Raw genomic sequence first — 72,089 nt, 5'->3', positions numbered from 1 at the left:
ATAGGTCCATTAGGTCCCTCTGCTAGCTCATATCGGACTAAACCATAGTAACAGTGTGACGAGTGAGTTCGAAGTGTTCGAATTCAAATTAGGGAATATGCGCTACATATATACGATATATTTAACCGCATTTTTGTTTTATTTACGAATTAAACAAAAAGAGAGAATCTGAGATATTTAAATAAGATTTAAATATCTTAATCAATTATGTGTCGAAATTTATTGGGATTGGCATTTGAATTAATATTAAATATTAATTAAATAGTTTAATTAATCATTTAATGTTACTTTAATTTTAAATTCATTATTCAAATTAATTATTGAATTAAAATGAAGAAAGTCAAAATGTTGACTTGGAAAAATTCATGTTAGTGGAATTTTGAGGTGTCAAAATTTGGTTTAACCAAACTTGCATGCTTGCCAAATAAACCCCACAAGTTTAAGTGGAATTTTGAGTGTCAAAATTTGGTTAACTCAAACATGCATGCTTGCCACATAATCCCAAACATTTGAGTGAAATTTTAAGTGTCAAAATTTGGTGATCTCAAATTTTCATGAACATGCAAACATGACTCTTTAAATAGAGTGATCATGGTACATGGGAGGTCTTCTTCTTCTTGGTGAAAAACCTTGAGAAAAACCTCTCACAAACACTCTCTTCACATATACAAAATCTCTCCCAAGTTTAGTCACTCGCCGGATTCCACAATCCCGTTCTAAGGCCGGAGGATAGTGGAGAAGACACTAGTGGTGGTTCTAAACCGGTTCGTAAGGAAAAAGGAGTTTGAACTACAAAAGGTTAGTATCTAAACTCATTAAGTTTTAATACTTATGAACATGCTAGTTATTTACTATAATTGATGTTCTAAAAGTGCCTAAGATCCAAATTGCTTCCACATGTGTTATATTAACACCATCAATATGATCATAAGTCAACTGAGTTCGGTGGAAATTAATTTCGAAGATGAAATTAAAGCGTTGATTTTGATGTCATTCTTACCCGAGTCATTGGATACTATTGTTCCCGCAATCAGCAGTTCCCGAGGATCTGATAAACTGAAGTTTGGTGAAATTCGAGATGTAGTTCTCAGTGAAAGTATTCGCAAACGAGAAATTGGAGATTCATCAGGCAATGCTCTCAATGTTGATCGAAGGGGAAGAAGTAAACTGAAGGGCCCAAACAAAGGGCGATCAAAATCAAAGAACAGAGAAAAATCTCCAAATAGACCAAACGTAACATGTTGGAATTGGGGAGAAAAAGGTCACTTTCGGACAGGTTGTACAAGACCAAAGAGGAAGAAGAATCACAAATCTGGAGATGATGATGATTCTATAAATTCAGTAGAAGACATTGGGGATGCTCTAATCCTCAGCACGGACAATTCGATTGAATCCTAGATTTTGGATTCAGGTGCATCTTTTCATTCGTCTCAAAATAAAGAGTTGTTCCGGAATTTCAAGTCTGGAAATTTCGAGAAGGTGTATCTTGCCGACAACAAAGATTTGGAGATTAAAGGAAAATGAGATGTCTGGATAAAAACTCCGGCAGGAAATCAGTGGACATTAAAGGATGTCAGATATATTCCTGCTCTCAAAAGGAACCTGATCTCTATTGGTCAGTTGGATAGCACAGGTTATGCAACAAAGTTAGGGAAGGGTTCGTGGAAGATTATGAAGGGTGCTCCGGTGGTAGCACGTGGCTCAAAATCTGAAACCCTATACACCACTGCAGGGTGTATGAACATAGCTGCTGTTGCTGAGAGTGCTTCAAATTCAAGTCTACGGCACAATAGACTTGAACTTATGAGCGGGAAAGGAATGAAGAGGCTGGCTGCGAAAGGAGTTTTAGAAGGTCTGAAATCTTTTGATGTGGGTCGTTGTGAGAACTACGTTATGAGCAAGCAGAAACGAGTTAGCTTCACAAGGACCGCCAGAGAATTGAAGAAAGTGCGTTTGGAAATGGAACCAGATGTGGAGCAAGGTTCCAAGACCACGAAACAAGTGGGAGTTGAGCTTGAGTTGTAGGGAAACTCACCTAGTGATGTTGTAGCAGATACTCAAGAAACTTCTAGGACTACTGCTGAGGAACCAGATGTGGAGCAAGGATCCAAGACAACAAAGCAAGTGGGAGTTGAGGTTGAGTTGCGAAGAAAATCACCAAGTGATCTTGTTGCAGATACTCAACAAACTCCTGAGGTTGTTACGAAGGAATCAGCTCTGGTGTTGAGAAGATCATCCTGTACTATCAGAATACCAGATATGCATGTACCTTCATTACACTATCTGTTGCTGATGAAAGGGAACCACAACCCTTTGATGAGGCCCTACAGTTGGAGGTTACAATCAAGTGGGAGCAAGCCATGGATGATGAGACGTCTAGGCTTCAAAAATGCGTTGTACTGAGGCTGAGTACGTGGCAATAGTTGAAGCTGGAAAGAAGATGATATGAATGACTGACTATCTGGAAGAATGGGCAATAAGTAACACGAAGATATTCTTTACAGAGATAGTCAGAGTATCATACAGTTGGCGAAGGAAATCGGTCTATCATTTCAAGAGAAAACACAGAAGACGATACCATTTCACTTGCAGGTTAGTGAAAGATGGTGATGTGTTTGGTGAAGATAGAGGGTGCAAAGAATCCAGCAAACATGTTGACAAAATGTGTTGATGTTGGAATATTGAGGTTGTGCAAAGCCTGAATTGATATGGTGCCATGAAGACCATGAAGATGCTCATGGTCGTTTGAGAATGAAATTCTTGGTTGACTAGATCAATCTCAAGAATTGTTAGGTTATGGAGCCTGATGATTATTTATAGCTTGGTCAACGGTTATATCCGGTAAAGCTATATTTAGTAAAGCTATATCCGGTAAAGCTATATATGGTAAATAACTATATATAGTAGATGGTTAAATCGGGTAAAGCTATATATAGTAAATAACTATATATAGTAGATGGTTAAATCTGGTAAAGCTATATATAGTAAATTGAACTATATATATATCTCGTCCGGTAGAGCTTTGAGATGTACTTTCTATTCTCTGTAATTCTCTCTTACTGTACATACATGAAGTCATCAATAAAAACAAATACTTTTAGCCAGAGTTCTCCTTGCACTTTTCTCTATCCAATTCTTTGTGTTCATCTAGATCGAGCGTGTGCGTTGTTGTGCGATCCTAACATATCCTTGAGTGGTACCTAGCATTCTTCTTGCTTTTGTAGTTGTAGAGCTTGTATGGTATTGTTTTGGTTCTCAATCTTGTAAGTTTCCAATGTTCATAATTCCTTGAGGCAAAATTTGTAACATGCATCCGTAAACATATGAATCCATTGTAAGAACAAGCATGAGTTGTTCTACAAGGTCATAGATTCATAATGAATTCCTTAGAGGGTTCAAGAAGGGTCTTAAGTCTTGAGGTGTTTCCTTTAGGTGTTTCTTTGGTCCTAACTTGCTTTAGGTTCCAAGCTTGCTCTAATCAACTTGAACTCTTGAACATATCTTGTTTTCCTTAGGAATAGGCCTTATAAGAAGTAGCAAGTCACTTGGAGGACGTATAGACCTTGAATTTAAATAAGTAGTCCTAGGGGCATTTTGGTCATTTTACCCCTTATTCTTGGCTTTGCTACTTAACGTGTTCCAATGGCTTTCAAACTTCTCCACATCATCAGACATCACATGATAAGGTCTACCACGGAATTTAATAGCAGTTGGAGGTCCTCTAGGTCATGAACCGTAGGTAGACATCCTTAGGGGCAATATGGTCATTTTGCACCATTTCTTGGTTTACCCACCTATCCTTATCCAATGACCACCAAATTTCATATATAACCTCCACATGCAATAATATGCTCAGCATTCAAATTTCATAAGCAGCGAAGTTCATTTAATTTGTTATTTTAATGTTACTTCAATCCCGCGCAATTCGATCGGTTCAGTTCTTTAACTCATGGTTCTTTGAGTTTTTCTTTTATATATCCTTAATCCACACTTGGTTTAGGATTCATGTGGAAATCCAAGCGATTCCAACAAGTATTTTTTAAGAAAAATCTGAGGTGGCTACTTACCTCATCATTTGTGTTCGGGACTTCCAATTCTTGAGCTTTCGGTTTCTGAATTATTCTAAATTATCTTTACTAGATTCATCTTTGAGTCTAGTTTTAGTAAACATAAAGAAATTCATGAGAGCCCGTCTGAAAGGGGTCCAAATCGATCAAAAAGTGTAGAAAGGTCAACATATGACTACCTTTGACTTTTATTGGTCAAAGTTCGACCTTTGACTTTGGACTTCATCTTCTTCATTGGTTGCTGGAAAGATCACCATTTTTTCTTATCATACTCCACATAATATGTCATTTCTCAAGGAAAATGTATATATTATTACCTTATGACATAATGTAAAGTGTCTTTTATATCATATATTTGTATTATCATTTCCTTGTATAAACCCAACATTATCTATTAATTTCTCACAAAGTTGGGAACTTAAATAAATGAGACTACTACCCTGTGACTGTCTTCTAAGAACACTTGGTTATGAACTTGATTCGATGGACCTCCCTGACTGTCTTCTAACCCATTTTATGGTGGTTCAGGTCCTTCACCTAGTCTAATTTTCATAGTGTTTCATGACCTAGCCCAACGAGGCTTTTATCTGGTCATTATATGTAAGGACCGGTCTGACTCGATACTCCAAAAAGGTGAGTAAACTTTCACGAAATAAAACAAACAGTATTTAAAACATAACATTACTTAAAACAAAACAGTGTTCATACATGAGTAATTAAAACACAACATAATAGTTAAAACACCAAATAAGGAACGAACACAAAATATTTCAAAACAAATGGGTTGAAGACGAAGGGTGAGGCTTGTCTATGACACCTACTTCGGAGTCCGCTCCCAACCTCGACTAGCTCCTTATTACCTAAAAAATAAAAAATAATCATGTCAAGCTTTAAAAATAAAAATTAAAAATTAAAAAAAATCCCACATAAACAACATATCCAAAATATTTATTTATTTAAATATTAAAATCAAACTTTCAAATTTATGGATACATGAATTTTTTGCCTTACCAGTTGTAGCAAATATCATAATTATCGGTTTTATAGTTGAACATACAGACATTTTCCTCACTCATATGCCACGAACATAGAATACTTTCACAACTATCTCTATCTCTCTTATCTATGTAGACATTGAAGTAATGAAACGAGCTAGGCCATTGGAAGGAACAGTAAAACAATGTTGTGCCCCATAAATTTGGACGAAAACTGAAGTCGTAGCTGGCCAAAAGGTGTCAGGTTGTGGACTCCCAAGTCATCATTGCTTGATTTGCAGTGAACAACGAGCTGATTTTTAGATTTTAGAGCATTTGTTATCTTGACCATAATCTTTGGGTTTTGGAGGAATGATCCTTCGATGGTAGTCACTTGGTTAGCAAAGAATAATGAAATTAAGAGAGAAAGTGCAAGTGTCGAAAATAAACTCATGTGGTTGAAATGGGAGAGAAAAAGAGATAGGTATGAACACATTTGTTCATGATTTGTTTCACTCTTTATAGTTGAAAAAGAGTGTCATGGAAGATAACAGTTGATCGGTAATAACCCAAAAATAAATAAATAAACTAACCCATTTGTTTGTATTTCTAATTCTTTATTTTCTAAAATATGGTTTTGCGAGATTGCGAGAAGGAGTTAGTTGAGTATTTTAGGGTGGTAGTTATTGGGAGAGGGAAGGGATTAGTTATTATTAATTAATTCTTTTATTTTTTTATTTTTTTTAGTGTTGTTAAATAGTTTATAATAAAAATAGAACCGTGATTGATAATTGTTATTTTTTAAAACGAAAAATATATGATTGAAACTGATTTTGGATTATTTCTCTCTAAAATTTTTAATTAAAAAAGTAAAACTATAATATGGAAATTAATTTAATGTTATGTGGTTCAGGTCCTTCACCCAGTCTAATTTTCATAGTGTTTCATGACCTAGCCCAACGAGGCTTTTATCTGGTCATCATATGTAAGGACTGGTCTGCCTCGATACTCCAAAAAGGTGAGTAAACTTTCACGAAATAAAACAAACAGTATTTAAAACATAACATTACTTAAAACAAAATAGTGTTCATACATGAGTAATTAAAACACAACATAATATTTTAAACACCAAATAAGGAACGAACACAAAATATTTCAAAACAAATGGGTTGAAGACGACGGGTGAGGCTTGTATATGACACCTGCTTCGGAGTCCGCTCCCAACCTCGACTAGCTCCTTATTACCTGAAAAAAAAATGCAAAATAAGGAAGGAGTACAAGACTCAACAAGTAGTCTACTTGTAGGCACTTTATCGTGTCCTTGATATACTAGGACACCACACTCTTTCTTTTCTTGTTCCTGTTTCTTTTGTAAGTACTTAGGCCCGTCTATTTCAGACTTGGAGTTATGTTAAGAATGAGAAATAGAATTGGGACCGAAAGTGCAATCTTCATTAATATTCACAATGTTTAAATAGGATATAAGCTACCAACAAATACCTAAAATTAAGGGAAAATATTAACTAACTAAATCTTGAGAGTCAAATAAAATATACTACTAATCAAATCATAAAAAAATATTAATTAAGAATGTATAAGATATATTCCAACACTAATTATTATAATATATTCTCCTAATATTATATCTTAATACTTCCCCTCAATTTGGAGAGTGTCTGTCAATCACACCGAACTTATCTTTCAAAAATTCGAACTGACGTCTGCCCAAAGTTTTAGTGAAAATATCTACAAATTGCATTTTAGTCGAAACATAACATGGTTTGATGATTACAGCTTGTAATTTTTCTCGAACTATATGACAATCTATTTCTATGTGTTTCGTACGTTCATGAATAACATGGTTTGATGATACTCGGCTTCTGCTGATGATCTGGACACATTGGTTTGTTTTTTTAGACTTTCAATGAATAATTGAATTTCCAAGGAAAATGCAGAACCAAGAAATTTATCGTCTCGAAGTTCGACAACCTCCCCAGTCTGAATCGCAATATGCTTGTAATCTTAAGTCATTTTCAGATGGTAGTACAAATTCTTGACTAGGAGTACCTTTGATGTATCTCAGAACTCGAAGAGCTGCCTCCCAATGTGGTTTTCTTGGTTCATGCATAAATTGACTAAGCATACGAACTAAATACACTATGTCAGGCCTAGCAACGGATAAATATGTTAATCTTTCAATCAACCGTCTGTATTTACTTGGATCATTCAACTTCTCCCCTTCTGTTAAAGAAAGTTTCAGATTTTGCTCCATAGGAAATCTTTCTGGACGTGCTCCTGTAAGACCTGTGTCTTGAAAAATGTCTAGAGCATACTTCCTTTGGGAGATAAAAATTTCTTTTCTAGACCTAGAAAATTCAATGCCAAGAAAATATTTCAAATTTACTAAATCTTTGATAAGGAATTTCTCGAGTAAACTAGTCTTGAGATGTTGAATTTCTTTGAGACCGAGTATGATTACGTTCCAAGGCTGCAATTTTATCATTCATAGTCTGCTGCCATATTGGGTCGCCAATTGCCTCATCATAGGTTTTAGGTTCTGTCTGGGCTGTAATAAGAGCTAGAAAACCACTATGAGTAAGAGAAAAACGAGAGAATGAAAAGTAATCATGAAAGGGATACCTGGTGCCAGTGTTGGGACTTGAGCTAGAGGTTAAATGATTGGCTCCAAAAGACATCTCATTATCATTATAACAAGTTGGAGGCTTTTTTGTACGAGTAGAACGTCAGAGTGGAACTAATGTATTAGGTGGGACAAGATTAGAATTAGTGGGTGAATCTAGAGAAGGAATAGAAGGCGGAGGAGACGACGAGGTAGTAGGTGAAGGAATAGAAGGTGGGGGAGGACTAGAATGGATGTTTGAGTAGGATGAATCATGAAGTGGTACAATGGGAGTTGAAGGAGCTAACGTCAAAGTTTGTGAAGCTGATGAAAAAGGAAAATCATCGTCACAAAATTGAACATCAAGACTGATAAATTTTTTTTTTTAGATTGCATGTCACACAACTTGTAACCTTTGTGACCACAAGGATATCCTACAAAAACACAAGGAATTGCCCAAGGTTCAAATTTTTGCTTAGGGTGTGTACTACAGTTGCATAACACTTACAACCAAAAACTTTAAGATGGTGAAATGTAGGTGGTCGTTTGTATTGTGCTTCAAAGGGTGTCTTGTTAGATAACAATGGTGATGGTGTTCTATTTATAAGATAAACAGCAGTTAAAATGGTGTTCTATGTAGAGTGCATTTAACTTTAACACGGCCTGATATTTCTTCTGCAGTTGGGGTTATGAGTCGGTACATGCAAAGTCCAAAGAAGCCTCATTTGGAAGCAGCTCGACGGATCTTGAGATATGTCAAAGGTACAATCGACTATGGTCTTTTGTACAAAAGAAAAAAAGGATGCAAGCTAGTTGGATAATGTGATGCTGACTATGCATGATACCACGATACTTGGAGGTCAACCACTGGGTATGTGTTCAAGTTTGGTTCGGGAACAATTTCTTGGTGTAGGAAGAGACTTCCAACAGTATGATTGTCAACTGCAGAAGCAAAGTATAGAGCAGCGGCTGGAGCAGTTCAAGAAAGTACATGGCTGAAACTCTTAATGGAAGATTTGCACCAAAAAATTGAGTATCCAATATCACTTCATTGCGACAACCAATCTGCGATTCGCCTAGCAGAAAATTGCTAGATCAAAGCATGTGGAGGTGCAGTACCATTTCATTAGAGAGAAGATCCTAAAGGAAGAAATTGAGATGTAGCAGATCAAGACAGATGACCAAGTGGCAGACTTGTTTACAAAAGAGCCGAATACGAGCAAACACAAGATTTTTCTCTATCAGCTTAACATGGTACGACAATTGAGGACTAGTGCTGAGGGGGAGTGTTAAAGTATCATCACTGGCCCAATAGAGTTAAGCCCAATAATTGTACGTGCTCATTGTATATTTATTTTAGTAGAGATTTTAGGAAAGATATTAGATATTTTAGGAAAGAGATCTCCATATTTTAGGAAAAAGATTTACATTTGATAGGTCTAGATTGCTAGGGTATACTACAAATACCCCTCGACCCTACCTAGTTTTTCATCCGAAGAAATCCCAAGCATTATAAAGTATTAGTATTCTACAAAGTGACTTGTATTGTCTTCTCGATTGGTCTTAATAAAGAGTGTGAGTGTTTTCCACAGAGAGTTGTGTTCAACATGCAGTACGCTTCCAATTCACCCAGAGTGCTTTGACCTTGGTGAAATATGCTGAGAGTGTCATGGTTCCCTTTGACATCATTGCCTTCGACTTTTGTATCTTTAAAATTGCTGGAGCATTCTTTTGTGAGAATTGATCGTGAAGATCAACCCACACATGATGAGCTGTCTTGGCGTGAATAATTCCATCGGCGATATCTACTTCAAATGAATGAGTTAACCAAGATATTATCATATTTTTGCACTGATTCTAGAGTTCAAATTCGGTTGAATTTGCATCTTGAGACGGTTCTTCAATAGTGCCATCAATGAAGCCAATTTTCTTTTTGGCAATAAGAGCATGCATAACTGATTTAGTTCCATTTAATTTGATTGGAACAAGTGAATATCCTGGCTGATCAGAGTGATGATTATAATAAGGATGTGCTATGTCAACATCCGAAATTTTGAAGCTGGATTTGAACTGATTCCGCCATAAAGAAAATTATGATATTTAAGAACACCAAGATCGGTGCTTTGATACAATGTTAAGAATGAGAAACTGAATTGGGATCGAAAGTGCAATCATCATTAATATTCACAACGTTTAAATAGGAAACAAGCTACGTCAGGAAATAAAAAAAATAAAAAATAAAAATAAAATAAAAAAAAAAAGAGGGAGGGGGGAACTAAGTCAACTAAGGGGCAAAAATGCCTTTTTATCCCTCCAGCCCTAATAGGGGTCAAAGCTGAACCCCGTCAGATCCCGTGCAAAAGAAAGAAGAAGGTAGAGAGAAATTGGAGAGGAGTCAGCCGTGAAGGTTAATGGACCACCGTAGGAGAGGAGTCACCCGTGAAGGTTAGCGAGGCCGATGCTTCGTCAAGGCCCAAGAACATTTCGCGAGGTAAGATTTCTGAACGACATTTCGCAAATCTGAGTTTTCACTACGTGAATCGATCCTAAAATGCTGAAATATTTACTTAGGAACAACTCACGCATGGTTTGTGAAGAAGTTTGGCCGAGACCTCAACCCGAAGGTGGAGATCTGAGAATCGTCCAAGAACGGTGAGCGAACTTTCGACGTTCTTAACTTGTTCGATAGTCAAGCAAAAATTACAAATAAAATACTAGGACCTAGCCCATAACATGATCTAGCACTTCGCCGAAGAAATCGTATCGATCATGTCAACGGATCGAAAGATATGAAAATCGAAAGGGGATTGTGTTACGGATTTCAGAAGACAGAGAAGAAAAAAGGAAAAAAAAAAAAGGTCGGCCGGCGAGCGGCAGAGGGCGGCGACAAGCGCCAGACACACGTCGACCGTCGGCTGGAGCAATGCAGCTCCAGCGAGGCGACGACACGTGTCGCCTGCAAAGTCGAGCTGAACCGGACCGGCCAACCCGCGACTGCGCAGTGGCTGGCGCACGTGCGGCCTGCGACTAGCGCATTTCCGCGTGCATGACCTCGCACTGCCGGCACGTGTGCACGCGTGGACCGGCCGTTTCGGCTCGATTGCTCTCTGTTTGCCCGATATTTGTCCCGGTTCCAGTTCTAATACTATTTTTACGTGAATAGGGAACTAATTTATAGAAATCAGTATTTTTGGACACCTCACGGGCAAAGAAACGCTACCAAAAAAGGGCACGCGTCAACCAGGTAAGTCACCACCCGGTATTTAGGAAGAAATACTTGTAGGATTCGCTTGGATTGCATGCATGCTAGTAGTTTTGCTTCAGATTAGCTCTCCATGTAAATTATTGGTTAGATTAACTGTTATGATTGTATTGGGTGAATTACATGAGTGTTGCTGTATGCTTTAAGCTTCCGCTGTATGTATGCATGCATTTAATTTATGTTGGAATTGTGTATTCCGTGTTCCGGGTGCTTGATGGACGAATTCGCCCTATTGAGCGCTAACTTCATGGTCTGGGTGCTTGATAGAGGTCATCGCCCCGTTGAGCCGGTATGCCTAGTTTGCATGAACTATATAGTATGGTATTAGAAGACGTTGCATGCACACTCTATTAATTGCTAGAGCCCATTTCTATGATAAGCTTAGGGAATTACTGTTAGGAGCGATATGTCACTCCAGCCAGACTTAATTTTCCCCTAGGAACTTAGCAGTTTACCACGGCAAGAAGATACCTTGGAGTATTCATAGATTGCTAGCGTGAGAACGGTATCTATAGCTTCGTGGGAGGACCAAGGGTCCCTGATCAGTCCTTACTGCTCTTGGCCATTTCGCATGGGAAATGTGTCCCCACGTCGTACAGCCCATTAGCTGCATGGGAACGGGTTGGGTCGCGCCACCCATAAGGGGACTATATGGGCGTAGGGGTATTCGGCACACCCCTAGGCTAGGTACCATGTACTCCCAGATAGCCATGTAGAGGTAGCACATCATAGAGTGATACCGACCATATTAGCTTGGCGTAAGAAACCTCTAGGCATTTAATGAAAGGACGGCGAACCGGTGAAACCCAAGGGGCAAGCCCAAGGGACTAAGATTAGAACCAGATGTCCTAGAACCGAATTAGGAAACCGTGGGAATCTGTTAAATTAAGATGCGAAGAGAGCCTACAAGTAGGTGGCTTATTGAGTATAATTTTTATACTCATCCTTGCTATGTTTTATTTTTTTTTTCAGGAGCGCGAGGCGTCGGTCAAGGGCGGGCGTGATGGAGACGGGGATTGTCACAGGGGAACGGGTTGTCCCAGGACGTCAGTCCAGTCTTTATTTTGTATTTGCATTCTTTTGAAATTTATTTTCAAACTGTCATGTGTTCGGTTTGTTTGTCGTTGGAAAACGTTTTTGGAATTTAAAGATTTTCTCAATTTCATATTTAAAGCATTTTGTGCATTTTGGTCGTGTCGTTAGTCACAATCCGTAGTAAAATACTGGGTCGTGACAAATTTGGTATCAGAGCAGCCAGATTATAGGTCCTTTGGACATTTAGGATAGAGAGTCGTGTCCTCTGTGACTTCGCTCGTCAAACACATGCAGTCACGACCAGACTTTCTCACGCGACGGAAACATAGAGACAGAGATTAAGCTAGTATTTATAGAGTATACCCTGACCGACTATGACATTATAATCGCACATTACCTAGGAAATGTGCTAAGAATGAATTGTAACCATAGAGATGAGAACCATATGTCAAGAAGGGTCTTGAGTCTTGAGGTGTTTCCTTTAGGTGTTTCTTTGGTCCTAACTTGCTTTAGGTTCCAAGCTTGCTCTAATCAACTTGAACTCTTGAACATACCTTGTTGTCCTTAGGAATAGGCATTATAAGAAGTAGCAAGTCATTTGGAGGACGTATAGACCTTGAATTTAAATAAGTAGTCCTAGGGGCATTTTGGTCATTTTACCCCTTATTCTTGGCATTGCTACTTAACGTGTTCCAATGGCTTTCAAACTTCTCCACATCATCAGACATCACATCACATCAACAGACATCACATCCACGTGTTGTTTATTCAGTAAAGATTGTTATTGAATAAAGTGAACTTTACGATCATTAATCTAAATCCAATAAACTAAGAACACTCTGGCTATAGTATGATTACTTGAACTATATGTAGAGACATAAGAGTGGATCAAGTTCAAGTATATAGTCAAAATGAACTATAGTATAAGGATAAGGCTGAGTACCTTATTCTGGGGACACTATGGATGCGGCCCACTTTTGTATATGATATAAACAATGTGATCACTAAATTATACATGTGAAGACATGTGAGTGGGGGCGTCCTATGCAATGAGTATTGCATAAGATCAGACCATGAATAAAACCACTCTCACTTTATAATGTCGTTTACTGTTGAGACTGATTTTCTTTTCATTCGATAACCTAGCTAACTCGGTTTTAATCCTGAGCTAACCATGAACTCCTGTTTATTCGGAATTATCCTTAGATTTGCATGGGTGAGAGTGGCTCTAGTTCACCGACTCAATAGGCCTCCCATTTCAGGGGTAAGACTGGGTGAATGGCTGGGGACGTGGGGTGCAAGACGGAATTCACTCCTACCCACTTTTAGGGATAGAAGAGAGGTAGTTCCCTAAAAAACTGACTCCAAGTCTTGAACAAGGGGCCCCACCCTCTCATTAGGCTGAGAGGGATTTGGTTTACTGGTTGGATCACAAACCAATTGTTCATTAGAAGATCAGTGAGACATAAGGAACAAGAAGTAACTTTAGGGGTAAAACGGTAAATTGACCCAGCTCTAGTTACGAACAACCTGTGAAGGATCGACTTACTAATTATGGTTATATCAAATGGACAGAAATATATCTATAGTGAGGGGAGTGCAACTACTAGGCTATAGTGGAGTGTCCTAGTAGTTAACAAATGTTGGTTAACCAGGTTAATGAGTTTAACCAGTTAATCTTGGATCGTTGGAGCCCATGATCAATAGGTCCATTAGGTCCCTCTGCTAGCTCATATCGGACTAAACCATAGAACAGTGTGACGAGTGAGTTCGAAGTGTTCGAATTCAAATTAGATAATATGCGCTACATATATACGATATATTTAACCGCATTTTTGTTTTATTTACGAATTAAACAAAAAGAGAGAATCTGAGATATTTAAATAAGATTTAAATATCTTAATCAATTATGTGTCGGAATTGATTGGAATTGGCATTTGAAGTGATATTAAATATTAATTAAATAGTTTAATAAATCATTTAATGTTACTTTAATTTGAAATTCATTATTCAAATTAATTATTGAATTAAAATGAAGAATGTCAAAATGTTGACTTCATTTAATGGAAAAATCCATGTTAGTGGAATTTTGAGGTGTCAAAATTTGGTTAACTCAAACATGCATGCTTGCCACATAATCCCAAACATTTGAGTGGAATTTTAAGTGTCAAAATTGGGTGATCTCAAATTTGCATGAACATGCAAACATGACTCTTTAAATAGAGTGATCATGGTACATGGAAGGTCTTCTTCTTCTTTGTGAAAAACCTTTAGAAAAACCTCTCACAAACACTCTATTCACATATACAAAATCCCTCCCAAGTTTAGTCACTCACTGGATTCCACAATCCCGTTCTAAGGCCGGAGGATAGGGGAGAAGACACTAGTGGTGGTTCGAAACCGGTTCGTGAGGAAAAAGAAGTTTGAACTACAAAAGGTTAGTATCTAAACTCATTAAATTTTAATACTTATGAACATGCTAGTTATTTACTATAATTGATGTTCTAAAAGTTCCTAAGATCCAAATTGCTTCCGCATGTGTTATATTAACACCATCAATATGATCATAAGTCAACTGAGTTCGGTGGAAATTAATTTCGAAGATGAAATTAAAGCGTTGATTTTGATGTCATCCTTACCCGAGTCATGGGATACTATTGTTGCCGCAATCAGCAGTTCCCGAGGATCTGATAAATTGAAGTTTGGTGAAATTTGAGATGTAGTTCTCAGCGAAAGTATTTGCAAACGAGAAACTAGAGATTCATCAGGCAATGCTCTCAGTGTTGATCGAAGGGGAAGAAGTAAACCAAAGGGCCCAAACAAAGGGCGATCAAAATCAAAGAACAGAGAAAAATCTCCAAATAGACCAAACATAACGTGTTGAAATTGTGGAAAAAGGTCACTTTCGGACAAGTTGTACAAGACCAAAGAGGAAGCAGAATCACAAATCTGGAGATGATGATGATTCTATAAATTCAGCAGAAGACATTGGGGATGCTTTAATCATCAGCGCGGACAGTTCCATTGAATCCTAGATTTTGGATTCAGGTGCATCTTTTCATTCGTCTCCAAATAAAGAGTTGTTCCGGAATTTCAATTCTGGAAATTTCGAGAAGGCGTATCTTGCCGACAACAAAGATTTGGAGATTAAAGAAAAAGGAGATGTCTGCATAAAAACTTCGGCAGGAAATCAGTGGACATTAAAGGATGTCAGATATATTCATATTCTCAAAAGAAACCTGATCTCTATTGGTTAGTTGGATAGCACAGGTTATGCAACAAAGTTAGGGAAGGGTTCGTGGAAGATTATGAAGGGTACTACGGTGGTAGCACGTGGCTCAAAATCTGAAACCCTATACACCACTGCAGGGTGTATGAACATAGCTGCTGTTGCTGAGAGTGGTTCAAATTCAAGTCTACGACACAATAGACTTGAACTTATGAGCGTGAAAGGAATGAAGAGGCTGGCTGCAAAAGGAGTTTTAGAAGGTCTGAAATCTGTTGATGTGGGTCGTTGTGAGAACTACGTTATGAGCAAGCAGAAACGAGTTAGCTTCACAAGGACCGCCAGAGAATTGAAGAAAGTGCGGTTGGAAATGGAACCAAATGTGGAGCAAGGTTCCAAGACCACGAAACAAGTGAAAGTTGAGCTTGAGTTGTAGGGAAACTCACCTAGTGATGTTGTAGCAGATACTCAAGAAACTCCTGAGACTACTGCTGAGGAACCAGATGTGGAGCAAGGTTCCAAGACAACAAAGCAAGTGGGAGTTGAGGTTGAGTTGCGGAGAAAATCACCCAGTGATCTTGTAGCAGATACTCAACAAACTCCTGAGGTTGTTACGGAGGAATCAGCGGTGGGGCAAGTGACACCTGAACTGGTGTTGAGAAGATGATCCTGTACTATCAGAGTACTAGATATGCATGTATCTTCATTACACTATCTGTTGCTGATGAAAGGAAACCACAACCCTTTGATGAGACCCTACAGTTGGAGGATACAACCAAGTGGGAGCAAGCCATGGATGATGAGACGTCTAGGCTTCAAAAATGCGTTGTACTGAGGTTGAGTACGTGGCAATAGTTGAAGCTGCAAAGAAGATGATATGAATGACTGACTATCTGGAAGAATTGGCAAGAAGTAGCACGCAGATATTCTTTACAAAGATAGTCAGAGTGTCATACAGTTGGCGAAGGAAACCGGTCTATCATTTCAAGAGAAAACATAGAAGACGATACCATTTCACTTGCAGGTTAGTGAAAGATGGTGATGTGTTCGGAGAAGATAGAGGGTGCAAAGAATCCAGCAAACATGTTGGCAAAATGTGTTGATGTTGGAATATTGAAGTTGTGCAAAGCCTCAATTGATATGGTGCCATGAAGACCATGAAGATGCTCATGGTCGTTTGAGAATGAAATTCTTGGTTGACTAGATCAGTCTCCAAGTGGGAGAATTGTTAGGTTATGGAGCTTGATGCTTATTTATAGCTTGGTCAACGGTTATATCCGGTAAAGCTATATCCGATAAAGCTATATATGGTAAATAGCTATATATAGTTGATGGTTAAATCGGGTAAAGCTATATATAGTAAATAGCTATATATAGTAGATGGTTAAATCTGGTAAAGCTATATATAATAAACTGAACTATATATATATATATCCCGTCTGGTAGAGCTTTGAAATGTATTTTCTATTCTCTGTAATTCTCTCTTAATGTACATAGGTGAAGTCATCAATAAAAACAAATTCTTTTAGCCAGAGTTCTTCTTGCACTTTTCTCTATCCCATTCTTTGTGTTCATCTAGATCGAGCGTGTGCGTTGTTGTGCAATCCTAACATATCCTTGAGTGGTACCTAGCATTCTTCTTGCTTTGGTAGTTGTAGAGCTTGTATGGTATTGTTCTTGGTTCTCAATCTTGTAAGTTTCCAATGTTCATAATTCCTTGAGGCATAAGTTGTAACATGCATCCGTAAACATATGAATCCATCGTAAGAACAAGCATGAGTTGTTCTACAAGGTTATAGATTCATAATGAATTCCTAAGAGGGTTCAAGAAGGGTCTTGAGTCTTGAGGTGTTTCCTTTAGGTGTTTCTTTGGTCCTAACTTGCTTTAGGTTTCAAGCTTGCTCTAATCAACTTGAACTCTTGAACATATCTTGTTGTTCTTAGGAATAGGGCTTATAGGAAGTAGCAAGTTATTTGGAGGACGTATAGACCTTGAATTTAAATAAGTAGTCCTAGGGGCATTTTGGTCATTTTACCCCTTATTCTTGGCTTTGCTACTTAACGTGTTCCAATGGCTTTCAAACTTCTCCACATCATCAGACATCACATGATAAGGTGTACCACGGAATTTAATAGCATTTGGAGGTCCTCTAGGTCATGAATCGTAGTAGACATCCTTAGGGGCAATATGGTCATTTTTCACCATTTCTTGGTTTACCCACCTATCCTTATCCAATGACCACCAAATTTCATATATAACCTCCACATGCAATAATATGCTCAGCATTAAATTTCATAAGAAGCAAAGTTCATCTAGTTTGTTATTTTAATATTACTTCAATCCCGAGGAATTTGATCGGTTCAGTGCTTTAACTCATGATTATTTGAGTTTTTCTTTTATATATCCTTAATCCACACTTGGTTTAGGAATCATGTGAAAATCCAAGCGATTCCAACAAGTATTTTTTATGAAAAGTCCGAGGTGGCTACTTACCTCATCATCTGTGTTCGAGACTCTCAATTCTTGAGCTTTCGGTTTCTAAATTATTCCAAATTATCTTTACTAGATTCATCTTTGAGTCTAGTTTCAGTAAACATAAAGAAATTCATGAGAGCCGGTCTGAAAGGGGTCCAAATCGATCGAAATGTGTAGAAAGGTCAACATATGGCTACCTTTGACTTTGGACTTCATCTTCTTCATTGGTTGTCTTTTTTCGGGACAGCCGATTCTAGAGCTTTTCATTGCCCAATTCCTTCACAAAACTCATTGGAGATCCCATATGGAATGTGTAGGAGTTGGTAGGATGGAAAATGATTAACCACAACCCTCGAATTTAGAAGAATTTTATACCTTGTCGTGGTCTGTAGCAAGTCATTTTCCTTTCCCATCTTTGTCCAACCGCCTTAAATTCTTAAAATTACTTCTAACCCGGTAGAAATGACTTGCTTAAGACTCTTGTCCTTGCTTGCTTGATTCTCTTAATTTCAAGTCCTTGAATCCTTTGGATCTTACATGGTGCGCTTGTTCTTATTGGAGCTAATTTCCTTTATTTTTTTGGGGTGTTACATCATATCTCATCACTTGGCTCCCCAAATCGTATTTTTATCAATCACAGTTTTTTACATGATCCAAGATGAATTGGTTAACTCTTTACTATTATCTATGTCGTACATCTATGTATCATGAATACATGATTCTAAGATGAATTGGTCCTCTCTTTCTTATAACATTTTCCATACCACACCAAACATAATTATTTCATTCATAAGCATCGTAAACAAAACCTTAAACCAAACCACCACGAAGAGATCCAGATCAGCTACATAGGGTTCATTTGAAATAGTTCTTACTTTCTTTCATTCCAGATCAGCTACATAGGGTTCATTTGAAATAGTTCTTACTTTCTTTCATTAAATGACAGAACAATTTGATAACTATTTGAAAACCCCGTTTATTGTTCTTTCTAATCCAAAATGGATTAGAAATTTTGGAAACTCCTCGTTCTTAATTTGTTTAAAAAAATAATGAACCTTTAAATTGTTATTTTACCATCTACGATCGAGTTGCGAAATGCCTTCTTAGAGTAAGTTCGTATTTCCCTCCTCTAATATGTCATTTCTCAAGGAAAATGTATATATTATTACCTTATGACATAATGTAAAGTGCCTTTTATATCATATATTTGTATTATCATTTCCTTGTATAAACCCAACATTTTCTATTAATTTCTCTCAAAGTTGGGAACTTAAATAAATGGGACTACTATCCCGTGACTGTCTTCTAATAATAATTGGTTGTGAACTTGATTCGATGGACCTCCTTGTACATTGTGTTAGCATTTTCGAATACTGTCACAGTCGTACATTTTCAACCATACAACGTCACGATTTTGACACACTCAATAAAAATCTTTTTTTTTGCCGGACTTTATCCCTTCAATAGACTTTAGACAAGGTTCGTCACTAACCGAACATGACTTATATAGAAACTAAACTTTGTTCAATCATACATGTAGCAACTCTAACGGTACTCTAGGCCAAGTCTAAGGCTCTACCTTACCTTTACCCTACGTCAAAATCCTTCTAATGCAATCTCCCATCTGATATAATTGTTTTGATTATTAATCATGACCAAAATAAGTTAACAAATTTTCATATTAAAATTTATGTCGATAGGTAATTAACATCGTTTATATTTCACTCGTACTAATCATGTCACGCTTTGAAAAAAAAAATCCCACATAAACAATATATCAAAAATATTTATTTATTTCAATATTAAAATCAAACTTTCAAATTTATGGATAGATGGATTTTTTGCCTGACCAATTGTAGCAAATATCATAATTATCAGTTTTATAGTTGAACATACAGACATTTTCCTCACTCATATGCCACGAACATAGAATACTTTCACAATTATGTCTATCTCTCTTATCTATGTAGACATTGAAGTAATGAAACGAGCTAGGCCATTGGAAGGAACAGTAAAACAATGTCGTGCCCCATAAATTTGGACGAAAACTGAAGTCGTAGCTGGCCCAAGGTGTCAGCTTGTGGACTTCCTTTAAGCTAATTGTTTCTATCCTTGTGTTTTCCTTATTTTTATAGTAACTAATTGTTTTTATAGTATTCTCACTCATTGTTGATGAAAAATTTATTTTTTTAATGACCATACATGGATTTGTGTTTGTTTGTGAACTTTTAATATCTTTTATCTGAGATTATTTCGAACAATTATAAATTGTACATGAATAAAAAAAAAATATATTTTTTTTAACAACCCAACCCGGTTGGGTTGTGAAAATTAATGGGTTGGATTGGGTCCAACCAACCCAAACTTTTGTTTTGGTCCAAAAAATTTACGCAACCCAGCGTAACTTGACGTACCATGAATGAAGAACCAAGGTCCTCAAACTTAGAATCCAAGAACCCCTAGACGTTCCACAATACAACATAATCATGACTCAGACTACATCACTCGGAACGTAATAAGCCTTGGATGTTGGTTTTTCAGACTACATTGCTTTGAATATAAAAAGCCATGGATGCATGTTTAGATTACGTCGTTTGAAATGTATGAAGCCTTGAGCATAGGTTATGAGACTATGTCGCTTGAAATGTATGAAATTTTCGGTATAGATTTTCAAACTACATCGCTCATGAAGCCTTGGGCACATGTTCCATACTACACTTCTTGAAACATAATAACCCTAGGGTGTAGGTTTCTGACTATATAACAAGAAACACATGGAGCTTTGGATGCAGGTTCAAACTACATCGTTTGTAACGCATGAAACCTTAGACGTAGGTTCAAACTATGTCGTATGGAACACATGAAGTCTTAGACACAAGTTGTTAGATTCATGTCTTGTACCGTAAATCCTAGGGGGTGTTTGAGGGAACAAAACGAGAATGAGAAGAAGAACAAGAACAAGAACAAAAACAAGAACCAAGGATAAGAATCAAGAACAAGGCCAAAGACGAACTCGCAAAAACCGGGTTGTACCATCTTGACAATTTTCCCTTTCCCTTGGTCTTGCCTACTAGTGGTATGTTGTACATGTCATATTTTCTGATATTAGGATGTTTGATGTGTGATATGTTATCTAACGATTTATGTTATGATATGAGTTATACTATGATATAATTATGTTATGTTGTGAAACTGCGTTAAGATATCAATGTTGAATGATGCATGAACCTCCACATGTCACGCAACGTAGATTTGTCCAATATACTTATGCATGTCTCATAGGAACGTTATGTCAAGTAAAGAATGAGAGTATGATTTGCACCCTAAGTATATTTCATGATTTGAGAAACTACGAGACTTCGTGCATTTTGTATGTCACATGCGTCGAGACATTTTCCTGTTATGATTAGTACGGGCACATAGACTATGATATTATGCACGTTATGATCTTATGCGGGCTCCTTTCTCTATGACTTTCAACAATGTATGCAGGCACTAGCCCATAATAAGACCGAAAGAGCACGTAGACGAGCGCATCTGGTAGATCCATGTGAATGTACGCATGGTCGTAGAATCTGAAATTGGTTTGGGTTTGACTTTGACGTATGATTCTGCTAATAGACGGCTGAAGTGGAGACTAGAGATCACATCAAATTTCAAATCTTTGAATTTTGGGACCCACTTTCTCGATTTTGTCGCCATTCACTCAAGCTATTTCATCAACCTCCGTCTCTTAAGATCAGTTCAAATTATACTCATTTTAATCAATTGTGTAGCGCCATTGCTGCACCCATCACACATCCTCCCATTCTCAATTCAAATATCAATTATTTTGGCATTAAATATATATTTTTTTGAAATATATTGAACCCACCTTTCATTTATATTATTTTTATTTAATTTTATAATCATTATTTTAATAATTTATTCATTTTTTAGAATAATTCTTTTTTAAAAAACTATTTACAAGGTAATTTTTTTTAAATATATATTCAAATTTAGTTGTAAATTATATCAAAATAAATAAATAAATGTTCTAGCTACTAGCAATTTACTTTTGAATAAATAATCCGAATCAATCCAATCCAAAAAAATTACGGATAGATGGGGATGGGTTGGGTTGGGTTGGACTTATTATTTTGGGTTTAAAAAATGTATCACCGTGACAATGACTAGTTTAAGTGGGAGAGAGTGTCACAACCCAACAATGTTTGTGCACCCAAGTATGTCATCGAGGGCGATGACTAGTTTAATATGGGGAGAATGTCACAACCTAACTATGAAAAGAGTAGGTTGTGACCCTAACGTTGCGACAAGAGAAGCGGTGACCCTCAAGTTGGAGAGTGTCTGTCAATCACACCGAACTTGTCTTTCAAAAAATCGAACTGACGTCTTCCCAAACTTTTAGTGAAAATATCTGCCAATTGCATTTTAGTCGAAACATAACATGGTTTGATGATTCTAGCTTGTAAATTTTTCTCGAACTATATGACAATCTATTTCTATGTGTTTCGTACGTTTATGAAAAACTGGATTGGCTGCTATCTGTAATGCTGCTTGATTATCACAATACAATAATGCTGGTTCGGACAGTGGAACTTTCAAGTCTTGAAGAATGTATCTTAACCCAGCTAACTCTAAACAAGTATTTGCCGCCGCTCGACACTCGACTTCTGCTGATGATCTGGACACATTGGTTTGCTTTTTAGACTTCCAAGGAAAAATTGAACTTCCAAGGAAAATGCAGAACCTAGAAATTAATCGTCTGGAAGTTCGACAACCGCCCCAGTCTGAATCGCAATATGCTTGTAATCTTAAGTTGTTTTCAGATGGTAGTACAAGTCCTTGACCAGGAATACCTTTGATGTATCTCAAAACTCGAAGAGTTGCCTCCCAATGTGGTTTTCTTGGTTCATGCATAAATTGACTAAGCACACGAACTGAATACACTATGTCAGGCCTAGTAACGGATAAATATATTAATCTGCCAATCAACCGTCTGTATTTACTTGGATCATTCAACTTCTCCCCTTCTGTTAAAGAAAGTTTCAGATTATGCTCTATAGGAAATCTTTCTGGATGTGCTCCTGTAAGACCTGCGTCTTGAAAAATGTCTAGAGCATACTTCCTTCGAGAGATAAAAATTTCTTTTCTAGACCTAGAAAATTCAATGCCTATAATATATTACAAATTCCCTAAATCTTTGATAAGGAATTTCTCGAGTAAACAAGTCTTGAGATGTTGAATTTCTTTGAAAAATGTCTAGAGCATACTTGCTTGATCCTCTTAATTTCAAGTCCTTGAATCCTTTCATCTTACATGGGGCGCTTGTTATTTTTGGAGCTAATTTCCTTTATTTTTTGGGGGTGTTACATCATATCTCATCACTTGGCTCCCCAAGTCGTATTTATCAATCACAGTTTTATACATGATCCCAAGATGAATTGGTTAACTCTTTACTACTCTCTATGTCGTACATCTACGTATCATGAATACATGATCCTAAGATGAATTGGTCCTCTCTTTCTTATAACATGTTCCATACTACACCAAATATAATTATTTCATTCATAAGCATCGTAAAAACCAAACCACCACGAAGAGATCCAGATCAGCTACATAGGGTTCATTTGAAATAGTTCTTACTTTCTTTCATTAAATGACAGAACAATTTGACAACTATTTGACAAACCCCGTTTATTGTTCTCTTATAATCCAAAATGGTTTAGAAATTTTGGAAACTCCTCGTTCTCAATTTGTTTAAAAAAATAATGACCCTTTAAATTGTTATTTTACCGTCTACGATCGAGTTGCGAAATGCCTTCTTAGGGTCAGTCCGTATTTCCCTCCTCTAATATGTCATTTCTCAAGGAAAATGTATATATTATTACCTTATGACATGATGTAAAGTGCCTTTGGTATCATATATTTGTTTTATCATTTCCTTATATAAACCCAACATTTTCTATTAATTTCTCTCAAAGTTGGAACTTAAACAAATGGGACTACTACCCCGTGGCTGTATTCTAATAACAATTGGTTGTGAACTTGATTCGATGGACCTCCCTGTACATTGTGTTAGCATTTTCAAATATCGTCACAGTCGTACATTTTCAACCATACAACGTCACGATTTTGTCACACTCATGAAAAATCTTTTTTTTTTTTTTTTTTTTTTTTGCCCGACTTTATGGCTTCATTAGACTTTAGACAAGGGTTGTCACTAACCGAACATGACTTATATAGAAACTAAACTTTGTTCAATCATACATGTAACAACTCTAGCGGACTTGCCTCTACTCTAGGCCAAGCCTAAGGCTCTACCTCACCTTTACCCTACCTCAAAATCCTTCTAATGCAATGTCCCATCTGACATAGTTGTTTTGATTATCAATCGTGACCAAAATAAGTTAACAAATTTTCATATTATAATTTATGTCGATAGGTAATTAACATCGTTTATATTTCACTCCTACTAATCATGTCAAGCTTTAAAAATAAAAATAAAAAATAAAAAATAAAAATCCCACATAAACAACATATCCAAAGTATTTATTTATTTAAATATTAAAATCAAACTTTCAAATTTATGGATACATGAATTTTTTGCCTGACCAGTTGTAGCAAATATCATAATTATCGGTTTTATAGTTGAACATACAGACATTTTCCTCACTCATATGCCACGAACATAGAATACTTTCACAATTATCTCTATCTCTCTTATCTATGTAGACATTGAAGTAATGAAACGAGCTAGGCCATTGGAAGGAACAGTAAAACAATGTTGTGCCCCATAAATTTGGACGAAAACTGAAGTCGTAGCTGGCCAAAGGTGTCAGGTTGTGGACTCCCAAGTCATCATTGCTTGATTTGCAGTGAACAGCGAGCTGATTTTTAGATTTTAGAGCATTTGTTATCTTGACCATAATCTTTGGGTTTTGGAGGAATGATCCTTCGATGGTAGTCACTTGGTTAGCAAAGAATAATGAGATTAAGAGAGAAAGTGCAAGTGTTGAAAATAAACTCATGTGGTTGAAATGGGAGAGAAAAAGAGATGGGTATGAACACATTTGTGCATGATTTGTTTCACTCTTTATAGTTGAAGAAGAGTGTCATGGAAGATAACAGTTGATCGGTAATAACCCAAAAATAAATAAATAAACTAACCCATTTGTTTGTATTTCTAATTCTTTCTTTTCTTTTTTGTAACATATGGTTTTGTGAGAAGAAGTTAGTTGAGTATTTTAGATTGGTAGTTATTGGGAGAGGGAAGGGATTAGTTATTATTAATTAATTCTTTTATTTTTTTATTTTTTTATTTTTTACTGTTGTTAAATAGTTTATAATAAAAATAGAACCGTGATCGATAATTGTTATTTTTTAAATCGAAAAATATATGATTGAAACTGATTCTGGGTTATTTCTCTCTAAAATTTTAATTAAAAAAAGTAAAACTATAATATGAAAATTAATTTTATGTTATGGTCGTTTGGGTCCTTCACCTAGACTAATTTTCATAGTGTTTCACGACCTAGCCTAACGAGGCTTTCATCTGGTCATCATATGTAAGGACCGGTCTGACTCGATACTCCAAAAAGGTGAGTAAACTTTCACCAAATAAAACAAACAGTATTTAAAACATAACATTACTTAAAACAAAACAGTGTTCATACATGAGTTGTTAAAACACAACATAATAGTTAAAACACCAAATAAGGAACGAACACAAAATATTTCAAAACAAATGGGTTGAAGACGAAGGGTGAGGCTTGTCTATGACACCTGCTTCGGAGTCCGTTCCCAACCTCGACTAGCTCCTTATTACCTGAAAAAAAATGCAAAATAAGGAAGGAGTACAAGACTCAGCAAGTAGCCTACTTGTAGGCTCTTTATCGTGTCCTTGATATGCTAGGACACCACACTCTCTCTTTTCTTGTTCTTGTTTCTTTTGTAAGTTCTTTGGCCCGTTCTATTTCAGACTTGGAGTTATGTTAAGAATGAGAAATAGAATTGGGATCGAAAGAGCAATCTTCGTTAATATTCACAATGTTTAAATAGGATACAAGCTACTGACGAATACCTCAAGTTAAGGGAAAATATTAACTAACTAAATCTTGATAGTCAAATAAAATATACTACTAATCAAATCATAAAGTAAAAAAAATATTAATTAAGAATGTATAAGATATATTCCAACACTAATTATTATAATATATTCTCCTAATATTATATCTTAACACTCCCCCTCAAGTTGGAGAGTGGCTGTCAATCACACCGAACTTGTCTTTCAAAAAATCGAACTGACGTCTTCCCAAACTTTTATTGAAAATATCTGCCAATTGCATTTTAGTCGAAACATAACATGGTTTGATGATTCTAGCTTGTAAATATTTCTCGAACTATATGACAATCTATTTCTATGTGTTTCGTACGTTTATGCAAAACTGGATTGGCTGCTATCTGTAATGCTGCTTGATTATAACAATACAATAATGCTGGTTCGGACAGTGGAACTTTCAAGTCTTGAAGAATGTATCTTAACCCAGCTAACTCTAAACAAGTATTTGCCGCCGCTCGACACTCGGCTTCTGCTGATGATCTGGACACATTGGTTTGCTTTTTAGACTTCCAAGGAATAATTGAATTTCCATGGAAAATGCAGAACCTAGAAATTAATCGTCTGGAAGTTCGACAACCGCCCCATTCTGAATCGCAATATGCTTGTAATCTTAAGTCAACTAAGGGGGGAGCTAAGTCAACTAAGGGGCAAAAATGCCTTTTTATCCCTCCAACCCTAATAGGGGTCAAAGCTGAACCCCGTCAGATCCCGTGCAAAAGAAAGAAGGAGATAGAGAGAAATTGAAGAGGAGTCAGCCGTGAAGGTTAACGGACCAACGTTGGAGAGGAGTCACCCGTGAAGGTTAGCGAGGCCGACGCTCCGTCAAGGCCCAAGAACATTTCGTGAGGTAAGATTTCTGAAATACATTTCGCAAATTTGAGTTTTTCCTACGTGAATCGATCCTAAAATGCTGAAATATTCACTTAGGAACAACTCACGCATGGTTTGTGAAGAAGTTTGGCCGAGACCTCAACCCGAAGGTGGAGATCCGAGAATTGTTTGAGAACGGTGAGCGAACTTCCGACATTCTTAACTCGTCCGGTAGTCAAGAAAAAATTACAAAAAAAATACTAGGACGTAGCCCGTAACATGTTCTAGCACTTTGCCGAAGAAATCGTATCGATCTGGTCAACGGATCGAAAGATATGAAAATCGAAAAAGGGGATTGTGTTACGGATTTCAGAAGACAAAGAAGAAAAAAGGAAAAAAAAAAAAGGTCGGCCGACGAGCGGTAGAGGGCGGCGACAAGCACCAGACACACGTCGACCGTCGGCTGGAGCAACGTAGATCCAGTGAGGCGACGACACGTGTCACCTGCAAAGCCGAGCCGAACCGGACCGGCCGACCCGCGACTACGCAGAGGCTGGCGCACGTGCGGCCTGCGACTGGCGCATTTCCGCGCGCATGACCTCACACTCCCCAGTGCATTGCCGGCACGTGTGTGCGCGTGGACCGACCGTTTTGGCCCGATTGCTCTTTGTTTGCCCGATTTTTGTCCCAGTTCCAGTTCTAATACTGTTTTTACGTGAATAGGGAACTAATTTATAGAAATCAGTATTTTTGGACACCTCACGGGCAAAGAAACGCTACCAAAAAAGGGCACGCATCAACCAGGTAAGTCACCACCCGATATTTAGGAAGAAATACTTGTAGGATTCGCTTGGATTGGATGCATGCTAGTAGTTTTGCTTCAGATTAGCTCTCCATGTAAATTATTGGTTAGATTAACTGTTATGATTGTATTGGGTGAATTACATGAGTGTTGGTGTATGCTTTAAGCTTCCGTTGTATGTATGCATGCATTTAATTTATGTTGGAATTGTGTATTCCGGGTGCTTGATGGACGAATTCGCCCCATTGAGCGTGAACTTCGTGCTCTGGGTGCTTGATGGAGGTCATCGCCCCATTGAGCCGGTATGCCTAGTTTGCATGAACTATATAGTATGGTATTAGAAGACGATTGCATGCACACTCTGTTAATTGCTAGAGCCCATTTCTATGATAAGCTTAGGGAATTACTGTTAGGAGCGATATGACGCTCCAGCCAGACTTAATTTTCCCCTAGGAACTTAGCGGTTTACCACGGCAAGAAGATACCTCGGAGTATTCATAGATTGCTAGCGTGAGAACGGTATCTATAGCTTCGTGGGAGGACCAAGGGTCCCTGATCAGTCCTTACTGCTCTTGGCCATTTCGCATGGGAAATGTGTCCCCACATCGTACAGCTCATTAGCTGCATGGGAACGAGTTGGGTCGCGCCACCCATAGGAGGACTATATGAGCGTAGGGGTATTCAGCACACCCCTAGGCTAGGTACCATGTAGTCCCAAATAGCCATGTAGAGGTAGCACCTCATAGAGAGATACCGACCATATTAGCTTGGCGTAAGAAACCTCTAGGCATTTAATGAAAGGACGGCGAACCGGTGAAACCCAAGGGGCAAGCCCAAGGGACTAAGATTAGAACTAGATGTCCTAGAACCGAATTAGGAAACCGTGGGAATCTGTTAAATTAAGGTGCGAAGAGAGCCTACAAGTATGTGGCTTATTGAGTATATTTATACTCAATCCTTGCTATGTTTTATTTTTTTTTCAGGAGCGCGAGGCGTCGGTCAAGGGCGGGTGTGATGGAGACGGGGATTGTCACAGGGGAACGGGTTGTCCCAGGACGTCAGTCCAGTCTTTATTTTGTATTTGCATTCTTTTGAAATTTATTTTCAAACTGTCATGTGTTCAGTTTGTTTGTCGTTGGAAAACGTTTTTGGAATTTAAAGATTTTCTCTATTTCATATTTAAAGCATTTTGTGCATTTGTGTCGTGTCGTTAGTCACGATCCGTAGTAAAATACTGGGTGTGACAAATTTGGTATCAGAGCAGCCAGATTATAGGTCCTGTAGATATTTAGGATAGAGAGTCGTGTCCTCTATGACTTCGCTCGTCAAACACATGCAGCTCACGACCAGACTTTCTCACGCGACGGAAACATAGAGACAGAGGTTAAGCTAGTATTTATAGAGTATACCCTGACCGACTATGGCATTATAATCGCACATTACCTAGGAAATGTGCCAAGAATGAATTGTAACCATAGAGATGAGAACCATATGTCAAGAAGGGTCTTGAGTTTTGAGGTGTTTCCTTTAGGTGTTTCTTTGGTCCTTACTTGCTTTAGGTTCCAAGCTTGCTCTAATCAACTTGAACTCTTAATCATACCTTGTTGTCCTTAGGAATAGGCCTTATAAGAAGTAACAAGTCATTTGGAGGACGTATAGACCTTGAATTTAATTAAGTAGTCCTAGGGGCATTTTGGTCATTTTACCCCTTATTCTTGGCATTGCTACTTAACGTGTTCCAATGGCTTTCAAACTTCTCCACATCATCAGACCTCACATCACATCAACAGACATCACATCCACGTGTTGTTTATTCAGTAAAGATTGTTATTGAATAAAGTGAACTTTACGATCATTAATCTAAATCTAATAAACTAAGAACACTCTGGCTATAGTATGATTACTTGAACTATATGTAGAGACATAAGAGTGGATTAAGTTCAAGTATATAGTCAAAATGAACTATAGTATAAGGATAAGGCTGAGTACCTTATTCTGGGGGACACTATGGATGCGGCCCACTTTTGTATATGATATCAACAATGTGATCACTAAATTGTACATGTGGAGACATGTGAGTAGGGGCGTCCTATGCAATGAGTATTGCATAAGATCGGACCATGAAGAAAACCACTCTCACTTTATAATGTCGTTTACTGTTGAGACTGATTTTCTTTTCATTCGATAACCTAGGTAACTCGGTTTTAATCCTGAGCTAACCATGAACTCTTGTTTATTCAGAATTATCCTTAGATTTGTACGGGTGAGAGTGGCTCTAGTTCGCCGACTCAATAAGCCTCCCATTTCAGGGGTAAGACTGGCTGGGGACGTGGGGTGCAAGACGGAATTCACTCCTACCCACTTTTAGGGATAGAAGAGAGGTAGTTCCCTTAAGCACTGACTCCAGGTCTTGAACAAGGGGCCCCACCCTTGTTGGGTTTTATGTCCTAAAACTCATAGTTTGTAAACAAAGATATATTCTATTTTCAATAAAGTTATTATTGATGTTTATTCAGTAATAAATTGTTATTGAATAAAGTGAACTTTACGATCATTAATCTAAATCCAATAAACTAAGAACACTCTGGCTATAGTATGATTACTTGAACTATATGTAGAGACATAAGAGTGGATCAAGTTCAAGTATATAGTCAAAATGATCTATAGTATAAGGACAAGGCTGAGTACCTTATTCTGGGGACACTATGGATGCGGCCCACTTTTGTATATGATATAAACAATGTGATCACTAAATTGTGCATGTGGAGACATGTGAGTGGGGGCGTCCTATGCAATGAGTATTGCATAAGATCGGACCATGAAGAAAACCACTCTCACTTTATAAAGTCGTTTACTGTTGAGACTGATTTTCTTTTCATTCGATAACCTAGGTAACTCGGTTTTAATCCTGAGCTAACCATGAACTCCTGTTTATTCGGAATTATCCTTAGATTTGCATGGGTGAGAGTGGCTCTAGTTCGCCGACTCAACAGGCCTCCCATTTCAGGGGTAAGACTGGGTGAATGGCTGGGGACGTGGGGTGCAAGACGGAATTCACTCCTACCCAATTTTAGGGATAGAAGAAAGGTAGTTCCCTTAAGCACTGACTCCAGGTCTTGAACAAGGGGCCCCACCCTCTCATTGGCCTGAGAGGGATTCGGTTTACTGGTTGGACCACAAACCAATTGTTCATTAGAGGATCAGTGAGACATAAGGAACAAGAAATAACTTTAGGGGTAAAACGGTAAATTGACCCAGCTCTAGTTACGAACAACCTGTGAAGGATCGACTTACTAATCATGGTTATATCAGATGGACAGAAATATATCTATAGTGAGGGGAGTGCAACTACTAGGCTATAGTGGAGTGTCCTAGTAGTTAACGAATGTTGGTTAACCAGGTTAATGAGTTTAATCGGTTAATCTTGGATCGTTGGAGCCCATGATCTATAGGTCCATTAGGTCCCTCTGCTAGCTCATATCGGACTAAACCATAGAACAGTGTGACGAGTGAGTTCGAAGTGTTCGAATTCAAATTAGGGAATATGCGTTACATATATACGATATATTTAACCGCAATTTTGTTTTATTTACGAATTAAACGAAAAGAGAGAATCTGAGATATTTAAATAAGATTTAAATATCTTAATCAATTATGTGTCGGAATTGATTGGGATTGGCATTTGAATTAATGTTAAATATTAATTAAATAGTTTAATTAATCATTTAATGTTACTTTAATTTGAAATTCATTATTCAAATTAATTGTTGAATTAAAATGAAGAAAGTCAAAATGTTGACTTTCATCAAATGGAAAAATCCATGTTAGTGGAATTTTGAGGTGTCAAAATTTGGTTTAACCAAACTTGCATGTTTGCCAAATAAACCCCACAAGTTTGAGTGGAATTTTGAGTGTCAAAATTTGGTTAACTCAAACATGCATGCTTGCCACATAATCCCAAACATTTGAGTGGAATTTTAAGTGTCAAAATTTGGTGATCTCAAGTTTGCATGAACATGCAAACTTGACTCTTTAAATAGAGTGATCATGATACTTGGAAGGAATTCTTCATCTTGATGAAAAAACCTTGAAACAAACACTCTCTTTCACATATACAAAATCCCTCCCAAGTTTAGTCACTCACCGGATTCCACAATCCCGTTCTAAGGCCGGAGGATAGTGGAGAAGACACAAGTGGTGGTTCGAAACCGGTTCGTGAGGCAAAAGGAGTTTGAACTACAAAAGGTTAGTATTTAAACCCATTAAGTTTTAATACTTATGAACATGCTAGTTATTTACAATAATTGATGTTCTAAAAGTGCCTAAGATCCAAAATGCTTCCGCATGTGTTATATTAACACCAACAACCCTCTCATTGGCCTGAGAGGGATTCGGTTTACTGGTTGGACCACAAACCAATTGTTCATTAAAGGATCAGTGAGACATAAGGAACAAGAAGTAACTTCAGGGGTAAAATGGTAAATTGACCCAGCTCTAGTTACGAACAACCTGTGAAGGATCGACTTACTAATCATGGTTATATCAAATGGACAGAAATATATCTATAGTGAGGGGAGTGCAACTACTAGGCTATAGTGGAGTGTCCTAGTAGTTAACAAATGTTGGTTAACTAGGTTAATGTGTTTAACCGGTTAATCTTGGATCGTTGGAGCCCATGATCAATAGGTCCATTAGGTTCCTTTGCTAGCTCATATCGGACTAAACCATAGAAAAGTGTGACGAGTGAGTTCGAAGTGTTCAAATTCAAATTAGGGAATATGCGGTACATATATACGATATATTTAACCGCATTTTTGTTTTATTTACGAATTAAACAAAAAGAGAGAATCTGAGATATTTAAATAAGATTTAAATATCTTAATCAATTATGTGTCGGAATTGATTAGGATTGGCATTTGAAGTGATATTAAATATTAATTAAATAGTTTAATTAATCATTTAATGTTACTTTAATTTGAAATTCATTATTCAAATTAATTATTGAATTAAAATGAAGAATGTCAAAATGTTGACTACATTTAATGGAAAAATCCATGTTAGTGGAATTTTGAGGTGTCAAAATTTGGTTTAACCAAACTTGCATGCTTGCCAAATAAACCCCACAAGTTTGGGTGGAATTTTGAGTGTCAAAATTTGGTTACCCAAACATGCATGCTTGCCACATAATCCCAAACATTTGAGTGGAATTTTGAGTGTCAAAATTTGGTGATCTCAAATTTGCATGAACATGCAAACATGACTCTTTAAATAGAGTGATCATGGTACATGGAAGGTCTTCTTCTTCTTTGTGAAAAACCTTGGGAAAAACCTCTCACAAACACTCTCTTCACATATACAAAATCCCTCCCAAGTTTAGTCACTCAATGGATTCCACAATCCCATTCTAAGGCTGGAGGATAGTGGAGAAGACACTAGTAGTGGTTCGAAACCGGTTCATGAGGAAAAAGGAGTTTGAACTACAAAAGGTTAGTATCTAAACTCATTAAATTTTAATACTTATGAACATGCTAGTTATTTACTATAATTGATGTTCTAAAAGTGCCTAAGATCCAAATTGCTTCCGCATGTGTTATATTAACACCATCAATATGATCATAAGTCAACTGAGTTCGGTGAAAATTAATTTCGAAGATGAAATTAAAGCGTTGATTTTGATGTCATCCTTACCCGAGTCATGGGATACTGTTGTTGCCGCAATCAGCAGTTCCCGAGGATCTGATAAACTGAAGTTTTGTGAAATTCGAGATGTAGTTCTCAGCGAAAGTATTTGAAAACGAGAAACTAGAGATTCATCAGGCAACGCTCTCATTGTTGATCGAAGGGGAAGAAGTAAACCGAAGGGCCCAAACAAAGGGCGATCAAAATCAAAGAGTAGAGAAAAATCTCCATATAGAACAAACGTAACGTGTTGAAATTGTGGAAAAAGGTCACTTTCGGACAAGTTGTACAAGACCAAAGAGGAAGCAGAATCACAAATCTGGAGATGATGATGATTCTATAAATTCAGCAGAAGACATTGGGGATGCTCTAATCCTCAGCGCGGACAGTTCCATTGAATCCTAGATTTTGGATTCAGGTGCATCTTTTCATTCGTCTCCAAATAAAGAGTTGTTCCGGAATTTCATTTCTGGAAAGTTCGAGAAGGTGTATCTTGCCGACAACAAAGATTTGGAGATTAAAGGAAAAGGAGATGTCTGCATAAAAACTCCGGAAGGAAATCAGTGGACATTAAAGGATGTCAGATATATTTCTGCTCTAAAAAGAAACCTGATCTCTATTGGTCAGATGGATAGCACAGGTTATGCAATAAAGTTAGGGAAGGGTTCTTGGAAGATTATGAAGGGTGCTATGGTGGTAGCACGTGGCTCAAAATCTGAAACCCTATACACCACTGCAGGGTGTATGAACATAGCTGTTGTTGCTGAGAGTGCTTCAAATTCAAGTCTACGACACAATAGACTTGAACTTATGAGCGTGAAAGGAATGAAGAGGCTGGCTGCGAAAGAAGTTTTAGAAGGTCTGAAATCTATTGATGTGGGTCGTTGTGAGAACTATGTTATGAGCAAGCAAAAACGAGTTAGCTTCACAAGACCACCAGAGAATTGAAGAAAGTGCGGTTGGAAATGGAACCAGGTGTGGAGCAAGGTTCCAAGACCACGAAACAAGTGGAAGTTGAGCTTGAGTTGTAGGGAAACTCACCTAGTGATGTTGTAGCAGATACTCAAGAGACTCCTGAGACTACTGTTGAGGAACCAGATGTGGAGCAAGGTTCCAAGATAAAAAAGCAAGTGGGAGTTGAGGTTGAGTTGCGGAGAAAATCACCAAGTGATCTTGTAGCAGATACTCAACAAACTCCTGAGGTTGTTACGGAGGAATTAGCAGTGGGGCAAGTGACACCTGAACTGGTGTTGAGAAGATCATCCTGTACTATCAGAGTACCAGATATGCATGTACCTTTATTACACTATATGTTGCTGATGAAAGGGAACCACAACCTTTTGATGAGGCCCTACAGTTGGAGGATACAACCAAGTGGGAGCAAGCCATGGATGATGAAACGTCTAGGCTTCAAAAATGCGTTGTACTGAGGCTGAGTACGTGGCAATAGTTGAAGCTGCAAAGAAGACGATATGAATGACTGACTATCTGGAAGAATGGGCAAGAAGTAGCATGAAGATATTCTTTACAGAGATAGTCAAAGTGTCATACAGTTGGCGAAGGAACTCGGTCTATCATTTCAAGAGAAAACATAGAAGACGATACCATTTCACTTGCAGGTTAGTGAAAGATGGTGATGTGTTTGGAGAAGATAGAGGGTGCAAAGAATCTAGCAAACATGTTGGCAAAATATGTTGATGTTGGAATATTGAGGTTGTGCAAATCCTCAATTGATATGGTGTCATGAAGACCATGAAGATGCTCATGGTCGTTTGAGAATGAAATTCTTGGTTGACTAGATCAGTCTCCAAGTGGGAGAATTATTAGGTTATGGAGCCTGATGCTTATTTATAGCTTGGTCAACGGTTATATCCGGTAAAGCTATATATGGTAAATAGCTATATATAGTAGATGGTTAAATCGGGTAAAGCTATATATAGTAAATAGCTATATATAGTAGATGGTTAAATCTTGTAAAGCTATATATAGTAAACTGAACTATATATATATCCCGTCTGGTAGAGCTTTGAAATGTACTTTCTATTCTCTGTAATTCTTTCTTAATGTACATACGTGAAGTCATCAATAAAAACAAATCCTTTTAGTCAGAGTTCTCCTTGCACTTTTCTCTATCCCATTCTTTGTGTTCATCTAGATCGAGCGTGTGTGTTGTTGTGCAATCCTAACATATCCTTGAGTGGTACCTAGCATTCTTTTTGCTTTGGTAGTTGTAGAGCTTGTATGGTATTGTTCTTGGTTCTCAATTCTTGTAAGTTTCCAATGTTCATAATTCCTTGAGGCATAAGTTGTAACATGCATCCGTAAACATATGAATCCATCGTAATAACAAGCATGAGTTGTTCTACAAGGTCATAGATTCATAATGAATTCCTTAGAGGGTTCAAGAAGGGTCTTGAGTCTTGAGGTGTTTCCTTTAGGTGTTTCTTTGGTCCTAACTTGCTTTAGGTTCCAAGCTTGCTCTAATCAACTTGAACTCTTGAACATACCTTGTTGTCCTTAGGAATAGGGCTTATAAGAAGTAGCAAGTCATTTGGAGGACGTATAGACCTTGAATTTAAATAAGTAGTCCTAGGGGAATTTTGGTCATTTTACCCCTTATTCTTGGCTTTGCTACTTAACGTGTTCCAATGGCTTTCAAACTTCTCCACATCATTAGACATCACATGATAAGGTATACCACGGAATTTAATAGCATTTGGAGGTCCTCTAGGTCATGAACCGTAGGTAGACATCCTGAGGGGCAATATGGTCTTTTGCACCATTTCTTGGTTTACCCACCTATCCTTATCCAATGACAACCAAATTTCATATATAACCTCCACATGCAATAATATGCTCAGCATTAAAATTTCATAAGCAGCAAAGTTCATCTAGTTTGTTATTTTAATGTTACTTCAATCTCGAGCAATTTGATCGGTTCAATGCTTTAACTCATGATTATTTGAGTTTTTCTTTTATATATCCTTAATCCACACTTGGTTTAGGAATCATGTAGAAATCCAAGCGATTCCAACAAGTATTTTTTAAGAAAAGTCCGAGGTGGCTACTTACCTCATCATCTGTGTTCGGGACTTCCAATTCTTGAGCTTTCGATTTCTAAATTATTCCAAATTATCTTTACTAGATTCATCTTTGAGTCTAGTTTCAGTAGACATAAAGAAATTCATGAGAGCCGGTCTGAAAGGGGTCAAAATCTATCAAAATGTGTAGAAAGGTCAACATATGGCTACCTTTGACTTTGGACTTCATCTTCTTCATTGGTTGCTCGAAAGATCACCATTTCTCCTTATCATACTCCTCATGTTTTGCCTTTGTTAGCTCTATATACACCTCTAATGGGATAAATTTCTTCACAAAATGTTTAGATGAAGTTTCAAGGAAGAAGTATGGGCCAATTTTATACCTTGTCGTGGTCTATAGCTTGAGTTATAACCTTCCAAAGTTTGTCGCAAAACATGTTTCTCGTCTTTTTTCGGGACAGCCGATTCTAGAGCTTTTCATTGCCCAATTCCTTCACGAAACTCGTTGGAGATCCCATATGGAATGTGTAGGAGTTGGTAGGATGGAAAATGATTAACCACAACCCTCGAATTTAGAAGAATTTTATACCTTGTCGTGGTCTGTAGCAAGTCATTTTCCTTTCCCATCTTTGTCCAACCACCTTAAATTCTTAAAAATACTTCTAACCCGGTAGAAATGACTTGCTTAAGACTCTTGTCCTTGCTTGCTTGATCCTCTTAATTTCAAGTCCTTCAATCCTTTGGATCTTACATGGTGCGCTTGTTCTTATTGGAGCTAATTTCCTTTATTTTTTTGGGGGTGTTACATCATATCTCATCACTTGGCTCCCCAAATCGTATTTTTATCAATAACAGTTTTATACATGATCCCAAGATGAATTGGTTAACTCTTTACTATTCTATATGTCGTACATCTACGTATCATGAATACATGATCCTAAGATGAATTGGTCCTCTCTTTCTTATAACATTTTCCATACTACACCAAACATAATTACTTGATTCATAAGCATCGTAAACAAAACCTTAAACCAAACCACCACCAAGAGATCTAGATCAGCTACATAAGGTTCATTTGAAATAGTTCTTGCTTTCTTTTATTAAATGACAGAACAATTTGATACTATTTGAAAACCCCGTTTATAGTTCTTTCTAAACCAAAATGGATTAGAAATTTTGGAAACTCCTCGTTCTTAATTTGTTTAAAAAAATAATGAACCTTTAAATTGTTATTTTACCATCTACGACCGAGTTGCGAAATGCCTTCTTAAAGTAAGTCACTTTGCAGTGAACAGTGAGCTGATTTTTAGATTTTAGAGCATTTGTTATCTTGACCATAATATTTGGGTTTTGGATGAATGATCCTTAGATGGTAGTCACTTGGTTAGCAAAGAACAATGAAATTAAGAGAGAAAGTGCAAGTGTTGAAAATAAACTCATATGGTTGAAATGGGAGAGAAAAAGAGATGGGTATGAACATATTTGTGCATGATTTGTTTCACTCTTTATAGTTGAAAAAGAGTGTAATGGAAGATAACAGTTGATCGGTAATAACCCAAAAATAAATAAATAAACTAACCCATTTGTTTGTATTTCTAATTCTTTTATTCTTTTATACTTTTTGTAATATATGGTTTTGTGAGAAGGATCTGGTTTAGTATTTTAGGGCTATAGTTACGTGAGAGTTTGGGGAGGGAAGGGATTAGTTATTATTAATTAATTCTTTTATTTTTTTAATTTTTTTTACTGTTGTTAAATTGTTTATAATAAAAATAGAATCGTGATTGATAATTATTAATTTTTAGATCGAAAAATATATGATTGAAACGGATTCTGGGTGATTGCTCTCTAAAATTTTGAATTAAAAATGTAAAACTATAATATGGAAATTAATTTTATGTTATGGCGGTTCGGGTCCTTCACCTAGTCTAATTTTCATAGTGTTTCATGACCTAGCCCAACGAGGCTTTATCTGGTCATCATATGTAAGTACCGGGCTGACTCGATACTCCAAAAAGGCGAGTAAACTTTCACGAAATAAAACAAACCGTATTTAAAACACAACATTACTTAAAACAAAATAGTGTTCATACATGAGTAATTAAGACACAACACAATAGTTAAAACACAAAATAAGGAACGAACACAAAATATTTCAAAACAAATTGGTTGAAGACGACGGGTGAGGCTTATTACTTGAAAAAAAAATGCAAAACAAGGAAGGAGTACAAGACTCACAAGTAGCCTACTGGGCATTGGCCAAACCAATGAAGTACTAGCTTTGCTGCCTCAAACATTTGTATTTATGACTACATTGGTTAGAGAATATTTTCAACCTAAAATCGTTAGAAATAAGACTTCAACAAAAAGAAAAAAAAAAAAAAGCAAGAAACTCTAAAACCAATTAGTGTAATGTCCCATGAACAGGATATGAACCAAATTTTTTAGTATGAATTTGACACCCAATGGCTCCCGCATTTTCCAACACCTTTTGCAATATGACAACATTATTTACTTGTCATGAAGTGTTTCTAAAAAGAGAGATTATTCTTTCTTAGGGATCACGTGAGTTGTTTTTAGCATATTTTGTCATTACTCACATGTTTGTTAATAAAATTTCAAGAGGTCACCAAACATAATATTGTTGAAAACTAAACACAACTTAACTTTTGAGTCTTATGATTGAACCACCAAAAGTAGGCAACCTGATTTTTAGAGATAGTTTTCACTCGTAGGAGCAATTCAAAACAAGTAACTAATGTGACTATATCATTGAAGATGCAAGGAATTGTGGGGGCCACCCGATGCCAAATTTAGATTCCAAATCCTGGTCCAAATTTTAGGTATGAGATTACATCTTAGGAGGCATGTGAGTAAAGAAAAAACATGCTACAAAAATTGTGTTGGTTTGTGTGGATAATTTTCACTCTTATAAGCAATTCAAGATAAGTTGGTAATGTAGGTATGTCATGGTAGATGCACGGGAATGTCAAGGGAATCAGTTGCGGAATCCAAATTCGAAATCATGGTCCAAATCTTAGCATGGGCACCATTTGCCATTTCCAAAAAGCTTAGTTCCCATTTTCTTTTTCTTAAGATATTATTCTAAACATAAAAATCAAAAGATTTATTTATTTAATAAGGGCGTTGTTTGAGTTGAATAAATTTATGATCTAATTAACTGAGTTAGGCCTAACAAATATCTCAACTCGACCCAGCTAAACCCACGAACAACAAATATCTTAAGACTTGAAAACACGAAACATAGCATCATCGATCGAGACAAAGTTTTGTTTTTATTTTCTCTCTTTTGTGATTTATGTTGTTTTTTGGCCTTATTTACGGCCGGAAAAGTTTGATGAGTTCTTGTACATTAAACTCCTAGAACATTTAGCTACTTTTGATATTTAATTTTTCTAAGACTATCGACATTTTTTCCTAAAAGTAAAATTGGTCGGATAAATAGGTCGATAATTCGATATTAAATGTAAATTCCTAAAATACATATTAATACTTGTCACTTAATTTTCTAATCTAAAACCTAAATTTTTTAAAGTCATATAAAAAAATTGCAACCGAAATTAAACCATTGACGAAAAAGATAGATTTAAGAACACAACTTGCTGGATTAGTCACCTCTAATGTCAATTCTTCTTTAAAAATAATGATGGATCTGTGCGCGGATATAGTTGGGAGATTCAATCTAACTTATTAAAAGATTTCTAATGGTAAATGATTTGTTTAGGGTAACTAATAGAAAGAGGAGTTAGATATATTTTTTGTTCGTTAAATATTCTTTTCTTGAGTAATGGATTAGTAATTTTTTAATATTGGTTGTTACAGTTACCGTGTCTTATTTCCAATCCAAATCTAAAACAAGACTGAAACCATTTTATTGTATAAGGTCGAGGTACTAAAAACATTAGGTTGTTCGCGACACAAAGTCTCCTTCAAACATTCGACCATCTTATTTATTTCGAAAAGTACAACAAAAGAAACTCAAAAGAATGAGAGTCAAATGGACAGAGGTGATCTTCTTTTTTTAATTAAGGTTGTCTATTATTTTGAAGTTCTATGGCAATGAACAATTCATCCACAACATAAGGAGAGGAGCATATCTTGGGGCTCTGTCTTCCTGAAATGATGGGTTTCACATTCGCCCATTGGGAGAAAATTGGACCTTTTATTCCATTGTAAGTGAGGTCAATGTTGCTTACTTTTACATTGTCACATGGTAAGTGACGGTTGCAAATAAGTTTGATTGCCAGTGGAGTTGCAGAACTTCCTCTAATGTTCTTGAAGCTCACTGTACTAATCTTAATTTTTTAAGGAATCTGAAAATTAAAATGAGACAACAAATGGTTTATTTGTGAAGTTATAATGAAAAAATGAATCAAAAGGTTTGAGAATGCGGCAGGATTCCATGGCCAATACTCTTGGTCTATTAGAATAGGGTTGCTAACATTGACCATTATAATGTCCAAAAAGTGCATATTGGTGGCGGTGCCGCTAGCAGCAGAAGCTGCTCACGTTTTGATCCTGACACCATTAGTGGTGTTAACTAACGTGCAGTACTTTACGGTGACACCTTCAATAGGTTCTTCGTTGGTGTATCTTCCAAGACTTCCGATGCTTATTCCATGTCCTGGCCCGCATGTCACGTTGGTGACTTCAATTAGTTTGCTTCCATCTCCAAGAGAAATGCAATCATCTCCAGTTGCAATTTTGGACTTTGTGATTGTGATCTTATTTGATCGACCGATGTGTATTCCTTCAGTGTTGGGACTATTTGCTGGTGCAACTATATTGATATTATGGAACGTGAGGTTGTTGCAGCCGAGGACGTTGATATGGAAGTTCTTGCTATCAAGTGATGTTATTCCCTTAACGACTGAATTGGTGATGAAGTTGAACCTCAAACTCTAAACATTTTGTATAATCAAATAATATTTTGTGAGGCTCGGTAATGAAGCTAAAAATTTTGACAGAACCCAATGAAATTGAAAACTCAAAAAAGTTTCACTTTTTCACTTGATTGTTTAAAGATTATCCCTAAGAAAAAGAAGAACACTTACCAAATTATAAATGTCAGAACATTAGAGAAGACATGTAAGAGGCCCTTTCAAAAACAACAAGATGCATGAGATTGAGAAGGAAAGCTAAAGGCATATTACTTACAACAGGGAGTTTGGGCACAATTTATGCTTTGTGGCAATCATTCCTTTTCCAAGCTGCCTTTCCTTGGCCATCAAAAACTCCTTCAATGTCAATCTATCAACACCGGCAAAAGTGATCCAATTATCTCCCTGAACACTTTTTGGTGCGTGCAATGTTCCTCCAAGTTGAAAGTCAATTGGGCTATTACAAGGTCCTTTAAATATCCCTCTCGGAATAAAAATTGCACTAGAACGGTTCGACGCGCATGCATCCTTCCATGCATTTGCTAAAGCCTACATTTCACAAGTAACAAAAGTTATAGCAAACAACTGCTCAACTCAACTAGTGATAATATTGATGTTCATATTGTATATTTACCTTCGTGATGTCAGTACCAGACACTATGTTACCATATCTTTTCAAAGGAAAAACAATATCGGCACTAGATTGAGCATCGACAGTAAAAGATAACAGTAGTAACATCAAAATTGTAGCAGCCAAGAAACTCGATTGGATTGTACTCATGCTGCCTTTGCTTTCTTTTATTTTTTATGTATATTCTTTGAGAACCCGTGAGAGACAATGATATTTCGTTTTAGATTTGGAACTTTTTATGTGTCTAATACAAATTGAAACTTAGGAATCAAGTTGGGATGAAACTAAAAGAAGTTATGGATCCACCTTCCTCCCTAATTAATTGTTCAGAAAATGCAGAGTTCTTTGATAATGTTGAACTATGTTTAGGACATTACTATTCTCACTTATTGTTGATGAAAATTTTATTTTTTTAATGACCATACATGGATTTGTGTTTGTTTGTGAACTTTTAATATCTTTTATCTAAGATTATTTCGAACAATTATAAATTTAGATGAATAAAAAATATATATATATGTTTTAACAACCCAACCCGGTTGGGTTGTGAAAATTAATGGGTTGGATTGGGTCTAACAAACCCAAACTTTTGGATTGGTCCAAAAAATTTATGCAACCCATCGTAACTTGACGTACCATGAATGAAGAACCAAGGTCCTCAAACTTAGAATCCAAGAACCCCTAGACGTTCCACAATACAACATAATCATGACTCAGACTACATCAGTCGAAACATAATAAGCCTTGGATGTTGGTTTTTCAGACTATATTGCTTTGAATGTAAAAAGCCATGGATGCATGTTTAGATTACGTCGTTTGAAATGTATGAAGCCTTGAGCATAGATTATGAGACTATGTCGCTTGAAATGTATGAAATTTTTGGCATAGATTTTCAAACTGCATCGCTCATGAAGCCTTGGGCACATGTTTCATACTATACTTCTTGAAACATAATAACCCTAGGGTGTAGGTTTCTGATTGTATAACAAGAAACACATGGAGCTTTGGATGCAGGTTCAAACTACATCGCTTGTAACGCATGAAACCTTAGACGTAGGTTCAAACTATGTCGTATGGAACACATGAAGTCTTAGACACAAGTTGTTAGATTCATGCCTTGTACCGTAAATCCTAGGGGGTGTTTGAGGGAACTAAACGAGAATGAGAAGAAGAACAAGAACAATAACAAAAACAAGAACCAAGGATAAGAATCAAGAACAAGGCCAAAGACGAACTCGCAAAAACCGGGTTGTACCATCTTGACAATTTTCCCTTTCCCTTGGTCTTGCCTACTAGTGGTATGTTGTACATGTCATATTTTCTGATGTTAGGATGTTTGATGTGTGATATGTTATCTAACGACTTATGTTATGATATGAGTTATATACTATGATATAATTATGTTATGTTGTGAAATTGCGTTAAGATATCAATGTTGAATGATGCATGAACCTCCACATGTCACGCAACGTAGATTTGTCCAATATACTTATGCATGTCTCATAGGAACGTTATGTCAAGTAAAGAATAAGAGTATGATTTGCACCCTAAGTATATTTCATGATTTGAAACTACGAGACTTCGTGCATTTTGTATGTCACATGCGTCGAGACATTTTCCTGTTATGATTAGTACGGGCACATAGACTATGATATTATGCACGTTATGATATTATGCGGGCTCCTTTCTCTATGACTTTCAACCATGTATGCGGGCACTAGCCCATAATAAGACCTAAAGAGCACGTAGACGAGCGCATCTGGTAGATCCATGTGAATGTACGCATGGTGGTGGAATCTGAAATTTGTTTGGGTTTGACTTTGACGTATGATTCTGCTATAGACGGCTGATCTGGAGACTAGAGATCACATCAAATTTCAAATCTTTGAATTTTGGGACCCACTTTCTCGATTTTGTCGCCATTCACTCAAGCTATTTCATCAACCTCCGTCTCTTAAGATCAGTTCAAATTATACTCATTTTAATCAATTGTGTAGCGCCATTGCTGCACCCATCACACTTCCTCCCGTTCTCAATTCAAATATCAATTATTTTGGCATCAAATATATATTTTTTGAAATATATTGAACCCACCTTTCATTTATATTATTTTTATTTAATTTTATAATCATTATTTTAATAATTTATTCATTTTTTAGAATAATTCTTTTTTAAAAAACTATTTACAAGGTAATTTTCTTTTAAATATATATTCAAATTTAGTTGTAAATTATATCAAAATAAATAAATAGATGTTCTAGCTACTAGCATTTTACTTTTGAATAAATAATCCGAATCAATCCAATCCAAAAAAATTATAGATGGGGATGGGTTGGGTTGGGTTAGACTTATTATTTTGGGCTTAAAAAATGTCTGACCATGACAATGACTAGTTTAAGTGGGAGAGAATGTCACAACCCAACAATGTTTGTGCACCCAAGTATGTCATCGAGGACGATGACTAGTTTAAGTGGGGGAGAATGTCACAACCTAACTATGAAGAGAGTAGGTTGTGACCCTCACGTTGCGACAACATAAGCGGTGACCCTCAAGTTGGAGAGTGTCTGTCAATCACACCGAACTTGTCTTTCAAAAAATCGAACTGACGTTTTCCCAAATTTTTAGTGAAAATATCTGCCAATTGCATTTTAGTCGAAACATAACATGGTTTGATGATTCCAGCTTGTAATTTTTCTCGAACTATATGACAATCTATTTCTATGTGTTTCGTACATTCATGAAAAACTAGATTGGCTGCAATGTGTAATGCTGCTTGATTATCACAATACAATAATGCTGGTTCGGACAGTGAAACTTTAAAGTCTTGAAGAATGTATCTTAACCAAGTTAACTCTAAACAAGTAATTGCCATCACTCGACACTCGGCTTCTGCTGATGATCTGGACACATTGGTTTGTTTTTTAGACTTCTAAGGAATAATTGAATCTCCAAGAAAAATGCAGAACCTAGAAATTGATCGTCTGAAAGTTCGACAACCGCCTCAGTCTGAATCGCAATATGCTTTTAATCTTAAGTTTTTTTTCAGATGGTAGTACAAGTCCTTGACCAGGAATACCTTTGATGTATCTCAGAACTCGAAGAGCTGCCTTCCAATGTGGTTTTCTTGGTTCATGCATAAATTGACTAAGCACACGAACTGAATACACTATGTCAGGCCTAGTAACGGATAAATGTATTAATCTGCCAATTAACCGTCTGTATTTACTTGGATCATTCAACTTCTCCCCTTCTGTTAAAGAAAATTTCAGATTATGCTCCATAGGAAATCTTCATGGATGTGCTCCGGTAAGACCCGTGTCTTGAAAAATGTCTAAAGCATTCTTCCTTTGAGAGTTTTTTTTTTTCTAGACTTAGAAAATTCAATGCCTATAATATATTTCAAATTCCCTATATCATTGATAAGGAATTTCTCGAGTAAACTAGTCTAAACAAATGGGTTGAAGACGACGGGTGAGGCTTGTCTATGACACCTGCTCTAGAGTCTGCTCCCAATCTCGATTAGCTCCTTATTACCTGAAAAAAAATGCAAAATAAGGAAGGAGTACAAGACTCAGCAAGTAGCCTACTGGGCATTGGCCAAACCCAACGAAGTACTAGCTTTGCGGCCACAAACATTCGTATTTATGACTACATTGGTTAGAGAATATTTTCAACCTAAAAGTTTTAGAAATATGACATTTTAATCATTTGTGTACGCCATTGCTGCACCCATCACACTCCCTCCAATTCTCAATTCAAATATCAAATATTTTGGCATCAAATATATACTTTTTCAAATATATTGATCCCACATTTCATTTATATTATTTTTATTTAATTTTATAATCATTATTTTAATAATTTATTATCTAACTATTTTTTACAATTATTTTTTTTTAAAAACTATTTAGAAGGTAATTTTTTAAAATATATATTCAAATTTAGTTGTAAATCATATCAAAATGAATTAATAGATGTTCTACCGACTAACATTTTACTTTTGAATAAATAATCCGAATCAATTCAATCCAAAAAAATTACGGATAGATGGGGATGGGTTGGGTTGGGTTGGACTTATTATTTTGGGTTTAAAAAATGTCTCACCGTGACAATGACTAGTTTAAGTGGGAGAGAATGTCAAAACCCAACAATGTTTGTGCACCCTGTTAGGATCGCACAACAACGCACACGCTCGATCTAGATGAACACAAAGAATGGGATAGAGAAAAGTGCAAGGAGAAGTCTGTCTAAAAGGATTTTTTTTTAAATTGATATCTTCACGTATGTACAGTAAGAGAGAATAACAGAGAATAGAAAGTACATCTCAAAGCTCTACCGGACCGGATATATATATATAGTTCAATTTACTATATATAGCTTTACCAGATTTAACCATCTACTATATATAGCTATTTACTATATATAACTTTACCCAATTTAACCATCTACTATATATAGCTATTTACCATATATAGCTTTATCAAATATAAATTTACCCGATATAACCGTTGACCAAGCTATAAATAAGCATCAAGCTTCATAACCTAACAATTCTCCCACTTGGAGACTAATATAGTCAACCAAGAATTTCATTCTCAAACAACCATGAACATCTTCATGGTCTTCATGGCACCATATCAATTGGGGCTTTGCACAACCTCAATATTCCAACATCTTACACATTTTGTCGACATGTTTGCTGGATTCTTTGCACCCTCTATCTTCTCCAAACACATCACCATCTTTCACTAACCTGCAAGTGAAATGGTATCGTCTTCTGTGTTTTCTCTTGAAATGATAGACCGGGTTCCTTCACCAAATGTTTGACACTCTGACTATCTTTGTAAAGAATATCTTCGTGCTACTTCTTCCCCATTCTTCTAGATAGTCAGTCATCCATATCGTCTTCTTTCCAGCTTCAACTATTGCCACGTACTCAGCCTCAGTACAACACATTTTTGAAGCCTAGACGTCTCATCATCCATGGCTTGCTCCCACTTGGTTGTATCCTCCAAGTGTAGGGCCTCATCAAAGGGTTGTGGTTCCCTTTCATCAGCAACAGATAGTGTAATGAAGGTACATGCATATCTGGTACTCTGATAGTACAGGATGATCTTCTCAACACCAGTTCAGGTGTCACTTGCTCCACTGCTAATTCCTCCGCAACAACCTCAAGAGTTTGTTGAGTATCTGGTACAAGATCACTTGGTGATTTTCTCCGCAACTCAACCTCAACTCCCACTTGCTTTGTTGTCTTGGAACCTTGCTCCACATCTGGTTCCTCAGCAGTAGTCTCAGGAGTTTCTTGAGTATCTGCTACAACATCACTAGGTGAGTTTCCCTGCAACTCAAGCTCAACTCCCACTTGTTTCGTAGTCTTGGAACCTTGCTCCACATCTGGTTCCATTTCCAACCGCACTTTCTTCAATTCTCCGGCGGTCCTTGTGAAGCTACCTCGTTTCTGCTTGCTCATAACGTAGTTCTCACAACGACCCACATCAACAGATTTCAGACCTTCTAAAACTTTTTTCGCAGCCAACCTCTTCATTCCTTTCGCTCTCATAGGTTCAAGTCTATTGTGCCGTAGACTTGAATTTGAAGCACTCTCAGCAACAACAGCTATGTTCATACACCCTGCAGTGGTGTATATGGTTCCAGATTTTGAGCCACGTGCTACCACCGTAGCACCCTTCATAATCTTCCACGAATCCTTCCATAACTTTATTGCATAACCTGTGCTATCCAACTGACCAATAAAGATCAGGTTTCTTTTGAGAGCAGGAATATATCTGACATCCTTTAATGTCCACTGAGTTCCTGCCGGAGTTTTTATGCAGACATCTCCTTTTCCTTTAATCTCCAAATCTTTGTTGTCGGCAAGATACACCTTCTCGAAATTTCCAGAATTGAAATTCCGGAACAACTCTTTATTTTGAGACGAATGAAAAGATGCACCTGAATCCAAAATCCAGGATTCAATCGAATTGTCCGTGCTGAGGATTAGAGCATCCCCAATGTCTTCTGCTAAATTTATAGAATCATCATCATCTCCAGATTTGTGATTCTACTTCCTCTTTGGTCTTGTACAACCTGTCCGAAAGTGATCTTTTTCTCCACAATTCCAACACGTTACGTTACGTATGGTCTATTTGAAAATTTTCTCGGTTCTTTGATTTTATTCGCCCTTTGTTTGAGCCTTTCGGTTTACTTCTTCCCCTTTGATCAACACTGAGAGCATTGCCTGATGAATCTCCAGTTTCTCGTTTGCGAATACTTTCGCTGAGAACTACATCTCGAATTTCACAAAACTTCAGTTTATCTGATCCTTGGGACTGCTAATTGCAGCAACAATAGTATCCAATGACTCGGGTAAGAATGACATCAAAATCAACGCTTTAATTTCATCTTCGAAATTAATTCCACCGAACTCAGTTGACTTATGATCATATTGAATTCATTTATAGGATCAGCAACACGTCCACCTTCAGACATATGTAGATTGAACAATCTATGCATCAAATACACCTTGTTCATAGCCGACGATTTTTCGTACATATTCGACAGCGCCTTCATCAGATCTAACGTTGTCTTCTCCTTGATAATGTTGAACGCCACGTTTCTGGATAGCGTCAACCGGATCATCCCTAAGGCTTGTTGATCCTTGAGCTTCCACTATTCCGTGGTCATGGTATCCGGCTTCACCCCCAACAGAGGTTCGTGAAGATCTTTCTAGTACAGATAATCTTCAATCTGCATCTTCAAGAAACCAAAATCGGATCCATCGAACTTCTCAATTCCAATCTTTGAACTTTCCATCTTCATAGATCGTGGTGAATTTCGCCTAGCTATGATACCAGTTGTTAGGATCACACAACAACGCACACGCTCGATCTAGATGAACACAAAGAATGGGATAGAGAAAAGTGCAAGGAGAAGTCTGGCTAAAATGATATTTTTTTTATTGATGACTTCACGTATGTACAGTAAGAGAGAATTACAGAGAATAGAAAGTACATCTCAAAGCTCTACCGGACGGGATATATATATAGTTCAATTTACTATATATAGTTTTACCAGATTTAACCATCTACTATATATAGCTATTTACTATATATAACTTTACCTGATTTAACCATCTACTATATATAGCTATTTACCATATATAGCTTTACCGGATATAACTTTACCAAATATAAATTTACAGGATATAACCGTTGATAAAGCAATAAATAAGCATCAGGCTCCATAACCTAACACACCCAAGTATGTCATCGAGGACGATGACTAGTTTAAGTGGGGGAGAATGTCACAACCTAACTATGAAGAGAGTAGGTTGTGACCCTCACGTTGCGACAAGAGAAGCAGTGACCCTCAAGTTGGAGAGTGTTTGTCAATCACACCGAACTTGTCTTTCAAAAAAATCGAACTGACATCTTCCCAAAGTATTAGTGAAAATATCTACAAATTGCATTTTAGTCGAAACGTAACATGGTTTCATGATTCCAGCTTGTAATTTTTCTCGAACTATATGACAATCAATTTCTATGTGTTTCGTACGTTCATGAAAAACTTGATTGGCTGCTATGTGCAATGCTGCTTGATTATCACAATACAATAATGCTGGTTCGGACAGTACAACTTTCAAGTCTTGAAGAACGTATCTTAACCAAGTTAACTCTAAACAAGTATTTGCCATCACTCGACACTTGGCTTCTGCTGATGATCTGGACACATTGGTTTGTTTTTTAGACTTTCAAGGAATAATTGAATTTCCAAGGAAAATGCAGAACCCAGAAATTGATCGTCTGGAAGTTCGACAACCGCCCCAGTCTGAATTGCAATATGCTTGTAATCTTAAGTTGTTTTCAGATGGTAGTACAAGTTCTTGACCAGGAGTACCTTTGATGTATCTCAGAACTCGAAGAGCTGCCTCCCAGTGTGGTTTTCTTGGTTCATGCATAAATTGACTAAGCACACGAACTGAATACACTATGTCAGGTCTAGCAACGGATAAATATGTTAATCTGCCAATCAATCGTCTGTATTTACTTGGATCATTCAACTTCTCCTCTTCTGTTAAAGAAAGTTTCATATTTTGCTCCATAGGAAATCTTTCTGGACGTGCTCCTGATAGACCTGTGTCTTGAAAGATGTCTAGAGCCTACTTCCTTTGGGAGATAAAAATTTATTTTCTAGACCTAGAAAATTCAATGCTTAGAAAATATTTCAAATTCCCTAAATCTTTGATAAGGAATTTCTCGAGTAAACTAGTCTTGAGATGTTGAATTTCTTTGAGACCGAGTATGATTACGTTCCAAGGCTGCAATTTTATCATTCATAGCCTGCTGCCATAATGGATCGCCAACTGCCTCATCATAGGTTTTAGGTTCTGTCTGGGCTGTAATAAGAGCTAGAAAACCACGTTGAGTAGGAGAAAAACGAGAGAATGAAAAGTAATCATGAACGGGATACCTGGTGCCAGTGTTGGGACTTGAGCTAGAGGTTAAATGATTGTCTCCAGAAGACATCTCATTATCATTATAACAAGTTGGAGGCTGTTTTGTACGAGTAAAACGTCGGAGTGGAACTGATGTATCAAGTGGGATAAGATTATAATTAGTGGGTGAATCTAGAGAAGGAATAGAAGGCGGAGGAGACGACGAAGTAGTAGGTGAAGGAATAGAGAGGACTAGAATGGATGTTTGAGTAGGATGAATCGTGAAGTGGTAAAATGGGAGTTCAAGGAGCTAATGTCAAAGTTTGTGAAGCTGATGAAAAAGGAAAATCATTGTCACAAAATTTAACATCACGACCAATAAAAAAAATTTAGATTTCATGTCATACAATTTATAACCTTTGTGACCACAAGGATATCCTACAAAAACAGAAGGAATTGCACGAGGTTCAAATATTTGCTTAGAGTGTGTACTACAGTTGTATAACACTTACAGCCAAAAACTTTAAGATGGTGAAATGTAGGTGGTCGTTTGTAGAGTGCTTCAACGGGTGTCTTGTTAGATAACAATAGTGATGGTGTTCTATTTATAAGATAAACAGCAGTTAAAATGGTGTTCTATGTAGAGTGCATCTAACTTTAACTCGGTCTGATATTTCTTCTGCAGTTGGGGTTATGAGTCGTTACATGCAAAGTCCAAAGAAGCCTCATTTGGATGCAGCTCAACGGATCTTGAGATATGTCAAAGGTGTTGGGTTTTATATCCTAAAACTCATAGTTTGTAAACAAAAACATATTCTATTTTCAATAAAGTTATTATTGTTGTTTATTCAGTAAAGATTGTTAGTGAATAAAGTGAACGTTACGATCATTAATCTAAATCCAATAAACTAAGAACACTCTAGCTATAGTATGATTACTTGAACTATATGTCGAGACATAAGAGTGGATCAAGTTCAAATATATAGTCAAAATGATCTATAGTATAAGGATAAGGCTGAGTACTTTATTCTGGGGACACTATGGATTCGGCCCACTTTTGTATATGATATAAACAATGTGATCACTAAATTGTACATGTGGAGACATGTGAGTGGGGGCATCTTATGCAATGAGTATTGCATAAGATCAGGCCATGAAGAAAACCACTCTCACATTATAATGTCGTTTACTGTTGAGACGGATTTTCTTTTCATTCAATAACCTAGGTAACTCGGTTTTAATCCTGAGCTAACCATGAACTCCTGTTTATTCGGAATTATCCTTAGATTTGCATGGGTGAGAGTGGCTCTAGTTTGCCGACTCAATAGGCCTCCCATTTCAGGGGTAAGACTGGGTGAATGGCTGGGGACGTGGGGTGCAAGATGGAATTCACTCCTACCCACTTTTAGGGATAGAAGAGAGGTAGTTCCTGTTAGGTTATGGAGTCTGCTCCCTGTATTTATAGCTTGGTAAACGGCTATATCCGGTAAAGCTATATATGGTAAATAGCTATATATAATAGATGATTAAATCTGGTAAAGCTATATATAGTAAATTGAACTATATATATATCCCGTCCGGTAGAGCTTTGAAAATGTACTTTCTATTCTCTGTAATTCTCTCTTACTGTACATACGTAAAGTCATCAATAGAAAAATTCTTTTAGCCAGAGTTCTCCTTGCACTTTTCTCTATCCTGTTCTTTGTGTTCATCTAGATCGAGCGTGTGCGTTGTTGTGCGATCCTAACACATGGTATCAGAGTCATGCCCTAAACATAACCATGTCAATAGAATCCTCAAATATCGAACAAAGAATTGTGAGCCTCGAAAGTGTAGTCAAATGTGACTAAAGTGTCGAACAAATGGTGTACTTTGTTCGAGGGCTCCAGAGAATGGAGTCGGGCCTCGATTAAGGGGAGGTTATTCGAGAGCTCTATAAGCCTCTGGAGAGGCTTATAGTGTACTTTGTTCGAGGGGAGGATTGTAGAGGATTATTGGGATTGAGTCCCACATTGGTTAATTTAGTGGAAGATCATGGGTTTATAATTGAGGAATACTATCTCCATTGGGATGAGGGCTTTTGGGGAAGCCCAAAGCAAAGCCGTGAGAGCTTATGCTCAAAGTGGACAATATCATACCATTGGGTAGAGTCGTGATTCCTAGCAGTTCCCTTAAGCACTGACTTCAAGTCTTGAACAAGGGGCCCCACCCTCTCATTGGCCTGAGAGGGATTCGGTTTACTGGTTGGACCACAAACCAATTGTTCATTAGAGAATCAGTGAGACATAAGGAACAAGAAGTAACTTCAGGGGTAAAATGGTAAATTGACCCAGCTCTAGTTACGAACAACCTGTGAAGGATCGACTTACAAATCATGGTTATATCAAATGGACAGAAATATAGGGAGTGCAACTACTAGGCTATAGTGGAGTGTCCTAGTAGTTAACAAATGTTGGTTAACCAGGTTAATGAGTTTAACCGGTTAATCTTGGATCGTTGGAGCCCATGATCAATAGGTCCATTAGGTCCCTCTGCTAGCTCATATCGGACTAAACCATAGAACAGTGTGACGAGAACTACTAGGCTATAGTGGAGTGTTCTAGTAGTTAACAAATATTGGTTAACCAGGTTAATGAGTTTAACCGGTTAATCTTGGATCGTTGGAGCCCATGATCAATAGGTCCATTAGGTCCCTCTGCTAGCTCATATCGGACTAAACCATAGAACAGTGTAACGAGTGAGTTCGAAGTGTTCGAATTCAAATTAGGAAATATGCGCTACATATATACGATATATTTAACCGCATTTTTGTTTTATTTACGAATTAAACAAAAAGAGAGAATCTGAGATATTTAAATAAGATTTAAATATCTTATTCAATTAAGTGTCGGAATTGATTGGGATTGACATTTGAATTAATATTAAATATTAATTAAATAGTTTAATTAATCATTTAATGTTACTTTAATTTGAAATTAATTATTCAAATTAATTGTTGAATTAAAATGAAGAATGTCAAAATGTTGACTTCATTTAATGGAAAAATTCATGTTAGTGGAATTTTGAGGTGTCAAAATTTGGTTTAACCAAACTTGCATGCTTGCCAAATAAACCCCACAAGTTTGAGTGGAATTTTGAGTGTCAAAATTTGGTGATCTCAAATTTACATGAACATTCAAACATGACTCTTTAAATAGAGTGATCATGGTACATGGAAGGTCTTCTTCTTCTTTGTGAAAAACCTTGAGAAAAACCTCTCACAAACACTCTCTTCATATATACAAAATCCCTCCCAAGTTTTGTCACTCACCAAATTCCACAATTCCGTTCTAAGGTAGGAGGATAGTGGAGAAGACACTAGTGGTGGTTCGAAACCGGTTCGTGAGGAAAAAGGAGTTTGAATTACAAAAGATTAGTATTCAAACTCATTAAGTTTTAATACTTATGAACATGCTAGTTATTTACTATAATTGATGTTCTAAAAGTGCCTAAGATCCAAATTGCTTCCGCATGTGTTATATTAACACCATCAAAAGGTACAATCGACTATGGTCTTTTGTACAAAAGAAACAAAGACTGCAAGCTAGTTGGATAATGGGATGCTGACTATGCATGAGACCACGATACTCAGAGGTCAACAACTAGGTATGCGTTCAAGTTTGGTTCGGGAACAATTTCTTGGTGTAGCAAGAGACAACCAACAGTATCATTATCAACTACATAAGCAAAGTATAAAGTAGCGGCTGGAGCAGTTCAGGAAAGTACATGGCTGAAACTCTTGATGGAAGATTTGCAACAAAAAATTGAGTATCCAATATCACTTCATTGCGACAACCAATCTACAATTCGCCTAGCAGAAAATTGCTAGATCAAAGCATGTGGAGGTGCAGTACCATTTCATTAGAGAGAAGGTCCTAAAGGAAGAAATCGAGATGTAGCAGATCAAGACAAATGACCAAGTGGCAGACTTGTTTACAAAAGAGCCGAATACGGGCAAACATGAGATTTTTCTCTGTCAGCTTAACATGGTACGATGATTGAGGACTAGTGCCGAGGGGGAGTGTTAAAATATCATCACTGGCTCAATAGAGTCAAACCCAATAATTGTACGAGCCCATTGTATATTTATTTTAGTAGAGATTTTAGGAAAGATACTAGATATTTTAGGAAAGAGATCTCGATATTTTAGGAAAAAGATTTACATTTGTTAGGTGTAGATTGCGTAGGGTATAGTACAAATACCCCTCGACCCTACCTAGTTTTTCATCCCAAGAAATCCCAAGCATAATAAAGTATTAGTATTCTACAAAGTGTCTTGTATTCTCTTCTCGATTGGTCTTAATAAAGAGTGCGAGTGTTTCCCACAGAGAGTTGTGTTCAACATGCGGTACGCTTCCAATTCATCCCAGAGTGCTTTGACCTTGGTGAAATATGCTGAGAGTGCCATGGTTCCCTGTGACATCATTGCCATCGACTTTTGTATCTGAAAAATTGCTGGAGCATTCTTTTGTGAGAATTGATCGTGAAGATCAACCCACACTTGATGAGCTGTCTTGGCGTGAATAATTCCATCAGCGATATCTACTTCAAATGAATGAGTTAACCAAGATATTATCCTATTGTTGCACTGATTCTAGAGTTCAAATTCGGTTGAATTTGCATCTTGAGACGGTTCTCCAATAGTGCCATCAATGAAGCCAATTTTCTTTTTGGCAATAAGAGCATGCATAACTGATTTACACAAGGATTGGTAATTTGTTCCATTTAATTTGATTGGAACAAGTGAATATCCTAGCTCATCAGAGTGATGATTATAATAAGGATGTGTTATGTCAACATTCAAAATTCTGAAGCTGGATTTGAACTTATTCTGCCATAAAGAAAATTATGATATTTAAGAACACCAAGATCAGGGCTTTGATACAATGTTAAGAATGAGAAACTCAATTGGGATCGAAAGTGCAATCATCATTAATATTCACAACGTTTAAATAGGATACAAGCTACCGACTAATACCTAAATATAAGAAAAAATATAAACCAACTAAATCTTGAGACTAAAATAAAATATACTACTAATCAAATCATAAAGGAAAAAATATTAACTGATTACGAATATCTAAGACATATTTCAAAACTAATTATTATAATATATTCTCTCAATATTATATGTTAATAAGTTCTTATCATGATATTTCCTGACGATCTTGGTCCTTGGATTCTAAAACCTTGGTTATCTTTTAAGGGCTTTAGTGCTATGGTTCTTGATCCATATTCTAGTCCGTGATCTTTCTCTTGTCCTTGGTACTTTCTAAGTTCTTGTTCAGTTCTTGGTTCTTTCTCCAACACACTGCCCCGAAGATTTACGGTATCAGATATGAACCTGACATCCCGTGTCCAAGGCTTCATGCGTTCCAAGCGACACAGTCTTAACCCCACACCTCAGGGCTTGCCCTTCTACATGCTCTAAAAACCTATGTCCAAGGCTTCATGCTTTTCAAGTAACATAGTGTGAAAACCTGCATCCAAGGCTTCTTACGTAACAAACAATGTAGTCTAATTCTGCATCAAGGGCTTGCCCTATGATACAGTCTTAATACCGATGCACAAGGCTTCATGCGTTCCAAGCAGCATAATCTGAATACCTACGCTCAAGGCTTCATGCGTTCCAAGAAGCGTAGTCTGAAATCCTGCACCCATTGCTTGCCCTATGTTACAACATGAATACCTATGCCCAAGACTTCATGCATTCCAAGCGGCATAATCTGAATACTTACAGCGTATTTTGAGTCAAGAACATGTTGTACCGTGGGAGGTCTTATGATTTTTTTCTTGATTTTTTGAGTTTTAGGACCTTGGTCCCCTTATCATTGAGTGGTACCTAGCATTCTTCTTGCTTTGGTAGTCGTAGAGCTTGTATGGTATTGTTCTTGGTTCTTAATCTTGTAAGTTTCCAATGTTTATAATTCATTGAGGCATAAGTTGTAACATGCATCCGTAAACATATGAATCCATTGTAATAACAAGCATGAGTTGTTCTACAAGGTCATAGATTCATAATGAATTCCTTAGAGGGTTCAAGAAGGGTCTTGAGTCTTGAGGTGTTTCCTTTAGGTGTTTCTTTGGTCCTAACTTGCTTTAGGTTCCAAGCTTGCTCTAATAAACTTGAACTCTTGAGCATACCTTGTTGTCCTTAGGAATAGGCCTTATAAGAAGTAGCAAGTCATTTGGAGGACATAGACCTTGAATTTAAATAAGTAGTCCTAGGGGCATTTTGGTCATTTTACCCCTTATTCTTGGCTTTGCTACTTAACGTGTTCCAATGGCTTTCAAACTTCTCCACATCATCAAACATCACATGATAAGGTCTACCACGGAATTTAATAGCATTTGGAGGTCCTTTAGGTCATGAACCGTAGGTAGACATCCTTAGGGGCAATATGGTCATTTTGCACCATTTCCTTGTTTACCCACCTATCCTTATCCAATGACCACAAAATTTCATATATAACCTCCACATGCAATAATATGCTCAGCATTAAAATTTCATAAGCAGTGAACTTCATCTAGTTTGTTATTTTAATGTTACTTCAATCCCGAGCAATTTGATCGGTTCAGTGCTTTGACTCATGGTTCTTTGAGTTTTTCTTTCATATATCCTTAATCCACACTTGGTTTAGGAATCATGTGGAAATCCAAGCGATTCGAACAAGTTTTACTTATGGCTACCTTTGACTTTTATTCGATCAAAAAGTGTAGAAAGGTCAACATATGGCTACCTTTGACTTTTATTGGTCCAAGTTTTACCTTTGACTTTCATTGGTCGTTGGAAAGATCACCATTTTTTCTTATCATATTCCTCATGGTTTGCCTTTGTTAGCTCTATATACACCTCTCATGGGATAAATTTCTTCACAAAATGTTTAGATGAAGTTTCAAGGAAGAAGTATGGGCCAATTTTATACCTTGTCTTGGTTTGTAGCTTGATTCCAAAGTTTGCCGCAAAACATGTTTCTCGTCTTTTTTCGGGACAGCCGATTCTAGAGCTTTTCATTGTCCAATTCCTTCACGAAACTCGTTGGAGATCCCATATGGAATGTGTAGGAGTTGGTAGGATGGAAAATGATTAACCACAACCCTCGAATTTAGAAGAATTTTATACCTTGTCGTGGTCTGTAGCAAGTCATTTTCCTTTCCCATCTTTGTCCAACCGCCTTAACTTCTTAAAATTACTTCTAACCCTCTAGAAATGACTTGCTTAAGACTCTTGTCCTTGCTTGCTTGATCCTCTTAATTTCAAGTCCTTGAATCCTTTGGATCTTACATGTGGCGCTTGTTATTTTTGGAGCTAATTTCCTTTATTTTTTTGGGGTGTTATATCATATCTCATCACTTGGCTCCCCAAATCGTATTTATCAATCACAGTTTTATACATGATCCCAAGATGAATTGGTTAACTCTTTACTAGTCTCTATGTCGTACATCTAAGTATCATGAATACATTATCCTAAGATGAATTGGTCCTCTCTTTCTTATAACATTTTCCATACTACACCAAACATAATTATTTCATTCATAAGCATCGACTTAAACCAAACCATCACGAAGAGATCATGATCAGCTACATAGGGTTCATTTGAAATAGTTCTTACTTTCTTTCATTAAATGACAGAACAATTTGATAACTATTTGACAAACTCCGTTTATTGTTCTTTATAATCCAAAATGGATTAGAAATTTTGGAAACTCCTCGTTCTCAATTTGTTTAAAAAAATAATGACCCTTTAAATTGTTATTTTACCATCTACGATCAAGTTGCGAAATGCCTTCTTAGGGTAAGTCCGTATTTCCCTCCTCTAATGTCATTTCTCAAGGAAAATGTATATATTATTACCTTATGACATGATGTAAAGTGCCTTTTGTATCATATGTTTGTTTTATCATTTCCTTACAATCGACTATGGTCTTTTGTACAAAAGAAAAAAAGGCTGCAAGCTAGTTGGATAATGTGATGCTGACTATGCATGTTACCACGATACTCGGAGGTCAACCACTGGGTATGTGTTCAAGTCTGGTTCGGGAACAATTTCTTTGTGTAGCAAGAGACAACCAACAGTATCATTGTCAACTACAGAAGCAAAGTATAGAGTAGCGGCTGGAGCAGTTCAGGAAAGTACATGGCTGAAACTCTTGTTGGAAGATTTGCACCAAAAAATTGAGTATCCAATACCACTTCAGTGCGACAACCAATCTACGATTTAACCTAGCAGAAAATTGCTAGATCAAAGCATGTGGAGGTGCAGTACCATTTCATTAGAGAGAAGGTCCTAAAGGAAGAAATTGAGATGTAGCAGATCAAGACAGATGACCAAGTGGCAGACTTGTTTACAAAAGAGCCGAATACGGGCAAACATGAGATTTTTCTCTATCAGCTTAACATGGTACGACAATTGAGAACTAGTGCTGAGGGGGAGTGTTAAAATATCATCACTGGCCCAATAGAGATTACCTATTGCTATGAATTGAGATGTTTTTCTCTGAGAATTTGATGCATGATCTTTGAGTAAAATTGAAGGTTGAAATTTGGTAGATAGTTTTAAGATCTACCTTTGGAATAGTCCAATTTTGGAGTTGATCTTCGATTCTGGCAATCTGATATTCTTGATTGACACTATTTGAGATGGTGAGATTTTCTCCCCTTCTATGCTCATTTGAACTTTCTTCTTCTTCAGCAGAACATTTGAGGTGATTTGATTTTCTGAGTTTTCTCAGAAATTCGTTCATAAGATGAAGAGCAGAATTGAATAAACCATGAGTGCTCGTAATTTTGATACCAAATGACATTGAACCATGCCATCTAATAGTCTCTGTATGAGTAAGAATGAGGAACAAAAGGTTTTCTTCTCCGTGTATGGATCTTGATTCCAATACGTCGGGTTTATGACTCTGAAATTTTTTAATTTTGCATACGCGATTTTTGAAGGATCATCGCGACTCGGAATATGAGTAATTTCAACGGACTTTGTGTCGACTAGAATGAATTCATAAAACCTTCTGGTTTTATGAAGATCTTCTGGGATATAAAAGAATCTCGATGGATAGGCTTTTTTTAACGACTTCGCCGATTTTTGGGTCGTCGTATTCTGGTTCTACCAGAGCTTCTGGTATAGACACAGATTTTTGAAAATAGGTCCTGATTTTAGGAACTGGAGAAAATTAAACGGGAACAACCGCGTCCGAGTAGGTTGAGGGGATAGAAGGTCCCTTTGAAGTGGAAGAGACAGTAGGTCTCGATGGAGTAATGGCAGATGGCTGTGTTGAAGAGGCAGAAGGCCTTGTCAGAGTGATAACCTGGTCACCAAGGTGAAACCAACATCCATTGCATAGCTATCAGACGTCATTGGAGTAGGTGTGCTTGAATAAGCATTGGGCTTCTTCCCTTTTTCGATCACTTTCTTTCCGGTCATTACTGGAGAAGGAGATTGGTTAGGGAGAATTTTTCTTTGAGAGTAAGAACTCTCTTGAGAGGTAATCTGCCAAGGGGTTTTCGACCCCTTTTATAGGCAAAATTTGGAAGTCGAAGCAAGATAAAATGACTTGCCATCTAGCAAAAATTTGTTTAGACACAAGATTCTTGACATCTTTTTCTAAAACAAATTTAGATGCCCTTGAATCTGTTTTGATAACAAGGCTTTTGTTAATTAAATCACTTTGCAATTTTTGTACACAAAGTACTATTGAAAGTATTTCTTTCTTTACTGTTGAGTAATTTTTTTGAGTAGAATTCCATATTCCCGAATGGAAACGAACAATGGATTCTTTCTTGTCAAGGGACTGTTTCAGGATTCCTCCATATCCAATATCAGATGCGTCGGTCTCCACTATTAAACTAGCCCTTGGGTTTATCAGCGATAAACACGGAATTGACTTCACAAGGGATTTGATTTTTTTGGACTGTTTTGGTGTGTTCTTCAGTCCAAGGCTTTGGATTCTTTTTTAGCCTTTCAAAAAGTGGCTTGCAAATGGGTCTGATCTTTTGAAGGAAATCAAACACATAATTGAGACATCTCAAAAATCTTTGTAGTTGGGTTTTATCTGTAATTTGGTCCGGAAAGTTTGAGGCAAACTTAATGGACCTTTGAATGGGTTTAATTAAAACCCAAATGAATTTCAAATCCAAGAAAACGGATTTTTGTTTGAAAAAGTTTAATTTTTGTTTTAGACACAACTAAACCGTTTCTTTTGACTGTCGTAAAAAATGTTTGAAGATGCTTAAAGTGTTGATCGATGTTTTGAGAAAAAATTAGAACATCGTCAATATAAACAATTGAAAAGTCTTGAAAATGATTGAAAATATCATTCATAATCTTTTGAAATTCGGATGGAGCATTTATTAGCCCAAATGGCATAACGTTCCATTCGTATTGTCCGAAAGGGACATTGAAAGCCGTTTTGTACTTGTCTTTTTTTGAAATCTGGATTTGCCAAAATCCTGATTTCATATCAAATTTTGAAAATACTTTTGCATTTGAAATTCTTTGCATTAAATCTGATTTATTTGGAATCGGATATCTAATCCATTCAAAAACCTTATTTAAGGGTTTGTAGTTTATTACCAGTCGCGGGACTCCACGTTCCTTCTCTATCTGGTTGTTGACGTAAAAAGCCGCACATGACCAGGGGCTCTTTGACGGTCTAATAAGACCCTTCTGCAAAAGATCATTGATTTCTGCTTTGCAGAATGTTAGTAATTCTCTATTCATTTGAATAGATCGGGCCTTCGTAGGAATATTTTTCTCCTCGAAGTTTTTGACATAAGGAAGATCAACTATGTGTTGCTTCCTATTCCAAAAGGCATTAGGATAGTTGAACAAATCTCCCTTTCTATTTGAGTTTGTAAAGTTTTGATTTTAGACTCGACAGTCTTATTCTGAATTTATTCTTCTTGATTCTAACCCTTTTTTAAGTTATTTTAAAAGGATATAATTGAGTAATGAAAGGAGTACCTAAGATTAACTCTTGTCCTAAGTCCTTTACTAAAAGGAAGGAATTTACGAAGCAAATTCCATCATTGCAAACATGAACATTTGATAGTTTGTAATTAATTTTGAGTTTGTTGTTGTTTGCACCTCTAAGACCCTCAATAGTTTTTTCAAAATACTTTGTAGGTATTACGCCTTCTTGAATGCAATTTTGATCGACTCCAATATCTATGAGAGCCTTTAGTGTGATTTTGAAATCATAAATTTTTAAGGTAACGAGAGCGTACCATTTTTTATATTCAGAAGTGGTGATGGCTCCAACGAAGGAATTTTGAAAATCTTCTTCGTCCAGGTTCGGTTGCGCCGTTTCCCTTTGTTCGGGCAGCCTTTTCTGAAGATTGAGAATTTATTGATGAAGCATATAAGATTCTGACCTAGTTTCAGATCTTAACGCCTGTACTTCTTGTTTGAGATTATTAATCTCTCTTTGTAGATCTTGAGTATTGAGTTCTCTCGGTTTTTCAAATCTTTGGAGAACTGATTGGAGTCTGTAGGGATTTCTTTCTTCCTTTTCAGGTGGCTTAGAGATTGTCATGGCATCTCTAAGTCGTTGAGCAATTTTCTGTTGAATTTCTGGATCTTGAACTTTTTCTACTACTTCGAGTAGAATTTCTCGATCCTTTGTAAGGACATTTATGCATCCTTCGCACGTCCTTTTTCCTTCTTGTTCTGATTCGTATTCTGTGCTAGAATATGAATCGGATTCTTCTTGGAGTTCGAGGATTTCTCCCTCGCTGGATTGTTCTGAGTCGGTTAGAGCTAGTCATAGTAGCTGATTTTTCAACTCTTGATCTATCTCCAACTCATTGATCTTTCCTATGATCGGACACTTATTAGCATAATGTCCTTCTTCTCGACATTTGAAGCAAGTTTGCCTTTTCTTTCCTTTATGTGGTTTTGTAGGAGTATACTTCCTTCTTGAATACGTTGGCTTTTGGGATTGCACGGGTTTATTCTGATACTTTTCTCTAGGCCTGTATGAATTATAAGGTTTTGGATGCGTCTTAACCTTCTTTCTTCTAGAGGTTGAGGGAGCTTCTATCCCCTTGCATCCATATTGATCACAAAATCTTCCAAGCTCTTTTCTGTTTGATATCGAAGAATTGAGCTTGTTTTGAATTTTTGACTCATTACAAAGTCTGAGTCCTTCTTCTATGATGAAGGATGCTATGGATCCGTATGACAAAGTTTGCAATGGAATTGTTCCATTATACTTTGTCTTAAGACCATCTTTGATCCTCCTTGAGAAGTGTTTTGGTAGTCCATTGGCAAAATTCTCTTTCCAGAATAACGAACTATCTTTTCTAATAAGAACTTTGTTGAAATACATGTCTTTGTACCACCTGAAATCTCCTAAGGTAGGGCATTTCAGATTCATGAGTATCTCGGCGGATCTCTCCTGATATTTCAGAGGGTCGCCAACGAAGAATTCTATGAGGGTATAAATGAGGGTGTTGACAGCATCCTCTACCCTTTCATGTTGTACTTCGGTCCTAGTTGATGGACCTTCTTCTTTGATGATTTGAGTAGTTGGCCTAACGACATAGTGGTTTAATATCTGTTGGCGAGTTGCTTCATCGAGATATTTGTCCCACCAGTCTTTGAGTTACCCGGTAAATCCGGTTACTAAAACTTGAGCTATCTGATGGTCGAATTTATGGCCCTGTAATTTATACGCACCTGCGGCCATCATCATTTCATTGACAACATTCATTATCAGATAGTCAGACAATCCATCGATATTCCATTCATAGATTGCTAGACCATCGTAATGAGCTTGAGTTTGTAGTGTCTTTTCTTTGAATTGGATATCCGGAAAAGACGGTTGAGGATACCAGTTTTTTTGATTACTGGTATTATTTTGACTCCTCCTAGAGATTCTTTCAATTTGATTGTAGATAGGTTCTTCTACCTCATTTGCAATCTCGTCTTCGGATTCTTGGTTCTCGCCGTCATTGTTAACGACATTGACAGATGAATCTTGAGGCGTTATGGCGGGATTTAGTATCCTGTCCAATTTTTCCTCTATCTTGGCTATTGCAGCCTCTATCTTGGCCATTTCGAGATTTGCCGGTCTGAGTATTGGTATTGACTCATCAACCTTTGGTACAGAGATGCTTGCCTGTTCCTGCAGAGTACCTAATTTCTTCGAGATTTTTCCCTCGATACTCTCAAGTTGAGTAGCGATCGTGGATAAAATCTTATATGAGTAATTGTTTTGATGTTTGATATTTTTGATGTCCTTTAGGGTCGGATTACCCTTTTCTAGTCCTTCTGAAATATTTTTGAAAGGACTAGCTTTGACTTTTTCTCCGTAGTAGTTGTCGAATTCAACTTCTTCCAACGGAGGATGTTTCGAATATACCTCGCCTCTTTTGGTAGTCTTCCAACTCCTCTGAGTCAAGGTGCATACCGGCAAAATATTCTCTTCAAACCATTCGAAGAATTGTATATTTTCTTCGATGGCTTCCATATGAGAATACCACTGAGCTCTTAATTCATTTCGCTCAGCCTCTTTGTAGGTTTGGAACAAGGCATTTCTTTTTGAAGAGTTGGTGGTTGACATAAAATCTGCTTTAAAAAATTCTTTGTCTATCTGGAGTTGTAATGACATTTAGCTGACTTTCGTAGACCGATTGAGTATCCATATCCGTATGGGTTGGAGACCTTGAGCCATCCTCCACTGGCCTCTTTCACTTTTTGATAAGAATCACGGTGTTCCAAAAGATTCAAAAAACTATGTCAACAACAGAATTCAAACCTGCGCATAGAGAGCTCAATTGATTACAAGTCTACCGCATTAGCCACTCAAGCACATCAACGTTTGTTAGAAAAAACTATGTTTAATTTGATAAATTATGTAAAAGTCAAATGGTCAATTTGACTTATTCTTTGTGGAGATTAAAGGGGATCGGGAATAAATCCCATCCACAAATATCTCGAATAAATTCCGTCCACAAACCTCTTTTATCGGGAGACTATAAATACTCACAATATGTTATGTAAAAATCAGATTCGTGGATGAATGTAATTCAGATCTCAAATTGAGACGTTTCCCTTAGAAATCCGAGCATCATATTTGTCATTTCTAAGTTTCAGGCAATTCTTGTGGTAGAATTGCACCCGAGCCATTCAATCAAGGCTTGATCAAGTTAGATTGTGGAGTGACTCAATTTAGAACAAGGTTCTAAATCTTGCTTCTAGATCTTCGATCGTAAGAGGTAATCTAATTCTTGCCTTATCTCTTAGTTGATCCAAATTTCGTATAAGGAGGTGTTAATTACTTTGATTCAGGGGTTCTTGCTTAAACAAAAGCTTGGATCGTTGGGCTGAGGATTAGGGTTGCCTTATCAGTTTGGTATCAGAGCCAAGGTTTACATCTTTGTGGCCGACTCTAGAATTGATTTTATCTTTCATTTCTGCTATTGTTTATCTTTTCTTTAAATCTGTCTATTTATTTTCTTGCTGTCGTTTCCGCCATTATTCATCAACTTTTCACTTTGTTCTCATTTTCTTCCTAAAGATCACGTTTAGATCTTGAAAAAAAAAATCTTATCATATTTGTTCTTACGATTGTGATTATAAACGATCTTTATCATTTTTTTTAGGTCATTTGCATGTTTACTTGAAGATCAAATAAACTTCGATTCACATCTTTTTCTTAATCCATCTAAATCTAGAACCGTTGTGTTTGATATTTTTTTTTCTCTCATAATCTACGCTTGAAGATAACTTCTAAATTTCTCGACTTCTGTAAAAAGAGAGTTAGATCGTTCTTAAAATCTTCACGTCCTTTCTTTTTTGAATTTTTTATTTTATTTTTCAGTGTGCAATTCTATCCCAAATATCTGTGTCTCTTATTTGTTTGTTCACTTCTTGTTTTATTTTGTTGTTATTTCATAATTAACTTATCTTGATTGCCTTGAATAGCTTGCTACTACCAGAATTGCTTTACCCATATATTAGCCTACCTTGATAATAATTTAGTCACTTTCCTAAACATCCTACCTTATTGTGTATAAACACGAGTGTCCTTGAGTGTAAAATCAGTGAGTTGAGTGTCTGAGATCCTAAACATATTTCACTACTGTTTGTACAATCATGAACCAAGACGAGGAAAATGGAGGGGAGATCAATGATCTAGTTGAAGAAGTCCAGAAGAATGAGGAGGAATTGGAAGATGGGATTCATTTGGCACTTACTACAAGAAGACTTCTTAATACTCAAGTTACGGAGAATGATGTTGATGATCAAATAGACAACCTATTTAACACGCGGTGTTTAGTCAAGGGGACTGCTTGTAGTCTTATCATTGATAGTGAAAAGTTGCACCAATGTAGTAAGTACTATGTTGATCAAAAGGTTGCAAATTCCAACTCAAGATCATCCTAAACCTTACAAGCTCCAATGACTCAATGATAGTGGAACAATGAAGGTAATTTCCCAAGCTTTAATATCTTTTACTTTGGAAAAATATAAAGATGAAGTTCTTTGTGATGTATTACCAATGTAAGCTAGAGATATATTGCTTGGCCGACCATGACAATTTGACAGGAGGGTTATGTATGATGGCTATTTGAATAGGTATTCTTCTGTAAAAGATGGTAGAAAAACCACTCTTGTACCTTTGAGTTCTGAAAATGTTTTTGCTGATCAAATAAAGTTGGAGGAAAGAAAGAAAGAGTTTAAGGAAAGAGAGTTAAAAGAAAAACAAGAGTTGGGTGAAAAAATAGAGAAAAATCAAAGAGAAAAAAAGAAGAATGAAAAAAGAGATGAAATTGAAGAAAAAAGGAAGAGAGGGAGTTATTTGGCTACAGTTGGAGAGGTGAGAAGGCTTTCACAAAAATCGATTTTTGTACTTATGTACAATGGAGGATATTTGGTCTCTAACTATAACAACTTGGCTTTGCCTAGTGTTTTTCAATCTCTTTTACAGGAAATTGAAGACATGTTTCAAGATAAAGAAATACCTCCCATTAGAGGTACTGAACATAAAATAGACTTCATTCCAAGGACTGTCATCCCTTATAAGCCAGCTTATCGAGTCAATCCAACCGAGACAAAAGAAATTCAAAGAAAAGTGGAGGAGCTCATGGAGAAGGGCTATGTACGAGAAAGTTTGAGTCCATATTCTATACGAGACTTATTGATGTCAAAGAAAGATGAAACTTGGCACATATGCATGGATAATAGAGTCATCAATAAAATCACGGTAAAGTGTCGACATCCTATTCCTAGGTTAGACGATATGCTTGATTTATTGCATGATTCGTGTCTATTTATAAAAATTATTTTGAAATCTGGATATCATCAAATTAGAATGCACGTAGGAGATGAATGAAAAACAACTTTCAATATTAAGTTTGGATTGTATGAATGGCTTGTTATGCCTTTTAGGTTAACTAATGCTCCTAGTACACCTATGCGCTTAATATATAATGTTTTGAGAAAATATATGAGAAAACATGTTGTTGTTTATATTGATGATATTATAATTTATTTGAAGATTTTGCTTGAGCATGTGGAGCATGTTAAATTAGTTTTGATTACACATAGAAAAGAGAAATTTAATTTTAATAAGGGTAGTTTTTGTATGGAAAAAGTTCACTTTATTGGCTTCATAGTTGATAAAAGTAGAATAGCATTAGATAGAGACAAAGTTAAATTCATTATGGATTTGCCAACACCAAAGAGTGCACGTATAGTTTGGAGTTTTCATAAGTTAGCTAATCTCTATAAGAGATTTATAAATGATTTTAGAACTATAACTGAACTATTGAATGACTTGGTGAAAAAGAATGTTGTTTTTAAATGGGGAGGAATGCAAGAGAATGCATTCAATTTGCTTAGGAACAAATTAAACAATGCATCATTATTTGTTTTGCCTAGCTTTTATAAAACTTTTGAAATTGGATGTGATGCATGTGGTTTGGTCATAAGTGTTGTTTTAATTCAAGATGAAAAGCCGTTAGTGTATTTTAGTGAAAAACTAAATGGGGCAACATTGAAATACCCTACCTATGATAAACAATTGGTTGTAGTTCATATATGGCATGTGCCGCAACGCTACTTATGGCCTAGAGAATTTGTGATCCACTTTGATCATGAAAACTTGAAGTATGTAAAGGGTCAAAGCAAACTGAACCGTAGACATGCAAAGTGGGTGGAATTTATTGAAACATTTTCGTATGTCATCAAGTATAAGCAAGGTAAGGATAATACAGTAGCTCATGTGTTATCTAAAAGGTATGATCTCTTTACTTCTCTTACTGCAAAAAAGACTTTAGAACTATTTATGCATCTTGTCTTGCAAAACAAAAAGTGGTGGATGATTATTATGTGTTTCATAAATTTTTAATTACTAAGAGTATGCTTTGTATTTCTAAATGCTCTTTAAAAGACTTGTTTTTGAGAGAAGCATATGGTGGTGCCTTAATGGGACATCTTAGGATTAATAAAGTTTATAAGATGTTGTATAAACACTTTTGTTGGCTGAAGATGAAGCATGTGGCAGATAGATTTATGGATGATGCAAAGCATGCTATTGACTTATTCTTTAAGAAAGTAGTTTATGGATTTAATACACTTTATTTGCTTCCTATTCCTACTAATTTCTTTCTAATATTTTTTTGAGTGAAGCATGCAGATTTAATCAAAACATTTCAAAAGGAGGTGACAGAAAGAAGGTGATGATTTTTTCTGATTCGAGGACGAATCCTTCTGAAGAGGGGGAAGATGATAAGAATCACGGTGTTCCAAAAGATCCAAAAGATTCAAAAAACTATGTCAACAACAGAATTCAAACCTGCGCATAGAGAGCTCAATTGATTACAAGTCTACCGCATTAGCCACTCAAGCACATCAACGTTTGTTAGAAAAAACTATGTTTAATTTGATAAATTATGTAAAAGTCAAATGGTCAATTTGACTTATTCTTTGTGGAGATTAAAGGGGATCGGGAATAAATCCCATCCACAAATATCTCGAATAAATTCCGTCCACAAACCTCTTTTATCGGGAGACTATAAATACCCACAATATGTTATGTAAAAATCAGATTCGTGGATGAATGTAATTCAGATCTCAAATTGAGACGTTTCCCTTAGAAATCCGAGCATCATATTTATCATTTCTAAGTTTCAAGCAATTCTTGTGGTAGAATTGCACCCGAGCCATTCAATCAAGCTTTGATCAAGTTAGATTGTGGAGTGACTCAATTTAGAACAAGGTTCCAAATCTTGCTTTTAGATCTTCGATCGTAAGAGGTAATCTAATTCTTGCCTTATCTCTTGGTTGATCCAAATTTCGTATAAGGAGGTGTTAATTACTTTGATTCAGGGGTTCTTGCTTCAACAAAAGCTTGGATCGTTGGGCTGAGGATTAGGGTTGCCTTATCACTTTCAAGGGGTCATACATCAATCTTGATACTCCTGAAGTATTTGGTCTAGAACTCAGGAATTCTTTTACTTTCGACTCTGACGAAGGTTCTTCGCCGAATTTTATTTCAACGCTTCCGTCGTCATGTTCGATGACTTGGACTGGGTTTTGAGATTCTTTTCTTTTTTGGAGGATTTGCATCTTCTATTTTCCAGAGAGTGTTTCTGGTTATTTGATCCCAAGAGAGTGTTTTTGGGACATTCACTAAAGACTTTCCAATATTCGCTTCTATGAGCATGGTCGATCCCTTTGGTGAGGATCTTAATGCTCTTGGAGAAATATTTGTATTCATGAGCTTATAATAAACCCTGAATATGTCGACTGAAGAATGAGTTTCAGCCTTGATGTTCAAATTTATTTATTGTAAGTCCAGCATGAGAGCTGATAATATGTGCGGGTCGTGGAGTGACAAAGTAAAATTTGGATAACAATTGAAATTGTTTGGTCCATTCTCTAGATTGGATTGAACCATTTTCCCAACAAAGAATTTGAGAAATCTTCATGTCTCTTATCTCGTAAGGAGATAAGGACTGAGATATCTAATCCAAGTCTGAACAATGGTTTTACAGCGACTTAGACAAGACCGACATGGAGATAGTTAAACTCTTCACGATGTTGGAGTATAAGAGATCTTGAAAAAAGATTCAGAGATTCCCTATTGCTATGAATTGGGATGTTTTTCTCTGAGAATTTGATGCATGATCTTTGAGTAAAATTGAAGGTTGAAATTTGGTACATAGTTTTAGGATCTACCTTTGGAATAGTCCAATTTTGGAGTTGATCTTCGATTCTGGCAATCTGATATTCTTGATTGACAGTATTTGAGATGGTGAGATTTTCTCCCCTTCTATGCTCATTTGAACTTTCTTCTTCTTCAGCAGAACATTTGAGGTGATTTGATTTTCTGAGTTTTCTCAGAAATTCGTTCATAAGATGAAGATATATAAGACAAGAGATAGAATAGAACAATTTTTTCTCTAAATTTTTCAATTGATATTCAAGAGAGAGCTATCGGCTGATTGATGCTCTCCTTACATTGATGAAGTCCTTTTATAGACTACGAATTTGAACGTAAATTTGAAAACGCCAACTAAGAGATCTGTTTTCCTAAAAGTAAGAAAAGACATAAAGTAAACTAATAATTTAAAGGACTAATAATTTACCAACACTGATAATTCACATGTGAGCATTCACTGTGTGGCTGACAAGTTGTCAATCTTTGTTTTGTCTCTGATAAAGTTGTCAGGATGTAGATAAGATTTTTCTTCAGAATTTTTCATATGACTAAGCACCCAAGCTTGCCAACGGACTTACTGCGCTTCTCGCGTCTTACCACCTAGAACACAAAGGCTATTCGCTCAGTTATCACATACTCCAAATTCTTCTGAATTTTTCTTATCATCCTCCTGGTTTCTGCAACATCGCTCTTAAAGATCGAGTAACTCCTCTTCCCTCACAAAAATTGAGAGGCTCTGATACCATTCCTACACTTAATGACTTGAGCCCTTAAAACAGGTGAGGCTTGTCTACGACACCTGCTCCAGAGTCTACTCCCAACCTCGACTAGCTCCTTATTACCTGAAAAAAAAAATGCAAAATAAGGAAGGAGTACAAGACTCAGCAAGTAGCCTACTGGGCATTGGCCAAACCCAATGAAGTCCAGCTTTGCAGCCACAAACATTCGTATTTATGACTACATTGGTTAGAGAATATTTTCAACCTAAAATCGTTAGAAATAAGACTTCAACAAAAAGAAAACAAAAAATCAAGAAACTCTTAAACCGATTAGTGTAATGTCCCATGAACAGGATATGAACCAAATTTTTTAGTATGAATTTGACGCCCAATGGCTCCAACATTTTCCAACACCTTTTGCAGTATGACCACATTATTTACTTGTCATGAAGTGTTTCTCAGAAGGGAGATTATTCTTACGGATCAACATGAGTTGTTTTTAGCATATTTTGTCATTACCCACATGTTTGTTAATAAAATTTCAAGAGGTCACCAAACATAATATTGTTCGAAACTAAACACAGCTTAACTTTTGAGTCTTATGATTGAACCACCAAAAGTAGGCAACCTGATTTTTAAAGATAGTTTTCACTCCTAGGAGCAATTCAAAACAAGTAACTAATGTGACCATATCATTGAAGATGCAAAAATTGTGGGGGCCACCCGATGCCAAATTTGGATTCCAAATCCTGGTCAAAATTTTAGGTATGAATTACATCTTAGGAGGCATGTGAGTAAGGAAAAAACATGCTACAAAAAATCTTGTTGGTTTGTGTGGATAGTTTTCACTCTTATAAGCAATTCAAGATAAGTTGGTAATGTATGTATGTCATGGTAGATGGAGGGGAATGTCAAGGGAATCAGTTGCGGAATCCAAATTCGAAATCGTGGTCCAAATCTTAGCATGGGCACCATTTTCCATTTCCAATAAGCTTAGTTCCCATTTTCTTTTTCTTAAGATATTATTCTAAACATAAAAATCAAAAGATTTATTTAATTAATAAGGGCGTTGTTTGAGTTGAATAAATTTATGATCTAATTAACTGAGTTAAGCCTAACAAATATCTCGACTCGACCCAGCTAAACTCACGAACAACAAATATCGACTTGAAAACACGAAACATAGCATCATCGATCGAGACCAAGTTTTGTTTTTATTTTCTCTCTTTTGTGATTTATGTTGTTTTTTGGCCTTATTTACGGCGGGAAAAGTTTGATAAGTTCTTGTACATTAAACTCCTAGAACATTTAGCTACTTTTATTATTTAATTTTTCTAGGACTATCGACGTTTTTTCCTAAAAGTAAAATTGGTCCGGATAAATAGGTCGATAATTCCATATTAAATGTAAATTCCTAAAATACATATTAATACTTGTCACTTATATTCATCAATAGTCTCGGACTTCTTCATATTCATAATTTCAAACTCAATCTTCAGAGTTTGGATCTTTGCCTCCTTTACACGTTCAGCACCGACATGAATAGTTTTTAACGTCTACCATGTTTCTTTTGCTGTCAATTTCTCTGCTAACAAAAACAACATCTCCTCAGGGATTGCTTGATAGATAGCTGCTAAGGCCATTTGATCTTTCCTTTCATCAAGACTATCCAGAGACTCAGTTGATTCGATTGCGTCCCACAGCCCTTGAGCACACAAATAGACCTTCATCTCCATAGCCCATGCTGAGTAGTTGGTTCTCGATAACGTCGGGTATTGGAGTGATACCAGACCTTCCTTTGTTGCAGACTTCGACGACTCACCTCTCTCTCCAGTGTTGTTATTATTTCTCGACATGATCTTTGGCATGTAACCACGCTCTGATACCAAATGTTAGAAACCACTCATACAACTAAGAGAGGAACCAACTTACTCATTTTATTAAACTTGTTACACAGTACATATATAGACAGAATAGCCACACATTAATAACGGCTAATAACTTCCTTTAACCGCTAATAACTTCCCTTAACCGCTAAACTTCCCTTAACCGCTAAACTTCCCTTAACTGAC

The 72,089-nt window shown here is 36.6% G+C and overlaps 1 pseudogene; it reads right to left on the bottom strand.

The window, feature by feature from the left end:
• Nucleotides 1–40,160: 40,160 nt before the first annotated feature.
• LOC147789980 (exopolygalacturonase-like) lies at nt 40,161–63,184 on the bottom strand (annotated as a pseudogene).
• Nucleotides 63,185–72,089: the final 8,905 nt, after the last annotated feature.

This window comes from Cucurbita pepo, chromosome 12 (assembly GCF_057944985.1).
Source record: "Cucurbita pepo subsp. pepo isolate OVF chromosome 12, ASM5794498v1, whole genome shotgun sequence".
NCBI lineage: Eukaryota > Viridiplantae > Streptophyta > Magnoliopsida > Cucurbitales > Cucurbitaceae > Cucurbita > Cucurbita pepo.
This window is presented reverse-complemented; position numbering and strand designations above follow the sequence as displayed.